Source organism: Labrus bergylta, chromosome 18 (assembly GCF_963930695.1).
Source record: "Labrus bergylta chromosome 18, fLabBer1.1, whole genome shotgun sequence".
Classification (NCBI taxonomy): Eukaryota; Metazoa; Chordata; class Actinopteri; order Labriformes; family Labridae; genus Labrus; species Labrus bergylta.
The window spans coordinates 16,713,769-16,785,857 of NC_089212.1; the positions used below are offsets into that span (position 1 = coordinate 16,713,769).

The 72,089-nt window shown below is 39.2% G+C and overlaps 2 protein-coding genes across 2 annotated transcripts in view; both read right to left on the bottom strand.

Moving 5' to 3' along the window:
* Positions 1-310: 310 nt before the first annotated feature.
* On the bottom strand, positions 311-30,957 carry LOC109997973 (uncharacterized protein C14orf132). Its single transcript, XM_020652665.2, has 2 exons — positions 30,611-30,957; positions 311-2,609 (listed from the first exon to the last, which is right to left on the bottom strand). The coding sequence occupies exons 1-2, from the start codon at positions 30,635-30,637 to the stop codon at positions 2,373-2,375; spliced, it is 264 nt and encodes an 87-aa protein (XP_020508321.2). The 5' UTR covers positions 30,638-30,957; the 3' UTR covers positions 311-2,372.
* A 31,610-nt stretch (positions 30,958-62,567) lies between these two features.
* Positions 62,568-72,089, bottom strand: part of LOC109977227 (protein TUNAR-like) — a 10,092-nt gene continuing 570 nt past the window's right edge. Inside the window, exons 1-2 of the mRNA XM_065966689.1 lie at positions 71,897-72,089; positions 62,568-65,955 (exon numbers count right to left, since the gene is read on the bottom strand). The exon at positions 71,897-72,089 is cut by the window's right edge and continues 570 nt beyond it. Coding sequence (XP_065822761.1) covers positions 65,770-65,955; positions 71,897-71,968 — 258 coding nt within the window. The 5' untranslated portion in view covers positions 71,969-72,089 and the 3' untranslated portion in view covers positions 62,568-65,769. The remainder of the gene's footprint in view (positions 65,956-71,896) is intronic.

Genomic DNA, 72,089 nt, shown 5'->3' on the forward strand with positions numbered 1-72,089 from the left:
CAGGATAACAAATGGGGCCATTTCAGCTTAGCATCAATCTCACCTGAGTTCTCAGCAGCGACTGTTGTTGCCTGTCAGTCGGTTCACCTCACCAGGAGCAACGCCAGGTGATTCAGGCGGAGAGAAAAGATGGAGCTAAAACACCTTCTCGCATGATCAAGCACTGCGTACAAAAGCCTAAAAAAGTTTGTGTTTAGCCAAGAATGTGTTCAGTGAATCATTCTTCATTTGACACTCGGGTCCAGAGGAACTGAGTATGAATCCTGATGTGGACAAGTTAGCTTCTTTTGGCGATAGACACAAAACAATGTTCATTCATACAGAAATTTTAATAGTATAGATCTTTACAAAAGGAGCATTGTGTATGTGGATTACAACATGTCTACATACAGTATTTCTACATCAACCATTTATTAAAAACAACAGGCTTGAAAAGTCCTTATTTAAACATTTGAAATTATAAGAATGGAGATAAGTGTATGTCTATTTCTCCTTACTGTAAATTGGCACAGCTGACAAGGTGAGCTACTATAGTAACTCCGTGTTTGAACATTTGTATTGTTAAAGTGTTTACAGGACAGCTCGATATATGTCCACCTAAAGCACACTGATGTTACCTTCTACATCCCATGAGAAGCAACAGAAAGTATTGAAATAAAACTTCCTCTATAATTCTGTCTTTCCATATAGATAATCAGGTAAAGAAAGATAAGCTGACAGAAATGTAAAAACAGTATTTGCTGACCTTCAATGCATATTCAAAAAGGCTTTAACATTGTTATCACCTCTGGTATGTTTGCTGCTTTCTTAATTGAAACAGTGTAAGCAAAAGCACAAATAACATTCAAAGGCTACCAGACGCAATATGTGTGTAATTTGCCGTGTTGTGTTTTCTGTGATTTCTAATGCTCGGTATAAAGAGCATAAAACGGATCCGTGGCTGCAGGTTAATGCCTGAGTCTCAGAGTAGAAAGTCATTGCTCCCAATTAGAAGAAAGATTAGTTGCCATGGAGACGGCTGCCTCCAGATTCTACGGTAACAGAAAACCAAATTACTGAAAATAGACATATTTAGAGGGGCAGCTCATTTAAAAGTAAGGCCTCCTTTCCCGCTCAGCATTCACAAGTATGTTCACTATTAGAGGTCCGACATATCTACCATCACATATTTGTAATATCAGGATCTTTTACACCTTCTGTTGCTGACAATATGATGTCTGAGTGACTAATATTTTACAATCTGTATTTAAAACAAACTACAAACAATAATCAGGTGCAGGAAGTAAAGTAGGCTACGTCATATGGCCTTTAAACTTGTGCTTTAATCGTATTAAGTAAGCATGTGTAGATAATATCCAAACAGAACTAAACATATCATGACATTACACTTAATTTCCAATAACCCCAATAACAAGAAACTCTTTCATTTCAGCTGGGTGACTTAGTTTTGCATTATATCTAACAGCAAGGTCACCACCCATAGTGTATAATTGAGTAAGGATTGGATTAGCCATCTTTATTAGATTTTAAACATGTATTTCAATGATAGTCAGTGCTTTCCTGTCCATAAAATTGTTTAGTAACACAATATAGAGCTTAAGGTTCAGCGCCCATACTGTGTTTCATTCACGAATTAGTCCTTAAATGAGCTCCAGCGTGGTGCGCCTCAGGTCTGCCTTGCATGAAAGTAATCCCAGTACTTTCTAAATGTTTTAACATTCAGCGTCTCTATTCAGCCGCATAATTAAACAGCTCTGCCCTAAATTGCTTTGAAACTATCTGGTGGAGGTTTAGGACGGCCTGGATCAACCCGAATCTTAAGCCCCATTTAATCTCTGTTCCCATCTCTGCATTACAAGTGAGGGTGTTGTCTGAGGAGAAACATGGAAACAAACTTAAGCTGAAAAAAAACCAAACAGAAAATCAAAAAAAAAGGTTGATTTGATTCTTGCTTGCAGGCGCAGGTTTAATGTTTCTGTTTTGAACTAAAGAGCTGTTGTACACAGAGGCCTCTCCTCTAACTCCCACATGTAGCATCCAATCCATCCGATCCAGCATTTGATGCCAACATATGCAGCCAAGTCACAGTCTCTCCCTGTGATGAAGAAGTAGAGGTCCATATGTCATTGTCGCGTTCCACAACTTCCACACCCTAAGGGGGCCAAAAGTGATCTAAAAAGCCAGGTGAAATGGAGAGAGAGAAAGAAAGAGAGAGAGAAAGAGAGAGAGAGAGAGAGAGAGAGAGAGAGAGAGAGAGAGACATAGAGCAAGTTTGCGTGGTTGTCTACAAAGCCTGGCCGGGCTCCTGGGTCCAGAAATCTGCAAAGAGCAGAACATGTAGGTGTGCATTTGTCTTTGTTTGCATCTGTTCATCAGAAAGTGCAAGCGTAGACAATCCCAACCACAACAATGTTTCCGATAGTGGCGATTATGGCAATCCACAGCCAGATGGCATCGCTGGACATGGACTGCGACTCATCCGGCTGTCCGTGTACTGACGCGGCCGAGACGGCGGCGTTGACGCTGGCCGAGGAGTTGAAGAGGGAGTGTTCGCCGCTGTAGTCGTCATTGGGTGACGAGTCCATGAAGGCTCCCGTCATAACAGGGATCTAAAAGAGACAAAGTTCAAAGTTAATATACGTCTCGGAGATGCTTCTACTGTGAGATAACAGAATCTGTGTGTAAATGGTGAATGGACTTGAGCTTGTATAGCGCTTTTCAAGTCTTTTGACTACTTAAGAGTGCTTTTACAAAGGTCCCACCAATCGATTCTCCCACTGATGGCAGAGGATGCTATGTTAACTGACTTTCAGCCAAAGCAGCGAGAGCAACTTTGTGTTTAGTGTCTTGCCGAAGGACGCATCGGACATGTGGCTGCATGGAGCTGACATGTGGATGAAATCCCGGATCTTCAGGTTGAGAAACGACCCACTCTACACGTTGGTAGGTGTGTATAAGCACCTTGGAGGGACTTACTTTTCAAAATGTAAAACGTAGTTTAATCACTTAAGTTTAAGGAAACAAATTGTCCAGTCACTCTGACCAATCTTACACATTTGCTTTCCATTTCCTCAGTTTGTCGAGACAGTTCTTCTCAGAAAGTTCCTGAACAAGTTGCTAAAAAAATCAACTTGCAGGGCTTCCTAAATTGACTCTTTAAATAAAAAAAAATACAAGTAGAAGAGGAAAGGGACTGAATTCTAACTTTCATCATTATGGAAATGAACAACATACACTGCTTTGCTTCAGTAGAGCCTCATAGAGCCGCTGGCGTCGTGATCGTGTTTTCAATGACTGCATTTTTTAAAAGGCTTCGCTTGCTCCAAAAGGACTGCCCATTTTAGCTAGATGACAAACATACACATCATTTAAATGTCCCTGATTAGTGTGTCAAACCTTCAAGAAAAGCTTGCCATTCATGACAATCACAGCACCCCAGCCTCGTTCCTATCGGCCATGCATTAGCAAATCTGAGCGCTGTAAGATATAACTGCGTCACGACATCATTAGGAAATAGTTACAAGGTTTCTCACACAGGCATGCAGGGTCCCACTTTGTCTCACACACCTCTGCATGTGTGCGTGTGCGTGTGTATTTAGGAAGCGGAGCTTGATTAACATGGAATGAATATTTCAGATGTGGAAAGTGAATATGATTTATTGCTTGGGACAATCAGTACAGGTTTGCCATGAGAGCAAACTGAATGCTCTTATGTGTGTGCGAGTATATTTTTCATGTGTGTGACTCCATATCCGGCTGTTTAAAAAGGAAATGCATGAGAAACCAGTATCAAGCTCGGTATGGGAGGAACGCTCTGCTGAAGATAATGAAAAAAACAATGCTAAAAATACCTTGCAGGGATTTTGAACACTCGCATACAATGAAATTCTCTCTTGCTTGCTCATTTGCCCCCCCCCCATATCTCTCTCATGGACACACAGGCTTATGCCATAGATGTTAACATGCGCACACACACTTCAGGTTATCCCTTGCACCATAAAAAGACAGTATATAGAAAACTGTGATGCTCTCCATTCATTGGCCCCTGGTGGTTAATAATGACATGACACATCCTGTGGACCGCCTGCTGTTCACATGAGCATGATGGAGGCAGACAGACGTGCATGAAGTCCAGAAACCTTGAGCTCCCTGCCCCCCACTCAGTCACAGTATCTGCTGATTCCTTCTGATGCATATACTGTATGTACTTCTAATCGAAGTTAACATTAACAAAAAGGCAGATTCATATCAAAAAGTGATTCGTACATCACATGAGGGTGCATGGCTTTATGAAAATGGATTTAAAGATAAAAGCAAAAATAATTCTTGTTAAAATAAAATGTACACACTATTTATACTGTACCAAAAACCCTTATGACTGCACAAACATTATCAAAAACAACCATTCTTATAGACATTTGAGTATTATAATGAAAGAATAACAATGAAAGGGTCAACAACCAGAGGTCATGCATAAAAACATTTTGGGGGTTCGACTCTTGCAATCTAGTGGGAACAGAAGCGCAATATGCTTATCAAAGTTAAATCATCATGGCTGCCATTTCTGACAAAACAGTCCATCACAAAACATATGTGAATAAGGCAAAAAAATATAAATTTTTCACCCAATATTTACTTGGCCAATAGGATACCCCATGCACAGCCGATCCGTTCTCAGGTGCGCAACATGCTTCGCCTGTAGCTACAGGCAAAGCGTGTTGTTCGCTTGGTACATTGTTGGAAGAATCAGACAGTCCGCAAAGTTTAGGCATTGAGTTCTATAATTAGTTTCACACTGATACCCTAATTTGCCAAATAGTAAAATAATACAATGGGATCTTTTTACCCCCCATAAACAGCCTTTTGTTCAAAGATAAAACTTCGATTTTTACATTTTCAGGCCGTACTTGTACAATCTCAGTTTTGTAAAGTGAATACCAAGCTCAGATTTTTTTTTGGGGTGTACTTGTAGCACTGAGAAACTCATTTGATCCCTCTCATCGCCGTACTAAAGATTTAACTTCTCTCTTTAAAAAAAACAACAATGCGATCTCTAGTCACCACGATGTTGACCTTATCTTGCATTCAAATCGGCATCTAGCTAATCTAAGGCTGAGTTGAACCATAACTAAACCTCTCAACCTTTTCTGCATTCTTTATATTTTATATTTTATTCATGAGAATCTCATTGTTCACAGGAGTGAGCTGTTTGCGTGAACGGGGAAGTGTACCGGATAAAATGAAGTGAATTCTGGGAATGTGCACAAAAATATGCTAAAAGTTTGAGTCTAAATATTTGATTACTGTGGTTCACTATTCTTCGGCAGAGATGGTGTACTTATGTGCACACATGTAGCTCTGTGTTTCAAAAACATTAAAGTAGAATATCATCCCATTATTCAAGGGGCTTGCTCCTCGATCCCTTCACCCTAGCTCCCACAACTCCCAGGTGGATCAAGCACGAGTAGAAAAACAGCATGTGGTTAAGGACTAATGGAAAGGAAGGAAATAGAGATCTTGAGGAGGAGCATCTCAATGCATGTGAGCACTTAAATGAGCGGTGAAGGTCATCCCCTAAGCATTACTGACAGTAAACACATGCTTGTTGACATATATGGATGAGCCTTTTCAGTAACGACATCATACATCAGACTAAAGTTCCCTGGAAACAAGACTCACCTCTCCAGCATTAACGTATACTACTGTCTAAATTTCTTCAACAAGCACATATACACAAAAACTTAGAACAAAATTAATTAAATATGCGTTTTAATTGACCTGAAACTCTCTAAGTACTGGCTCAGATTCTAATCATTAGTTGGTTTCTTGAGATTCACCCATTCGCATTAAGCTTTGTATCATTAGAAACCTGGTAGTATTTTGAATGGTCGTGCATCCCGCCCTCATTTTCCCCTGAGACGGGAAAGCTCTGTATTTCTTGTCTGAAAAGGAGCCTCCGATGACGCAAAAATCGTAATTTTGCATCATAAGAGTGAAAACAACTTTTCTTTACTAAATGGCTCATGATTGGTCAAAAACAATGGTTTCTTGTTTTTCCTCTGTTGTCATCAGCAGCACTGTTACAGCTAATCTCTGTTAACTCTTATTTAGCAGTGCTGCTAGCAGTCAAGCGGCTACCTCCGATTTTGAAAAATGCAGACAATGCAGGAGTCTAAACAAAATTGCAATTCCATGACTGTCCAATAGTGTTGTAGTACTCAAGTCAGGGTTTGGACTCGAGTTCAACGTGAGTGACCATATTCCAGACTTGAGAATTTACTGCAATCGGCTTGGAAGATAGAGAGGAGGACTCGAGTTTATTTTCTGACAAAGACTGCATTATTGTTTTTTGGAAGATTTTGGTTTAAAATCCTATAATGATTTTTTCTGATTAGAGCAAGGGCTGACATGCATGTTCTCCTCACTACACGCTCACATGGTTGCTCGTTTAGCAACAGTCGGTGATCAAGTTTAAAATTGTTAGTAATAGTATTTCTAGACACGCAGTGATCCCACAGTGGCAGAAATGAGCACTGCTTTATGTGTAGTTGAAATCTCCAGTTAAGCCAACAGGCCAGAACCTAATGTTAATAAATGAGATATGTCTCCAACACAAAAGATTCCACACAGTCATGCAAGGTTCACACAGTGAAACAGTTTGTAGTGAAACAGCAGTCTTTCTTTATGAATCCTGAGCTCTCACCAGGGCTGTGTTCAAAATCTTATTTTAGATGCTTCAAGTTCATTCAGTCCTCTCTGGAGAGTTTCCTCTGTCTGGTCGAATTATAACAGTTAAAAACGGATTTGAGTTCTGCAGCTTAAATATCCCAGGATATTTTTCAGCGGTGACATCAGTACACACAAGAAAACATTGCTGTAGACAGCCTTTCGGATTAAAAAAAAAGTAAATAGTTGAAAACATTCATACATCAATACGACAAAACACAATTTTGGTTGCAAGTTTGCATAGCTCAACATAATTTATAATAATTTAGTGACAACTTGACTGTGTTTTACAATATCACTGTGAACTCTCTGAGTTAATATCAACGTGAACTCAGAGAGGTTTTTGTATAGGTCTATCAACCCACTTTAATGGCTTAAAGGAAGTATGTGCAACTCCTTGATCCAGTAAATGTCGCCATTTAGCACAAACATGAAACCTAAACAAACTGCTGTTTGACTGCACCTCCGCTCTCCTCCAGTGACACACCCTCCCCTGCCCTCGCGTTCGCACTAAGGAGTCCATCGCAAGCAGCGGACAAAATAGTTCTTTGCTTGAGCTACAATTGCCTGTGGCCTGTATTGTTGTGTGAGCTCGTAGCTTCACATTGAGTGTAAATTTACACGGAATGACCATGATCTAAAAACACTTGCGTGATATTCAAATAATCAGTGAGTGTGTTATTCTTCTTTTCTCTAGTCCTTTACTAAAACAGCTTCTATAGGCAACAGGAGGAGCCGGCTGGCCATCCCACCCACGTAAACCTGATGTTAACATGGCTCCTAAAAAAAAAGGCCAATAAGACAGTCATGACTCAGAGAGAGACATTTACTAGGATATACTTGATTTCTCCTACAGTATGTATTAAATTGTAAATTGTCACACATTCTTCCTTTAAATGCAACAGGTAAATAAATAGAGGAATACGAGTAAATAGAGCAGGATTAATAAGGGTAAATAACTGTTTCCTTCCGTGATGTGATATCATCAGGAAAGCAACGTCCCTCTTTTAACCAGAACCTGATAAATCTCCTGCCTTCTGTATTGCACACCTTCTTGGCTTTGAGTGATGTCTACACCTGTTCAATACTCCACAACGTAAAACCCCAATCTATAGCAGACGATTCAGTGAAGTTCCTTTCACTGTATTCCACCTGCTCTGCTCTCACAGCTTTGATTTATTCGCCCCAGCTGTTCCAAGAGCTGTGCCATCTACACGGATGATCACAGTAATTGTGAAATAGAATGGGCTGTAATTGCCTCCTGTGGGATGTCTCCACCAGTAAGTGCTTTATGAAACAGCTTTAGGAACAAACAAGCAAAAACCCTGAATTGATGTCTTTGGATAGTTGGAAAACCGAAATAAAATCCTGACCACAAAGGCACACGGCCCGATGAAAGAAAATTAGAGGGAACAAGTTGGTTTTCTGCACTTTGGGGGTCAATACTTGTGTCCTTGTGGAGAAAAATCTTCAAGGTGTACTCGAACAAACTGCATTGCCGTAAACAGGCACAGGCGCGGAGCCCTGCTGGGTTAAGAATGGACTTTGAGTGTGTCATCACACGAACAATCGATGAAACCAAAACACTGTTGATTTGTTCAACTGCCTCGACCATCTGCTCTCCATTACCATTTCACTGCTCAGATGGGTGATATAGTGAGTGTCACACTTATCTCTTGTCCATGGTCACACTGCGGCCATTTTTCTCGTAACTGTTGGAGTCTGTTGACATTTTCTACCGTAGAGGAAAATAGCCGACCACTAATGACAACGCTTGGCCTATGAGAATCAGGTATTTAACAGAGTCGTGTGGTGAAACGATATAAAAGCACCTGTATTATTCACTGAGTATGAAGTCAGAGGAAAATAGCTGCAATGTGAGTGATGAACATCATGTCAACTTTGTTTTTTTCTAAATTCTAAAGGATTTCAACTTGAATCACACTGATTCCGGGACATTGACGGATTTCCTTAAAGGAAGCTACAGATTACACATGAAGTGACATGTTTTCATATTTGATGTCTGTATTGGGTTTTAATATGAACAAAATACAGAGCTCTTAAAAAAAAACAAAAGAAAGAAAGAGAGGAAAACTTTTCAATGACATAACTGGTCCTGTTGAGAGTTGAGTTCTCACGCCTGGCCTGGATAGAAACTTTTCACAGCACCACAGAGAAGTATTAATGTCTTATAGATTGGCTGTATCTGTTTTGTTTTTTTTCATCAGTGCCGTCCAGGCTCCCCTGTCGAGGGATATCAGCGCTGTAGCAGAGACTTTGGGGAAATTAACTGCAGCTCATTTATATTGGAATACATTTTTGATTCCTGAAGCAGTTTTCTGAAAAGCTCTACCCTTTTGAGTTTTTTCCACTCTCTGGACATCAACATGATTCAAAAAATTGAAATTGTTTAAATTATTCAATTGAATATATATTCATAACACACATCTTTATTTGCATCCATATTTTCAGTGCAAAACTTTCATAGCAATATGCTCCCTGTTTCATATACTTCATTGGAAAAGCTTATTTTTTTCCGAAGATGTTTTTGTGTCATTTTTGTCTTTATTAGATAGAACTGAAGAGAAACATGAAACGGAAAGGAGAGAGCGATGGATGACATGCAGCAAAGGTCAGAGGCCGGATTCAAACCGAATGCCAATGCAAGGAGGACCACAGCCTTTGTACATGGGTTGCGCAACATAACCACTAGGCCATCCATCGCCCTTTGGAAAGGACTCCTAACATTTTGTTGCCATATCAACACAGTGAGTTGTTTTCATGACATCAAATGTCATTTAAAAACAGTATTTCACTCTTTTACTCAAATACACTGCATGGTTTGAAAATTTAAGGGCAATGAATTTACTTAGGAGCTATGAAAGTATCTTCTTAAACACATCACACTAAAAAATTAATAGCCCTGATTCAAAGCAGCCACTTTGACTCATCTCAGCTCCTTATGAGAATACTGAGTTGCCCAGCTCCAGTAAGCCATAAAAGTGAAATTAAGCCAAGATACCCTGATACCAGGGACCTGTAACTGAAGCAGCATTCAGCCATCATAATGTAATCATTCACACCTGTGCTTTTCAAACTATGTCAAAACCCCACTCTGAAACATGGCTGATAATGTAAGTCTTTTGTCAGCCAGCAGTGACAGCGCACAGAGCCTCATTCACAACAGCATCAGCCAGTGAAACACACACAGATTTAATTACACACAGATGTTTCTTGACGTTCGGACGAGCTCACCGCCTCCTGCTCAATCACTTCCCTGCTGCCACAGGTGTGTCGCAGCATGTTGATTAAAACATCTCTGGTTAAACGTGTAGTGTGAGGGTTTCATAACGGCTAACTGCATGACAGCACAGTTGGTAAAAAGACAGCATCTCATTTGTATAATCTGTAGTAAAAATCCAGAATAATATTTAACTGAGAAATCAAGGCGTCGCAGTGATAACATAAGTCAGTTTGGTTAATTGTGGATTGACATGATATTCAGTCTTCTGTTTGTCACCACAGTGCTTTGCCGGTGTACATGATTATTCTTTTGCATTGAAGATTGAATTTCATAAATTAATTTTAAACTTTTGAATACTGATTTTTTTTTTGCACCATCACTGACAGGTGTAGTATCAAATGACAGTAACTAGATGTGTTCTATTATGTTATTGTAAGCAGACAGTACATGTAATTGAAAATGTGTATTTCAGATGGCACAATACAGAATACATCTCAAAGAATAAAATGTCAGAACACTTAAATTAATAAAAAAAACAGAAATTATTAGGCTGGGCATTATCAAAAGGAGTAGGCTAATTTCAGACACAGCCTTACATTGTGCAATTTACCTTCAGCAGAGCTGTTTGAGCTCTGTGCTCAGCTGTACGCTGGAAGTGACCGCTAAAATTAAGCTCTAAAATTAACCAAAAATTACATCGTTCACAAAATCTATCAAAGACATTTTGTTACACCAGCTTAGATTTGTCACTTGTGACTTTCTCTGTCTTTCAGGATTCATCACTTGCAAGCTAAAGTTAGCAACAGTTAGCTTGCATCTTAGCTGACCACTCCACAACATTTGTTGGAGAAACACAGATTTTTAACTTTAAACTGCTTTTACCAGTAACCTACTTTGTTTACCAGTCTTTCTAATGTGGTCAGTTTGTTAAGGATAGGTAGGAATCCCCTTGCAGGAATTTGTCTCCACGAAAGAATCAAAACCTGAAAACAAGCTAACACTGTCTGAAAGGCAAACAAGAATGCATGCAGACCCTCCTGATTCCCTGACCATTGGAGAAAGACTGATAATAAATTAGAAATATTTAGGCTGCGTTCACAATGCAAGTCGTAATGCTCATTTCTGATTTCTTGCTCGGATCAGATTTTTTTTGTTCCACCGTTTATAATACTTTTTCAATGTGGCCTGTCTCAGACTCCTGTGTTAACTAGACAAAGTCCTGAACTAACCCACATGCTGAAAAGAACAACTACAAACACGTCACACGCAGCACAATCAAAGACGCATTCATTCTGACCTGGCTTTCAGACTGCATTGCTAAAGATCCGGCCTGTATCTGATTTGAATCCACATATGAAAGTGGCCAAAATCGGATTTGAAAAGATAAGATTCCATGTGACTTGTGCTGTTCAGACTTGTAAAAGACATTAGATCTGAGTCACATAGGAGCCAAAAAATCTGATTCAGATCACTTTAGCCTGCAGTGTGAACGCTCCGTCAGACCTCTGTTTCAGAGTACGTCTCACCAGCGCTCATTGTTGCTAGGTTACGAAAGTTAACTTCTGTTTCCCTCAGTAATGTCCGTGAGGTGTGTTTTAGATAGCTCTGTGTGCTTAATATTTGCTTTAATTCAAGGAAATGTCACCAAAAAACATTAAAACAATGTAAAGGAGTCATGTCGTCAGCTGCAGCTCTACACCTGGAAAAAGCACTCTCAAAAAGGCGAGTCATGCTAGCGTCTCATTCACCATAGTTGTTGACAAAGCTGATGCTGTTAGTACCGCCCTATCTTGATTCTGATTGGTCGGTGAGGGAGAAGTGACATTAATGAGCGTGACCTGGTTCCAAAAGTTGAGCTGTTTTCATCTGTGAGTGCTGTGAGTGCAGCAATAAAAGAACAGCTGACACCGAGGGTGTTTTTGCACTCAGGGTGCTGAGCGCTGAAAACACAGAACTTTTATATCGAAAACGAGCACTACCTGCGCAAAAAGCGCTGTCTCTGGACACAGATACTTATTCAGTGTTTTAACCACTTGAGATCACCTGGACTGTTTGTTTTTGAGAGGAGGAGACCTCTGTAAATGACTTAGCTACCAGTAAAAACCTTGGGACCTCTAAAGAGTCAGCTTGAGACTAATATTGTAAAGTTTATAGTCTGCCATGCTGTTGCTCCTGCACCACTCTATACACAATGACACTGCTGAAAACAAAGTTCAGAAATGTGGCTCACAAAAATGGAGTTGACTCAGGGTCCTTTGGTTACACGCACCTCAAATTTCCCCAAGGGCCTTTAACAAATGAAGTGGGCTCCTGAGAAGGTGTCCTGTATAACCTACTGCTTGCTCATATTTGGACACCCCCAGTTCAAGGAAATAAATTAAATGGGATACAAGTGTCGAGGATTAGCTGCTATCATGTAAGTCTGTGGTCTGCAAAAAATAAAGCCAACCCCTTCTATCAGCCACTTAGTACAAAACAATACATTAGGTCTGAACCTTGCCATGCTCGAACATATTGACCTTGTCCTGCCATTAATCTTCAGTGAGATTTCCAGAGGTTTTCAGTAGGCTTGTTCACCCGCACAGAAGTGGTGACACCTCTAGTTTCAAAGCCTGGCTCCCGCTGCTCTGATTTACAGCTGTGCTCTTATCGATTTTACCCGCCTCTGGCGCCCAGCAGCATTTTTTAATAAATCTCAGATCTCAGCAGAACAAGTGAAGCACAAAGTGATCCTCGCTTGACACCCTGGTCAGTCTGTCAGTGCAGTGGAAAATGTGCAGCACAGGAGAGATTTTCTTTTATTATATCATGAATGAATGAATGGATCACCTTCATGGTTCCTTTCTTGCTAGTGTATTTGACCTAAATATAATTTTCTATGTATGCTATCTGCATTTAGAGCCAGAACTCAAGATGAAAGTAAACATCTATGAAACATTAAAATCCGCAAACAAAGATTGATTTCTCAGTCCTGCCAGATAAAAAGTGAGATGGAGACAAGATATTAAAGTGATGCAAAATAAAAAAAAATAGACGAAAGAGAAGACACAGTTGCTAGTGTCTGCGAGTGAAATCCTAAAAAAAAAAACTACCTTGCAACTGTCAGCACATTTAGAATAAAGATGGAGAGACATCAAAGACAGAGGAGGAGGAATAAGTGGAGCAGGAAAATTAAAAGACTGAAGATTTTATCTGTAATCTTCCAGATGATGCTCTGACTCCAAAGCATTTTCTCCCCCAAAACGGGTTCAAAAAAAGATCAAATCTATTTAATTGTCTCGGTGATAATTGGGATGTACAAGTCCTAAGATTAGACAGCAGAAATTCTATTTATACTCTATTCATTCATCATCAGCACAGCAAAACTTCAACCTCAAAATTCTATTATTTCCATTATCTGTGTCCAAACTTCTCAGTGTTGAGCTCTAACCTTTTTTTTTCTTTAATTTAGTTGAGTTTAAAATGTCAAGTAAATGTGTTATATTCAAGTGTTCAGGCTGAAGCAGATGGCTAAATGTCGTCGTTTTTCCTGTGTCCTTGCTTCTTGAGGGAGATATTTTTTTATGATCAATATTACTTAGCACCCATGGTTTCAGTAGCCAAAAAGGCTTTTGGCACCCAGGGTTGAAAACAGGGCTATAGTAGAAAGTGTGAAAATAGACTGTGGTCAGCACTAAACCTTCATGTAGGAGGATTCTCCCCTCAGGGGCTTCTACTTGAACTTACCAACCGGAAGACTGTTTGTGTCAAGGTTGCCATTTCATTTTAGCCTTCTTTAAAAAAAACAAAAAACAAGTTACCAAGTTGTATTGCTTCCAAAATCAATGCAAACTGTATCTGATACTTAAGCTCAATGTTGATAGTTGAAGAGCTGCAGTGTGATGGTTCCACCAGGGTCCAAATAGACTGTTTTTTCTTTCCTTAATGTTCAGATATTCAACAAGTTTAAATAAGTCTCAGAGGTCCTCAAAACATGTTGCTTGCCAAAATCCACTCCAATCGTATATTTGAGCATGCTTAAAAACCCCTCTATTTCAGCCCTGCTCAGTTTCTGTCTGTAGCTTTAAATGCAAATGAGCTGTGTTCGACCACGCCCCTCTGGAAGGGCTTGGGTAGCTAAGGCTTCTTGCACCATGCCCTGTTGTTTACTGTGAGAAGGCAGATTTAAAGGACAAAACAAACACCTAGCTGTGGGAGTGTCACCCACCTGGGGGAGGGGTTACTGCCCTTTGTGATGTCACAAAGGGAAAATCTCCACACGGCCTGCTTGAGCACTCATTTTCTGAAAAGTGGAGCAGGCAAAAGACAGAGAGGGTGGCCATTTCTCAAAATTGGGGGTTTGTAGACAGGGAAGGGACACAATTAAGTGTTGGACAATCATGTTAAAGTGCATTTTTCATAATATGTGAACTTTAAGGTCAGCTAGTAAAAAATACAGGCACGTACAATGACATCAATTTAGTAGCACTTTTCCAGAGTGCTTGTTGGGGACAATCATTTTGGCTCTTCACCAGAAGGTTAGTAATTAAATGTACATAAGTGAGTTTGCTTTTATGGCTTTATTTGAGGGAGAAACTGCAGTTTAGAAAACTGGCACTTTGTTTTATTTTCAAAATGCTTCATTTACAATCCTTAATTCCTAAACTAAAATATGTATTATTTTAATTTTGCTGTTTTTAATTAAATCAATGAACCTTTCACACTTTTATTTTGGTAAAAATCCCGGCTGACTGGTCCCGTGAATAATGCACAGGACAGATATTTTAAATATGCATACACTGGATGATTATGTGCAGCATGAGTTTTCATGGTGCAGTTTACACCGAGGAACACATCATGCTATTGCATCAGATATTTCTTGCTGCATGTGCAATGTCGCACACACCCCTTCAGAATCTCAATGCACAGCTTGGCTCATGTATTTTACATTGTGAGCATTTTCACTTAAAACACACCCGGCAGAGTCACGTGTTAGGCTTTTCATGATGAGCGACACTGGCAGCTGCTAGCTATGACGGGCCCCCGTGGAAGACTGAAGACTTTGCTCCCACTTGTGCCAAGAACAACATAGTCATGTAAGCCTGTGATGAAATGCTGTATCACACAACGTTCTGAGTTACAACTGAACCCTGACCGTCTTCATTCATTACAAAGACTTTACTTTGCATGTCAATTCGTATTCAATTTATTGTTAGCTTGCAGCTCGTGGAGTGGTTATATATAAAATATTCACATGATTTTCTCCTTGACTAAACATTCCTAATGCAGAATACAGGTTTTCAATAAGTGTGCAGGTGTTTGTAAAACTTTTCATTTATTTTCTTGCTGAAAATGGATATATAGTACATTGTTCTATCTTACCATAAAGATGCATTCTGATGCATTTAAATGAATGAGGTTCGACTTGTTAAATCCAAATCTTCTTTTGTCGCAGAAAATGTTTAAATCTTACATAACAGTTTAATCAGGCATATTTTTTTCAATAGCAGACGATTGGTTATGTAAAGGTGTAGTATATAAGAGGAGCTGTTCACTAGTTTTAGAAACCAAATAAGCTGCCTTGGTGAAAGTCAAACATTACCAATGTAATGTAACTGGTGCTAACGTCAGCTGCCCCCTTCGGCTCCATCCATGCCTGCTACGTCTCTGTGCAATACTGAGAAATCTCCGGCGAAGACGTGGAAGCACTTAATTGAATCTCCACTCATGTAAGACTCAGTTCAGAGCGAGGAGCAGCAGGGGTGGCCCTGCTTTGCTCCCACTCTAATTACAGAAAAGGCAGAAGCACCTCGTTCCACTTTGATATCTGAAGCGTAAAGCAGACAGCATTGAAAAACAAGGAATAAAACGTCTTTTACAACTATCTTATACGTAAGGAGTGTCTTTTTCTCAGAGTCGCAGTAGCTCAGTCATTCATTGTGGCTCTCTGGGTTCATGTGTACACATCCTTTAGATTACTGCCATTTGTGAATAACCATTAGTCAAGATAATCATCTTGACAAATTGGGATGTTGTGCTAATCGCCCTCATGGTGAGCCGCTCTGGAGATAAGAACCCTCTCATTTTTGTTCCACAATTGACAAAATCTCTTGTTTTTGCTACTAACTAACAGGACAAGAGAACATTTTAAAGAGTTAAAAAACATCAATTCATCGCCTATAATACAGGAAAAATAAATACATTTCAAGGACCAATATGAAAGATATCTACTGAATTAAATCATAAAATGACCTTACTATATCATCACTTTTCTGACAACAATGCAGCAGCCAGTATGTCCTCCTTCTAAGTTTCGATTCCGGTCAGGAATGGACTGCATTTTTTCTGACCAGAGAAGGTAGACGGTTTTAAGGCACCACCACACGGCCATTGTGGAAGTCGCTAGGTTTGCCAGGAAAACCAATAGGCGTTGCAGCGATGGAAGCGGGCAAGCAAACTGGTTCAGATAGAACTGATTCTACCCGACCTATAAAACCATTTTTCTAATAAGCTCCACCACCGCAAACGTGGTAAAACTAGGATAAATATTGGAGATGCTTCTGAAAAATGGAGAGATGTTAAAACACAGAAAGGTTTCAAGATGGATGCAGAGCTGGCTAAACACTGAAGCTGCACGACAACCTGCGTGCACAATGACTCCAGGGAGTAGACAGGGGGGAGAGAGCTCTCGCCAATGTTTTAAAATTTGGACCTTCAGTACCCATTTTCAATGCTACATGTCCGAGTTACATATTGCTCCTTCTGGCATCAAAAGCAAGTTTCAGCACAGATAATGTCTCTTCTAATGGACTGATTTGCTGCTTCATCTAAAGATGTAAAAGACAAATGCATATTAAACAGAACTTTCTGTGTTTCTGTGATAAGATCATTGCACCACCTCCTCAAATTCATCTCAAAACATTGTCACTCACTTAGCACCCTACAAGTCAAAAACTAGATCTGTGCTCCCTTTCCAACCACAACCAAGCCTGTGGGTGTACTATATCTTTCATTCCTGGATCACTCCCGCTTCTCTTCTCCCTCCCTCCACTCTGACCTTGTTATTGCTGGTCTCAAATCTTTCTCCCTCCTTTGCTCCCCAAGGCTACAATGACCTCAGAAAGGCAGTCACCCCTCATCTTATGTAGGCTGAGAACATCTTCTCCACTCGAGATATACCACCACATGTCACACTCCTTTCTAAATGATATCTATCATATCTACTCACATCCCTTTTTAGGTCTTACTAGCTGTAAATGTTTAGACAATGGTAACACTGTCTAAAGAGTTTTACTACAGTGGTTAAACTACTATAAATCCATCTCTGTCACAATATCTTTATCATCCTCTCCTTCTTAAAATTGGAACTTGATATCCCTGCATGATGCCTTCAGTATTCTGTAAGATTAATTTCTGTATTGCACAGTTACAGTGATGTCTAAGATCCCTGTATCATGTTATATTTATAGCTGTTGGCAGATTCTCTTATTCATGACAACTTACACTGTAGTGCAGTGTCTGACTGTTCTGGGAAATGCGACGGATTGGCAGAGGGAGTTGTTCAGATACGACAGCCATATGTAGGGATTTTCTCTCACTTGCACATACAGTAAAAGCAAATTTATTTATAAAGCACATTTCATTACAACTTACAGTATACAACAACAACAAAAATCCACAGTCATGAATAAGATACAGAAGTCAAATCAATAAAATCATACACACCTCAGAGCAGAAATCAATAACCACACAAGTGATCCCATTCTGTATATACGCACACACGCACACACACACACACACACACACACACACACACACACACACACAGTCAGGTCAGCAGGAGTTTTGATCCAGAGAGAAGGACCACAAAGGCCCCCTCTCCAGACTTAAGTCTAATTCTGAGTTCAGCTAAAAGACCTCTATCAGATGACCTGAGGGGCCGGGTCGAGTTGAAGTTTGTGAGCAGGCCAGAAATGTCCTGCAGGAGCTGAACCATTGAGAGCTTTATGGACTTGAAAGTGATTCTGTATTCTGCAGGGAGCCAATGGGAGTGTTTTGAGGACCGGAGTGAAATGTTGAAATAGGTGTTAAGACTCTGGCTGCTGGATTTTGAACAAGTTGAAGTCTTCCTACAGATTGTTTGGATAGCCCGGCATACAGAGCATTTCAGTAATCTAACCTGGTTGAGATGAATGCATGGATTAATATTCTGTGTCAATTTTGGATATAAATAATCAGAGTTTTGATATGTTCTTTAAAGGTCACATATTATAATCCTTTAAATAAATTTAAATAAGTCTCAGAGCTCACCAATCAAGCTAAAAATCCACTTTGATCATGTATTTTATCATGCCTATAAATGCCTCTATTTTAGTCCTGCTCAGAACCAGCTTTTTCTGTGCGTATAGCTTTAAATGCAAGTGAGCTGTGTTTGACCATGCCCATCTCTTGAATGGGATGTGGTGTGGGCTTTCTCACTCCATGAGAAGGCAAACTCAGGGGGCATCACAAACACCTATAGATTTAGGGAGTCACCCAGCTGGGGGAGGGGTTACTGCCCTTTGTGATGTCATGAAGGGAAAATCTCTAAACGGCCTGTTTGAACACTAATTTTCTGAAAAGTGGAGCAGGCAAAAGACAGAGAGGATGGACTTTTCTCATCATTCCGGGGTTTGTAGACAGGCTAGGGACACATAATAGTGGTACAAAAACATTGAAAAGTGTATTTTGCATAATATGTGACCTTAAATGGTAAAATGCTATTCTGGTAATATTGGTGATATGACTGTTAAAGCTGAGGTCAGAATCCAAAATAATGACAAGACTTCTGGCCTGATAAAATGAGCATTAACAATCCTTACAGATACAGCGTGACACTTTTTAATGAAGAGAAAAAACTACTTTGATTCAAACATTGAGAAAACCTTCAGTATCATACTTTTGTTCTCTTAGAGGAGAAACTTTAAGAATCAGCAAAATATTTTAGCGCACTTGTCTGTATTCAGTTTCAGTCCCATCTGTGTGGTACATGTCCCCAGAATAGCACACTGTTGCTATGTTATTAATAAAAAATCAGTGGTCTCTTTTGTTGTGCGCAGCTTCTGTAGCAACCCTCAGCTACTCTGCAGGAACAATCTGAACCAACACTCTTCCTGTCAAATATAAATTAAGTATAATACGTTTCTATTCCTGAGAGCCTTTGCTCCCTACATTGTTTTTTCTTTCTCTATTTTTTACATACAAAAGCACCCGAACAATTATCCGCCCCTTGTTCTGTGCCTCTCATGTGTAATTGCCTTCTTGCGGCCGTCTCTAACTGTCTATAAGAAACATGATTAATTGTCCCCTGTGTTACTGTAGAATTTAAAAAAATTAAATATTAAAGCTGTGTCCCATTTTCATACTAATACCAAGCAGGTTTTTTGAAATATATTTCTGTTCACACTGGGGAAGAGACACATTTAGCATGCTCTAAAGTCTGTGGTCTATATGCATACTAAACCCAGCTTTATTTCCGCACGCTGAAAACAAATCTACAAATGTTGGATTGACTGAAAGAGACCCATCAAGCCACAACCTTTTAACACACATCAATGGGCATCCTGCAAGACGTCCTAAGAACAGATGTGGTTCGAATGTATAAATCATTTTGTCGTGATAAGAATTTAATTGCATGTCTGAAAGAAAACACACAGGTGCTTAAGACCTGTTGAATTGGTCACAAATAGGAGGGGAAAAAAAATCATTATCTGAATGAACAGACATGAAAGATTAATATCCAGTTGTATAGAAGTGTAATAAATTTGACTTGGCTTTGTTAAACGTTGTTATTGATCTGCTATACGTCTGTGAATAAAGGCTTAAACAGAGTCCCATTTATGTGTTCAAATGCCCGGCCAATAAAGGTGAGTATACTAGAACCTACAGTTGTAAACCACGATCATAGACGAGGCTTCAAATGTGGACATTTTAGTGACGAAGCTAAAAGTTATACAAAAAGGAGGCTTTGCACACGCTTACATGCCCCAAGCAGCACGAAAAACCTCTTTACAATGAACACAGTATCCCAGTTGTTACACTCTATTAAGCCCTGAGTATACTTGCATTTAAATATGCGTATGCAAGCGCATGACATCAGCCTTGCATATCCTGCGGTGGTTTGAAACGCTGGTTGTCCGCTTCCTCAGAAATTAACACTACGCGAGAGCTGATGCAATAATGGTGGAAAGTTTAGAAGAAAAACTAACAGATCAAGTCCGCAACTACCCGCACTATGATGTGTCATTGTCGTAGCATAGCATCCAAGATGCGTGCTAAAATAGCTGGCGACAGATCATCTCTACTTTGGTGTTTTAAGCTGTGTGATTTATATGGTGCTCCCTCTAGAGGAATCCTCCAGTAGCACACATTGTATGAAGGCAAGTATGTGAACATTGATGTTCACGACGCAGCAGGTTGTCAACGCATATGCGAGGTTCAAAAGCAAGTATATTTGAACCCTTCATCCTAGTGTGCAATAAGGTCACAAACTGTCTTTGACCTTTCTGGGATAAAATGTCATCTTTTCATGATTAATGTTGTTAGACATTAGCGTGAAACTTTGTCTAAATTGATAAAATAATTGTTGCACATGAGAGGTTCAGCTTGACCTTTTACTACACTATTCTGCACAGTACAATTCAAAGTGTTTGTGCCTGATGTATAAAACAACAAAGTCAGACCAGGAAACCCTGAGATTGTATTAATCCATCCACCTATTATCCATCCCACTCTTTCAGGTACAGGGTCGTTGGGGGCCTGGAGACCATCCCAGCTGTTACTGGGCGAAAGGCGGGTTACACCCTGAATATTTTGCCAGTCACTCACAGTGCTGAAAGATTGTGTTACTGTATTATATAAAGAAATTATGTAAAAGATTTTTTGTGATAGTAAATTCATGAGACTGCAAACAAATGACAAACAAATAAGGAACATGAAACATATTGCCCCCCTAAGGCTGCCGACTGTGTGGAGGCCTAATAACTAAAATATGCTGAGGCTAACAACATGTTAATACAAAGAGGTCTAATGTCTTTGTCAAAGTCATAACAAATGCTTATGTTTCAATAGAGGCTTAATTGCCATCAGCATGACAACATGACTGCTGTAAAATGAATTTAGCATGTTCCTGCCTCCCCTGGTCTTACTGCTGCTGGTTGGCATCAGCATTTATGAATGGATACTGTACGTATATTTTCCCTATGGGATGAGGGGGTCGGTGGGACTGTTATGAATTTGTCACGCAACTTCCATGTTGGCCTAGTTACAATGTTGTCAGATACAGTAATAGTTGAGCTGTTCTCCCTGACTACTCATGCCCCAAGCCTTGAATTAATATGACTTTAACTGTATGTGTGTGTCAATGTGTTCACGTCTGTGTGATGTCATCAGGGAGACAAGTTTGTTTAAGGGTTAGGGTTATGCCTGTTAAAATATGTGTTAGTTTATAGCATGGTGGGGAAAAAAAACAGTATGAGGAGCAAAGTTATTCTACCTCAGCTGATTCACACTGTTTATTAGTAATTGGAGCAATAAACAATGAAATTGCTTCTAAATGATAGAAAAAGCATTTCAATGTTTTTGTTCTTGTCACACACAGCAGCAACAACCTGGTGAGCATTGTGTATTGCTTTACAGAGGAGCTGTAATCCCAACTGCATGTAATGTTTGTGATGTAATTTTAAAAAATGTAATAAAAATGTACATAAATCCAAAACTTTCTTATTTTTCCATATATCTTGTAATTTTCGGTGACATGTCAATGTTAATGCAGTAGACCGATGCTTTCTTGCTAAAAGCATTTCTATATTTTTTAAGATAATGTGAAGTGAAGCTACTTTTCAATTTCAAATTGTAAGTAGATATCGCCCTTGAGCACCAGCATAAAACCGAAACAAACTGCTGTTTGGCGACACCTCCGATATTCTGGAACGCACCATAATTAAGCACCATTGAGCTCAAGTGGCAGACAAAATGTTCCTTTGCTCAAGCTGCAATTGCAGTGGCCTGCATTGTTGTGTTAGCACGCTAATGTTAGCACACTTTGGTTAACTCATAGCTTCATATTGCACATAAATTGACGCAGAATGACCGTGATCAAAAGATACTTTTGACATCCAAATAAGCAGATAGTAGGCTACGCTATTCTTCTTTTCTCTAGTCCTTGACTAAAACAGCTTTATGAGCAAGGACGCCCCATCCATGACCATGATATACACACGGCCTGACAACAATAGACAGGAATGACTCAGAGAGATATTTACATCGGATATACTTGATTTCTGCTATATTTATGTGAAGAATGTCACACATTCTTCCTTTAAATTGATTTACATTTTTCAATTTTAATTTTAATTTGCACAACCATAGACAGTCCACACGAGTAGGTTTGGATAAAAATTAAAACTATATTATTGTTTTTTTTTTTTTTTAATTTTTAATCAAAAAACACACACAAACACTATGCAGGAAATTACACTGCTGTTGTAGAATTCTGTTTTCATCTCAAGGTACCTTGAACATTTTTTAGTCCCCTCTAGAGGTCAATAGATTCAGCTTCTCCTTTGGCCCTCGCGGTGTAACAGCAAAACAAAACCTTAATGAATGAGTGACCATGGTTCTATATGGGCCTCTGAGATTGCTGAATAAGAGCTACAAAATCAAAGTGTTCAGCTCGAACACATCACAGCAACTGTTAAGAACAGCTTGAAGCTCAAGCTGTGAATTGATTCGCAACTCCTTGTAAGCATGTTTAAAAATTCAACATTTAAAGAAAAATCTAAGCTTGTGTACTTCTCCACCACTCATGCATACCAGTGGGCATTCCAAATGATTTCCATAAGTAATACAACTGACTGTAAGTGCCTGATTCATCATACAGGCATTAAAGTTGCATGCATCTGGACTGAGAAGGTACCAGTCAGATTTGCTTTATATGAGACATCATGGGAGCTGTGGAGCATTAACCTGAGCTTTGCAAAGCCTGTATGACAAAAATAGTTTTAATAAATCTGAGGATGTCAAATATCAGCATCTGGTTGCAGATAACAGCTGCAACTTGCATTGTAGCACAGAGGTAGGGTGTCATTTCGCTTGTGAGGAGTTCATCAACAGGGAAATTGAAACCAGTCCATTTGTGGCCTATATTATGTGATGCACAAGACACAAATGGGCTATGGGAATAAAATACAGTTATTGAGTTCTTATGGAAAGCATGTTGCATTATCTAGGATAATGACATAGTGTAAATGATTCTTTAGCTGAGGTCACAGACTGAGGCTGGCACTTCAACCTTAAGTCCTGCCTTGGACTCCCAAGTAAAGATTTTTCTCCTGAGGCAATAGAGTTTTTTAGAGGAAGTGAAGGTACATGATGTGCAATCGGCTTCTTTGCAGATTGAACAAGACATGGCTGTGTCCGGTAAGAGAATGGAAAAAGGCACGTCGGTTCATTTTGCTTTTAGTTTCAGAGCAGGTTCCTTTGAAATACCCCACGGTCAGAGTCAAAGAGTGAGACCCAGTTTCAGTACAGGTGTCTTTGAACAAACTCAAGGTAAGACTCAAAAGACTAAATGGACCAGGGGAGATTAAAAGCATGTTTTCCTTAAGAAATTAAGAAATTAAACTCAATTGGGCTTTTGAAGCCAAAAAATAGGTGAGAACCAACATTTAGTAGAGGTTACTTCCTAAATTCTATTGCCCCCTTTTAACCTCTTTTAAAGGTGTAATTTATTGATATGGCACCCAGCGATGAAAGCATTTTTATTGACATCTTTTGGCAAAATAGAAGCTCTGCTGCAAAATAAAACGCATTCAACGTTTTATTGCATTATGTTAAACATGCTAATGTTTCCGTAATGTGTAATGGTCCTAATACATGAAAGCAGCTTTGGTGATGTTTAAATACAATAATGATGAATCTCTGCTTCCTTCTTTATAGTGTGTAATCAGCTGCTGCCATTTATTATTTTGGCAGCTTTCGCTAAAGCAAGGCAGCCACCCACTGTTAAATTCTCATAATTTATTCTAATGCTTCGTTTCTATCAAAGGAACTCGTCATGAGCTGAATTTGAATTGTATTGGTGCTTAATAACAAAAAATGTCAGCAAGGAGGTTTTATTATTTTAACATAAGCAGGCTGAGGCCAGATGGCATCAACGGTCCACCCCACATCATAGCTCATTTTTATTTTGGAAAAATGTCAAAACAAGGAATAAAGCTCCTTTGAAATGATCTCAGGATGGGTGAGGAATCGATTATTTATGTTGGACTACATAATTCATACCTGCTGAATATCAGAGACTGTTATATAGGAAGCATCATGCAGTTAGGGGAGTAAGTTCTATCAGGGAACAATGTTATTACTCCATACTTGGTTGTCACAGTCCATTAAGTCTCCCTTTATTCTCCCCAGGACTTCTTTCAATATGCAATCACTCATCTCAGGTACAGAACAGCTGGGACATGTTTGTGCCTGTAGTGCAAACATGATTTAGGATAACATAGCATGGAGACACTGGGGATATATGCACAGGAAACATTAATTTCATCAATCTCTGTATTCTGACAACTGCTGTGCTCTTCAACCTGTCGATGATTGTTTGGTTAGCATTCTTGAACAGCCCGTGTTACAATGACGATAATCCCAGATGAAGCTATAAATATTAACGTTACCTTTCCGGGTATTGGTCTTTGATTTCAGACAGATACAGACATTTGAGGACCCTTTTACCAGGCATCAACTTTTAAATATTTAAGCTGAAATAATGCCTTGCAGATATAGTCAGCTATAGACAATTAAGTATTCAACATTAGTTAGTTGAAAACATCCTCTACTTTTGAATCTTTAATGTTTTCAGCTGACTCGTTTGGAAACAACAATCATGTTTAAAAAATGTCTCAATAATGCACTTGTATTGTATTGTGCTAACTGCACTGAGCTAAATCTAACAGGTCCAAACCAAAACGTTAACATCCACCTTTCCATTTTCATACATGACGTTTACACTTTAAACATTACAAGATAAAAATGTTTTATGAGGATGACTTTGTTATATTAAGCTAAATCAGATAATATGTTCGGCTGGTATCACTGCTCCAAAATCCAATGTTAGCTTACACTCTGATAGCATTTAAAGAATAGATGACCTTGTCAAATATTTAGCTTAAAATGTCAAATACAGCAATAAACTGGAGCATTAGGTATCAGCGAGTAGAGTACCAGTCGCTGCATCGATTCAATACTGTTATTTATTGGCACTCAGGACCTGCTTCTAATACTACGTAGCTTACATTTCAATAGATTTACTTTTTTTGTCTTACCGCTAAAAGCTGTTTTACACTACATGTCACAACCTATTCACAGCACATTTGCACACATATAGCGGTGGCTTCTACATAAAATGCCCAACTGTCCATCAGTACTGTTCCATTCACACGCATTATGCTGCTGGCATAGCAGGGCGAGTAATTTGGGGTTCAGTGTCTTGATCCCACAACCTTCAGGTCAAGAGTTGACCCACAACCCCCCAAAGTCTTTAACTCCTCAAACACTTCAAGGAAATGTGCTGAAATATACCTGACAAAGGCAGAGTCACCTGCTTTTCATCTATTTAAAGTTGATCATTCATGTCTATACAGCTCCCTGCAATTGGTTTAAGGTTAATGTTATTTTCACACCATGTTTACGACACTGCAGGGTCTTTAAAAGTGGAAAAAGACTGAAAATTGTGGGCTTCTGCAAGTTTGCACTATCTCGAGACTACAGCTTTAATATGAAACCAATTGCTGAAAAAGCAGACAAAAGACCAGAGGGGAAATGAATTCCTAGAGATGAAAAGCCTGGTGTGCCATTATTACACTTTTTAAATAAGCCTCCTTTATAAAGACCAGGAGATTTATTTTTTTAAAGGAACAATCTGGGAGTGAAGATCCCACAGTGGATGAATGATTATGTAATTTAATTAAAGGGATTAGAAAGAACAAAGTCCCACAGTTTGAGAATAAAGTAACTATTTTAAACTGGGATTCAGTTGTACAATCATGTGATTTAAATAAAATGTTGTAATATTTTGATGGACTCATTAAGAAAAGAAAATTAAACATCTAAGGGCACTTAAATCTGACAAAAAAAGCACCATCTCTCCCATGTATTGACAATGATATCCGTCAACTAGGGAAAAGAGGGTCCTTACTTTAAAAAAAAATCACTCTCCACAAAGTTATGCATAGATATTTGTTTATTTGAAGGGGTCTGGCTGAATAAACTCCGGGTAAAGTATGTGCAATAAATGCGGCTGTTTGCGTTCACACATAGCCTAGAGAACCTCAGGGTAGCCAAATCTCTGGAGTTTTTCAAAAAACTGCATATAACGGCAGCCCATCTACACAAGATTAAACAAATTTGCCATTGACAATTCCATAAATTTCTCACTAAATAAACTACTTTTAAGTGTGTGAATGGTCTTGCCCCAGAACTAGTCAGTCAAATGATTAAAAAATACCCCAGTAAAGGAGCCACTACAAGAGGTGCAGTTAGTGGAGACTGTAGACCAGCAGGGCAAGACTGCATTTGGCCAGTCCTTTTTCTCAGCTAAAGGCCCACAGATTTGGAATAGCATACCATCAGAATAAACATAATAAAAACATTAACAGACTCCAAAGCTTTCAATAACAAGGCTAAACAATGGCTTAAACAAAGCCAAATCTGTGAACGATAAGTTACATGTTTTAAATAGCACTAGCACAGCCTATTGTACTCCTCTTTCCTTTATGTTTGTTCTTAGTTGTTATTTCAGTTATAGTTCTTAATTAATATTATTAGTCATTTTCATCAATCTGCTTGTCTGTATCTTCTTTACCGTTAGCTTTTACATATGTATTTAGCTGCCTGTCTACATCTGCTTTACTGTTAGTTTTTATGCATCTATTTTGCTGCCTATGTCTGCCGCAATTGTGAGTTTTTATGCCTATTTTACAGTGTTGTATTATGTGTGCAAGCCTAGACATGGACAAGAACTGCAAATTAGCCATGGCTAGAAGTCCTATATATTACATCGGCTGCGCTTAAACAAGACAAAAAATTATGTATTTTTCCTGACAAAAAATAAATAAATACATTTAAAAGCAATTGATAGCAAAGGTGGTCATAGGGGCTCTGTGGCTGCTACAGTTTTCTTAAAGTATATTCAATTGGAAAATGATTTTGTGTCTATATTATTTAACCTTAATAAGCATATCTGGCTTCACATCAGGAGTAGTGGTAGCACAAAAACTGGTTTGTTTAGTCTCAATTCAATCGTACTCCAATTATAGGTCACCTTTTTGGTTATACTCAAAGTCAGAATCATCACTTCAGATTGTATTGACTCTCTGGCACTTGTATTATATTTTTACATCATTTGGCACCAACTTGTATTTGCCTGTCTTGAGTTCCTGGCGCTGTGGGTAAATACAGATGGCTTTGTTTGTGTTGGGGGTGTCTAACACTCCCATCATCCTCACCCATTCACTCTCATATGTCGCCCAACGAGAGCAGAGATGGACATCCCTGTCAGGTAGAATGACAGAGCGAAGAATGAGTAATGCAAAAATAAAAATAAGCTGATGAACTGTCATGAACAGAAAAAAAACATCAAAGGTAGCAATTGCGAGACTGACCGAATTGTCTGTGTGAACATTCCTTCTGTGTATGGTTTCCTACTTGCTGAGATCAAATGTTGCCTTTTATAAAATTTTTAAATGTCCATGTACGTGTATGTGAAAAAATGTGTAAAAGGCCAAGGCCAGTGGGTCTCTCTGTACCGGATAGACAGAGCCTTAAGGGTTCTGCTGCCATGTGTGGCAGATCTGTCTAGCAAGTCTAGAACTGGCATCATGCCCAGGATGGCTCTGGACCCTGTCTACAACATGTCAGACTTGACCTAAACATCAGTGAGTAACAGATTGGCATACCTTTATGCCTAAACATCCATTTTAATTACTTTGACAGTGACAGCTGGCACATGTGTTTAACATTCTAAGAAGACTGGAAAAAGGGATGTATAGACATGAGTGCAGGTTGAAAATAAATCCTTATCCTTATCCTTATTTTAATGTTTAAGCTGTAAGAAGTGATCTGAAAAAATCCTTGATCGTGTCTATTTAAAAAGATAACAAACAACTCGCTTCATTGACCTCAGATTAGTATTCAAATGCTTCATTGCGTTACCACCTAATCCATGTTTTGCGTGCTTGAGGATGCCACCGCTTCCAGCCTAATGAAGTTTGTGCTTTTTCGTTTCAAACCAGTGAGGCATTGCTGCCAAATGCAAATCACACACCAATCACAAAAGAGCACAATATGTTATGCAGAGAGCTATTGAGTGTGTTTCTTTGATATGTACAAATCCTTTTTAACAAGCAGGAAAGCGTCAAATGCAGCAAAACAATAGTCCATTATGTTACCAGTCTGAACTGATTTGATGTATAATTATAAGACACACTTCATGTTATTGTCTGGGAGGCTTATTTTTAGCTGAATGCCAAGCTTACTCAAGGAATTAAATTCTTATATATATATATATATATATATATATATATATATATATATATATATATATACAGGTAATGAGTTCTATGTGTTCTCTTTAAATACAAGGAACACTAATGATCATACAGCCTCCAAACAGCCAATTGGTCATCCTCTGTAACAGGAAGAAAACAGTAATCACCTTCTTTGAGTTGGTGTTTTTCAAAACTTTCCCTGTCTGAAGGAGAGAACACTTATGTAAACATCCGTCATGTTTTACAGACAGACTGATGAAAACGGTCCAATGATTCACAGGCAGCACAGCAACGATGAGATGGATGGGCAAAAAATCATCCATTGAGAAGTCAATCTTAGAAACTCCAGGGACATTTGCCCGACTTCATTCTCAGTCACCATTACAGAGCAACTCAGGGCATTGGAATGAATTTCACATCAGTAAAATTAGCCATTAACTGTCTGAAAGGGCTGCTTTGTTGAGAAGTATATGGGGTGCTGGGGGAAAAGGTGAACTGCATGAGCAGCAGGTACTATGTATGAGGTAATGGGGTCATTGGGAAATGTTACAAATCAGACCCTCACTTATGCCAAGATATGAGACACAAAATGCATATTCTTGACCCAGTTTTAACTGTTGCCTACTCTTAAAGCTGTAGTTGGTTGGACAAAACAATGCAAGTATTGACAATAATCTTTTATCTACTCTTTAGATGTCCTTGTTGGAGCTTTTCTTTTTTTTTGCGTACCCTTTGTCTTTTGTGCCATATTGCAATGTTTTTTTATATTATTTGTTGCAAACATTTGAGTGATAGAGAGCCATTAAGCTAGCTGATCACACACTAAAAAGCTATATATTTCCTGTTTAAAGCTACTGTAGTATTTCATTTCTTCTATCGTCATTGAGTACATTACGGTAGAACTGGGACAAAAAGTGTATTGTTTTTTAATTCCTTATCTTATTCACCTAAAGATTGACTTTCTTTTTGTTTAAGCTATGGCTTTATTTTCTTGGGCCCATCTTATAACAAGTCCATTTTCTGGTCAAAGAGTAGACATAAAGCAGCCCTGAGTTAACACAACCTTATCCACAGGTGTGACAGTAAAATATCATCCAAGACGTTTGAGATACTTCGCTCAGCATGATGCTGACCCCAGCAAGGATAAGTAAATGTCCAGTGAGTGTAATCTAGTTAAAGGCTCATCAGACAGTCAAACAGTGGCCATCACAGGATTGAACAATGATCGTAAAAACAGTACAATTAAGTCATGGTCATGGCCTGTCTAATGTGAATGATTATGATCCTCATGATTATTCCACCCACAAACATTTTGCACACCTATGGATTGAATAATGCTGACACCTTTGTTAAAACTGAAACCTCTATTTCGATATTGACAGAAAAAAAATGTATTCAGAGGCGGCTCCATGCTTGAAAGCTTTCCTATTTAGAGACCCTTGATTTTAAAAGATTTTGGCTAAGTCTGGCCTGCAGAATAGCCATTGGCTGCACAGATAAAGCTCTGGACCATTTAATAGCTGTTGCACAGAAAATGGCAAAGTGGAAACCTTATGAGCGGCTCGACACTGAGAGAGGAGAAACAGCAAACCAGATCAGCTCCTAATGAAAACAAATTATGTCTCTGAAACAGATGCACAATAACACTTGGTCTCTATGAAACCAAATCAATTTACATATTATGATATAATTTAAATGCTTCTTTTAAATGATGTTGTAATTTTCTAAATAAATGTTGCACTAGATTCAGACACAATATTGAATAAAAGTACAGTATATCCAAGTCAGACAGACTTACTAAAAGCCTTTAGTTTTAAAAGGTGCAGGAAAGGGTTAAGGTAAACAACAAGCAATTATAGTATGACAACACACATTGTAAGACCCATTCACGGTATAAATAATTATTAATTCTACAGGTAATGGTAAAACAATGCCTTTATGCATTGCTTCTTGATTAACAGTATTAAAGTGTGTAAAAAGTCTAAAATTGTTCAAACACGTCACGGATTCCTGACCATCCACGCCCATGAAATAAACAGGAAACTTCAAAGTAAAGTTCAACACATTTAAAGTGTCTCACCTGCGCAGCCATGAAGGACAGATCCATACTGTTGCGCCGTTCCAGCCAAGGCACTCAATGAAATATGCAAACGTGCGTAGTTTTCCCTCTTATTCCACGATGGAGCATTTGCCTGCTTGTTTCTGTTTTTGTTTGTCGTTTTTTTTTTGTTTTTTTTTTATCCACTGGCTATTTAAGTTGGCGGACTTCACGTGGGCAGCATGTCGAAGATGAAGGATGAAAAGAAATTGAGGGAGGGGGGGGGAATGAAGAAAGATGTTACAGAGAGCAGTGAGAGAAGGCAGAGAAGCTGAGCAGACGGTGAGATGAAGATTTGCACCGAGAGTGAGAGAGGAGGAGGCTGTGGAGGAGGACTGTCACATATAACGAAGGAGGTGCAACTGCTCTCTCTCTCTCTCTCTTTCTCTCTCTCTCTCTCTGTGTGTGTGTGTGTGTGTGTGTGTGTGTGTGTGTGTGTGTTCCCTGCCCCCTTCCATCTTTGTTGCTTTTTCCTGCTTCTTTCTTTGTTTCTCTCTCCTTGTTTTTTCATATCCATTTATAACTCTTGAGATGTTGTCTACATTATTTTTAGGCACATACATGTTACATGTCTGTTTGTTTGTGCATCCATGTGTTTTTGAAACATTTTTATTTTGAGAGAGGTAAGCCCCTCTCTTGTTTTGTCATGAAATTGAAGACATGTTTAAATACATTTATTTTAATTTGGGAAAATATGCCCACATCCTGTTTGCTATAAATATTAGACGCTTTAGTTTGAAAATATGAATTGAGTAGCATAAGGAATAGAATATTTAGTGCGAGTGCCAATATAGTACAGTGTCAATAGAAAATATTACGAGTATTCTTTAAATTATTATAAAAAATGAATTTCAAATAACTCTCTGTATCCTGCATGAAACCAAAGGTTTACATAGATGTAAAAGCCAAAGTTCATGTTTTAATCTAAACCTCATCAAGTCATTTTCTTTTCTTCGAAGCCAAGCAAACTGCAACCATTTCATGAAGTCAACTGAATAACGCTAAATGACCTAACACTTTCAAAAATGGATATAGACTGTATATATAAACATATTTTTTTTTTTTTTTTGTTGGATCACTGATAACAGCACTTTAGGCAAAACCAGTTTGTACGAGTAGGTCAGTGTCGAATGTGCAAGGGTCAAAGAGGCAATCATTGTTCATCGTGGTTGCCACCTATTAATCCATCATTTGATTGTGTCTGTTGAAAAAACAAAGTTCTGTATATTCATATTTGACAAACAGTTACTAGGTAAGTGTCAGATAATCCTCATACAGCACAGCATCAAAGATAACTATATGTTTGTTTTTTTTGTGGTTGGAAGTTTTACGTTCCAACATTATGTTGGCCTCATGCACACATCCAGGTTCATTAACACATGGGTTTCCTAGTTGTCTTTTGGATAACTTGACTGACCTGCACAGACCCCTGATACTACGCAGGTTGAACAATCTTGCAATGAATTGACACTGACTGTGAGAGAGTCGTTTGGGAACAAATCCTGAAGCCATGATGTAAAATCATCTGCCCAGTCTACCCAGAAAGAACTGAGGATGTCATAGCAGAATATTAAAGGACTTGTTTTGATATTCATGGGTGTCATGTTTGGATGTCCATATATTAAGACCATGTAGTCTGACAACTTGTTGCTCAAGAGTCAGTCATGAAATTATTTTTAATCTATAGATGTGAGCACAGACACTTGACTCTTCATAGAGCCCTTACAAGCCCTCTTTGAAAACGTGGTGACCCAAATTAATGACATGTTTTTGAATTAACTAGGCCTGCAGAATGAAAGATTGCACTCTAATTCACTGGAGAGTCTCTTCAAAAAGCCAATTAACAAGCTTTACTTACAGTGTGCGGAGTGATTCATTTAAAAGTGACCAGGCCTCCTCTGTGAATACAGAAACACTACGGTTGAGAAACACTGAAGTCTACAAACAAAGCAGTTTCAAAGCACTCAATCATAGTAGTTAGAAAGCTTGCACTCAGATTTTCACATTTAAGGGATTATATTTCAGACTAAATTACTTTTTTATTTTTCTTTAAAGATATTTTTGGGCCATTTCTGCCTTTATTGGATAGGACAGCTGAAGAGGGACAGGAAACGTTGGGAGGAGAGTGGAGAATGAGGACAGACCCATGGCCGCTGTAAAGAAGACTATAGCCTCTGTACATGGGGCGCGCGACATAACCACTTGGCTATCAGCGCCCCAGACTTAGTTACTTTTTAATACTTAACCTGAAGCATTTGGAAACAGCTATCATGTTTGTCCTTAAAGCTGCAGGAAACACTGATGTGTCATCGCTCATGTTGACATCCTCAGATTCATCCCATCTTGTTTTTTTTGAAACTTTACCATAGCCTCTAACATGGAGGGGATAAAGCAGATCTCCTGGATCAGCAGCTTAGACATCATCCTCCAGTCTGCTTTCCTGCTGAGCAAGACAGTCACATCTTCCACTGAAACACTCAACATGGGAAATGTTACGTTCACAGCCTTACTTCCAGAATCTGAGACTACGTCTTTCAGTTGTTTTTATAAAATTACTTATGGCATTATATCTCTCTCAAACCACCTTCATACGACTACAGTCATCACCCTGGTTTGCCTTGCACACTAATACTGATATTAAAGAGACGGCAAAAACGACTACTTGTTGCATTATGTAGTCAAATGTTTCGGATTTCCTGTGGCTCATTGGTGGAGTTGGTCATCTTTTAAAAATCAAAACATCTGCTAAGGCTTATACGAAGCCCTGACAGTTAAGTGATCCCAGGTCTAACTTTAAAATTTCAAAATCACTTATAATTTAGTTCTTTGCACACTCAGGTTTATGATGATGATTTGTGTGTTTTCACCTATTAAGTGGCAGTGAAAGAGTTTGAATAGGACCCAACCTCGACCTTCAAAAATATAGACCCAAAGATCTACACTTCCTTTGTTGTGTGATACCATTACCTTAACTGTGGAGTTACAATAATTCTTAGTTTTTAAGGACTTAATAGGCATCAAATTGCCAATTCAGATCTTTTAAGATCAAAATGTTTTGTTCAATAATCTATTACAACTTTAAGCCTCTGTTGAAGCTTCTCACAGAGATACGCAGATAAATAAGAAATCCTCTAAAACCCCTTTTACTGGTCAGAACTGTCAGACTGCCTACATGTCCACCAGTTTGTGTCGCGGTGTATATCATGTTTTATTGACTGTATCTCCACCTGCAACCGAAGAAGCCAGTAGTGCAAAACTAATTTCAGGTCTATTGGAACTCATGGACAGCAGAGTTTGTGATCCCTTTTATCGCGAAAAAAAAGAAGAAGAAAAGATAGGCCTCTGTGACTGAATTTTGTGCACTTTCTATGTTTGAAAACAAGATTTATAATGTGCTGAGCGGCATCCGAGAAGTTCATTTCTCAAAACTAAATTCATTATGGTGCTGTACACAGCGCAACGAGGGGAAGATAGTTTCATAAGGCTTCCTTTGCTGAAACCTAAGTATAAAATCATAGTTGATTGTTTTTGTGACAAACGATTTCACTCGTAACTCTTCAGTGGTATTCTGTCACAATGACGATTGTCACATCTTTTTAAAGAAGGTGCTGGGACACTTTGCCTCGAGTGATTCAGTAATCCAGTAAGCAGAGCGGCATGTATTTATTTCCTTATATACGCTGTGATTTAATAGTCAAGGAATTTCTCAGGATTGAGTTTATTGACAAATTACAGAAATGATGCAATTCTCGTGTAATGCATGACAGAGACACCGCAATGTGATTTAAAAATTATTACCTGTACACCGATCATTTGAGCCTGTCTTTAAGAGTGCTTTCAGATTTTAATGGCGACATTTATCCCAGTGAAAAATTGTTTGTTCCCTGTCAACTATTAACAGACAGCACTAAATAATTTATTTTCATGCTGCATGGCGCTTTGATTGTGTTTTTATATTTTATAGGACACTGTTAGGGGGAAAAAAAGATTGATGTAAAAAAATATATTTAGCGAAAGATAAATGGTATGCAAAGAGTGTATAAAACTCATATTTTAAAGGTTATACAGTGCAAATGAGAGATGTGAATGTCCTGAAGTCATGGGTTTCAGCTATAGGCAACTTATTAGAAAAGATTTAGGGGAAGTGGATAGAGAGTTACTTTCTGTTAAAAATCTCAAAACTCTTAACGGTTTTGATACACAGACTATTGCTAATCTTTTCTCCCAAATGAATTTGCATAGAAAAGTTTTTGTAACCATTTGGCCTTGGCTTTCAAAATATATCTTTGCTTCATAATTTGATAAATACTGTAGGTTGATACCCTCTCCTTGAGGTAACATTTGCAAAACTGATGAATACAATAACAGATTGACCAGCTCCCTGAAGTACAACAATGAAAACAACGTGTTAGCACTGTAGAAAGCAATCCCGTATTCTTTAACTGTACAGCCTGAAATGACTAGTTAGCTCATGACACTTATATATACAGTGGAATAGATCCAGACTGCACTCTCTATAATATCATATTTAGAGACCAAACATTGAGTCCCTTTATCAGGCAGAAAGCTTGAGCAGGACCAGACTCATTGGTGAACAGCCATCTGTAACTACTGGAATAAATATTGCAACAATAAGACTTAAGACTTCAAGCTATGTTGAGTTGGTTACCATCACCTGTGAACACTGATGTTGTCTTATTTAGTTGCAGCAGCAAGTATAACCGTAAAATATGGAATGTAAATCACACTGGTATGTGTTTGAGGGTCTGCCTGAGCTAAAAAAACATCTTCCTGATTGCCATTGTATTCCGTTAAGTCCACAGCAGTGTTGTTATTTCTAGCGTCTTCTGTTTGCGCCATGTGGAGTCCGGAATCCTGATAGTTGCTGGTATGGTAGTTAACCTGCTAGTTGTTGAGGTGGTTGAGCTCTCAGTCCATGGTAACGTCTATAGTTGTGAAGTGCAAAACCACAGCCTACGACCATTCTGCCTGGAGCTACCCCTGCTGGTCTGCTGGTGAATTAAGAGTCTTTTAAATCAAACCAGCACTGCACTCAGTATATTTACTTAACAGTTTACCACACTTTTCTTTAAATGCAGTATTATGACCTAATAAGGGAGAAAAGCTGTTAAGAAGTGTCTCTACAAGCTTGGTCCGTATCGCTATGTATCCCAGCACCTATCCACAGCGGCTGACCCAATTCAAAATGCAAATTGTCAATCGCGTCAGGTCACATCCAGTGAATGATGGTGGCAGCTTCACTTGCATTCATTCAAGGTCTCTTTTTTCATACTGGTTTTCTGGTCCACTGGTACAGTATATAATCAGAATTGGTATTAAAAGTGCAGAATAATTACATTTTGTGGTACATTTGTGTTCCTGTTGACGATGAGTCAACATTTTTGCTACATAGCCCACAGCAACACGATTTAAACAACAGCCCCATTAGAAGCTCTTATACCTTAGTGCTCTTTTGATACAAGAAATATGACCCTCTAGCCTGTTGTGTACCTCTATGGACCTTCCAATCTGTAACTACCTTGTTTGTTCTGCAGCCTCTTTCATTTTGTTATGGACACGCCACTGGGCATCCACCGACCCAGTTTCACAGCAGGATGGCCTCGGTAAAAATAGATTATTAACAAGCATCAAGATGTGTCTTGTCATGTTACAATACTCCAGCTTGATGATAATGAGTTGGAATAATGTCATGCCACCTACTAGGTTGGCCTGCTCAACATTTCTGAATGCCCGTGGTGTGACTGATGTGCTCTGTCACTCAGGTCTACACTGCCCAGAATGTGCATGTGGGGATTTATGTATTTATGCATACTTATGTGTGTATGAGTGGGTTCTTGGGGGATCGGTCATGCTTTTTGATGATTCCTAAATCTCTTTTATCATAGCAGGGACTTTTATTGTAATTTTGGCTGTGACAGGTGCGTGTCAGAACCTGTGTAATCAATCAAAAAGCATTGAATCAGGCATGAAATAGGGGGATTTTCTACTCGAACCACTGGGGAAACCATACATAATGAGAACGACCCCTACATTCCTCCACCATACAAACGCACACCCGAAAAATAAACAGGGGTTTATTATTTTTCACAGAGGATGGAGTGCCATTCATGCGCCTCCTTCCACCATGCCGACCTCACACTTTTCATGTGCTGTATAAGCGCTTTTCTCGGCTTCATACGCCCACCATGTACTACGTCTTAGTTTGCCTCTACTCAACTGATGCATAGCCAACAAGGCATGTGATTCATAATTAATGTTCAGCGGGATACATTGAAATTCATCATGTGTGTTTGACCATGCCTAACCCACAGAGATGCAGTCTTTACATTGCTCTACACACATGTTTCTCTGCACATTTCTCACATGAGCCACCAGCGAGTTCATACTCCAGACATTCAGTCAAGTTTCTGTCTCCCTTTTGAAACTGAGAGCTTATACATTTGCCACTTCTTACTTGAAACTCATGTGAGCGGAGTCACATATCATCAAGCTCGGCAAAGTGGAAACTAAAAATCTTTTCTTTTTTAGTTTCCACTTGGCCGAGTCACTTTGCCTTTCATCAACCGCCAATCCGGACAAAGAAGCCATTGTGATAAACGCCTCTGTGCATCTGCGCACCACATCTGCTGTGGCTAAATTAATGCATTTCAAGCATATCACCGTCCAAAATTGCAATGGCCTCTCTGGCTCTGTGTCTCTGACTGTGGCTGTTATTGAGCAGTCAGATGTGATAAAGCACTTTGGCACCAGATCTACAGTATATATGCAATGACTCTGGATAAAAAAAAAAAATAAAAACAAACAGTGGTACAGTCCATAGCAGTATTTTCCGATGCCCAAAGGTAAAATAGAGTATGTGTGTGTTTTCATAATGCACATACGCTGCATTTGACGATAACATGTAGAAGTCCCTACAGTATTTATGAGTAATGTGCTTGTGAATGTTACCTTGAGCTAGAGCGTGAAGAATTTGTGAAAGGATTTCAGCTTCTTTTCTGATATCTGTCTGTTTTGTGTGTTGAAAACTCCTCGGTATTTGTTGCTTAAGGCTGTCTTTTTGACACTTTAACCGAGGACCCAAAAGTCCAATATCTACCTAAATATGCACTATAAATGTGTGTTTTTCTGGTTACAGCTCTATAACTCAAAGTAAGCTGAGTATACTCTGCGGCATTTGCGGTATACACACTTATACATATATTTATGTTTATGGATTTTATAAAAATGACGATTCACTTTTTTGTTAAAGGCACAATTTTCAAAGTGACACCATGGTATTTTAACATCTTCAGCTGTAAAACTGTTTGAGTGCTGCATGTCTCTTTTTAAATCGGTTATTCTAAATATAGTTAAGTCTATATTTTCAAATTAATGGAGGTCTAATTGTTCTTTAAACAGGAGTGAGAGCGGAATTTGCTGAATTAACTTCAGTAATGAATAATGTATGTCACAGTAACGAGGGAACATTTGTCCCCGAAGGACGATTGGTTTTGCGGCAAGGCAGAACAAATCAGTCAAGTCAACACGGCTGTTAGGTCTACTGCCCAGATGTAAACGAGCACAGTGGACTGATATGATCCTGTAGGAGCATCATGGTTTGGTCGTATTTTAATCTAGAAAATGTAGATCAAGTTGTATGATGTTTTAGGTTAAATTGGCATATGACCACTTGAATGGATCGATGCGTAACCTGCGCAGGCACGTGGACATTATTAGTTCAGCAGTGATAGCCTTGTGTCTGGCAAGCGGATTTCTTTTAAACCCCCACAAACTCTACATTAGAATCAAGCTGAGAACTTTTATCTTTTAACTGCATTCATTTGGACTAAAATTGGACTGCTGTAATGAAAGCCTCAAGTCATCTTATGTCTCACTGAATTTTGACTTAGCTTCCAGACAGTTCACGACACATTTGTTAAAAATAAAGAGCAAGAGAGAAACAGATTAAGTAACAGTAGGAGGAGTTAAAAATATGTTTCATTATTATTTATAGGCTAATAGTAAATCAGTTTGATTCTTTGAAGGCGCAACAACTGCACTGCCAGAATAAAGATTACTTATTTTAATCTAATGTTCATTTGTATTACATTTTTATTCTCGTCCTTTGCGAGACAGCTAACAGTAAAAAAAAAAGAAAAACATGCCTGGGGTAAGCCACACCAACTTCAGTTTTCTATTCGAATACAGATACAGATATTTTGTAGGCTATCGGTTACAGATACAGATAATGACGTCTCTGCACAGCCCTATTGAATAAGCTACTACCAATAAAAGTTGAGATACTGTCGTGTTCAGCCATGTCAAATAACATTTGGGCTGTTTCCTGCATGCTCTCCTACCCTTAGAGTCAGTTAGTCTAAATTAAAATTCCTTTAATCAGTAGGGATATTAGTTGCTTAGAACAGTCCTTAATAGTAGGCCTATATCCCACAAACATACATCTTGCTATTTGCCTGAACTGTCCGACTACATACATGTAGTATGAATGTCTGAATGTAGGGTGTGAAGAAAGCAAACACTTTGTGTCCCTTTTGTACTTTGAGTAAATGAATGTGTGTATCACTATGAGCCCGGTGCCTTGTGTGCCACGGCATACTTTCTATACGTATGCCGGATCAGAATACATTTAATTCTTTATTTACCGTTACAAAATACAATTATGCTTAGGCTATTAGTGGCTCAAAGTGATGCATATGTGGTCCAAAAACCAACCGAACTACACCCGACATAAATGACTTCACAATGTGGTACTTTTTAAGAGTTATGTTGCCCTCAAAGGAAATCGAATGTTTATGCCCTTGGTCACCACACGCCCATGCAACATCCTGCTGTCTGTATATCCCATGGTGCACTTTAGATGGAGGAGGAATCAGCACTGTGGTTTGACCCCCCCGACCGTATACATCCGTCAGCTCTCATTGCATCAGTCCTGCCAGGAAGACTCCTTTTGCTGCAGTAACAGCATCAAGGTCCAACATGTATAACCATGGCCTTTGACAGCTGGGGATAGAGTCAAACCCACACACGCAAACACATAGTAAAAGAAATACCCATAAACTCACCTGACCAGGGTGAAATCATGGTTTTAATCATCGTGAAATATGGGTTATTTATCCTATTAACTAGAATTCAACTGGACAAAGAAAAAAAGCAAGAAATAGGCAATAAGAACTTGCAGGAAAAAATGGTTTTGCTGATCTAAGTGTCAGGTTAAACCACTCGGGAGTCAATTTAAAGCTTTCATTGTTACAGTCAGGCTCTAAATATGCCAAGTTGTTCTTATTTACTCTCATTCTTAGCGGTCAAACATGAGTGATAACATCTATTCCACATTCAGCCTTTACTGTATTTGTCATACAGTAGATGAGTCCAGTCCAGTGATGAAATAAGGCAGAGAATGATGTGACAGCCCTGTACTGTATAAGACTGATGAGTTGTAAAGCCTCAGGGTGACAGGCAGCCGACCAATCGGAGCATGTAAAAAAGCTTCCACGTGCTGAACTGTCAGTGTTACATCATCAAGAAGAGCCTGCAGATGTCAAGAACGAGTGGCTGAGGATTTAAAAGTGATTCCCCGTGGTTTTTGCTGTGACTAAAAGGATAGTGAAAATCAAAACAAATAGTGTAGAGAAGGAAAAAAAAAAAAACACCTATCATTTTTCATTTGAGCTCTTTTTACGCATACATGTTGCCATTGGATAATGTCCTCCTATTCCTTACCTCGAGGTGCCATTCCTTAGGGTGTTGTAGGGCCAAGATATGAGGAGAAAAGACCACTCAACATCTAATCAAACCTCCCACAGATGAGTCCAAACCCTCTTTTCCTCCTCTGTCAACAGAGGAGCCACAGGTAGTTGCCACATAACGACTTAAACCTCCCAACCGATCTCCATTTAACTTTTTATTTAACCTTGCATGCATGACACTAAATCTGTTAACCCTCAACTTTAATCACCCACCCAGATCTGCCAGATGGAATTGTGTGCCCAGTGTTAGCTACAGATAAAGCATGCTAAACCAAATAATAACTACGAGTCAGCTGTCATATGCACCTGTGACTCAGAGGTAGGTAACCCTCCAATTGTAATGTTTGACTCCCAGCGTCTCCTGTCTACAAATTGAAAGATGCTGAACCCCAAATTGCCCACAAAGGCGTAGCCAACATTGTCTGAATATGTGGGAATGCTTAGCTGATTTGTGGTCTTGCATGGCACTGCATCAGTGTGTGAATGTGACATGCTGTGAAAATCCCCTCAAATGGCCAGTCAGATTGGAAAGATGCAATGAGAGTGCGGTTCATTTACCTTTACTGTCGGAGGTCTGTCCCCAAATTGTTGCTCCGTGGCTGTTTACTCCTCTGAAATTCTTAAAAAGTGTTTCATTTGTTCAAATGCAGAGCAACATTTCCCTTAAGGGATCACTTGAGTGTAAGTTACTCATAAATGCTCACTTTTAATCAATATTTATCATCAAGGCTGAGGACGATGTCTATATTTGCTTTTAGTGTCATTAAGGTACTATCTACTTTTCCCTGCCTGATAAATTGCCAAAAAGATATCTTCTTTCATTAGATGTAAGGCTCATGACATCTCCACCCTTGGGAAACGACGTGACACAGCAAAACTTGTTCATTTTATTTCTTTGTCTGGCTGTCTACTCACGTCCGCTGTGTGCTGTCAGCCATCCTAAATGAATAGAAATAAACTGCTCCTCCAAAATCTATTTTCATGATCACCTGATAAAACATTTTTTTTTGTATGTCTGTCTGGAATATTTATCTTAGCCTACTCACCCTGTCCTCCACTGGAAATAAAATTACAATTGACTTTCAAATGTCCTGCCATTTTTCTGCTTTTCCTGGCACGGACTGTTTATTCAAAGCAACGCGGTCCAAAACAAATGACACAAACAAGCTTTTGCAACAGGTTCAGTTGCCGGCACAGACATACACACACAAAAAAGAAAACTCAGATGATCTTTCATGCCTGAATGCCACAGCACACTGCCACTATGCCAGCTTGTGGAAATGTGCACACATCTGACTTTTAGCGGCCAACTGACCTTTGTGACATCGCCTCCCTCTGTGGGTTTAGTACATGTGTGTACAGAGTGTTTTCAGTGTGAAGTGAGTTAAATGTTGAACATTGGACGACTTGGAGGCTCAGTTGGCTCAGGTGTTTGTCATGTAGTTGAGGTGTCTTTGCGTGTGAATCCCACCTTGGATCAGTGTTGCATGTCAACCTCTCTCTCTCTCTCTCTCTTTCTCTCTCGCTCTCTCAAACTGTTTTACCCTTTGTTATTTTAAAGATTACAGCAAGCCTCATGCTTGCTTTTTGGAAGGTAAAATTAACTCAGGACCATAGACAGTATAAATCTTTCCAGTGAAACCATTGATATTTCCTCAAGCCTCCATTATCGCTAATAGCCAATAGAGTGACTGACACCACGTCTCAGTTGATTTGTATACTTGTTTATCAATTGCCTGGTGAGTTTATGGTGATAATTGATGGTTTAAAGTCTTCTTCAATATAGCCTTATGTTCATTTTGTAAACAAAGATTGTATTAATTTAAAGATTGTATTGTATCACTGCTCCAAAAAGCCATCATAAACAAGATGGCCAAGGCAAAAATGCTTCTACACTTTCCTCCCCCTCTCCATCCACATCCAGATGTGCCAGACAGCTGTTCACCAATGAGCCTGTTCAAAAGAAGTTTTCCTTCCACTGTGCAAAGGGCTTGCTCATGGTGGATTACCAGGTCTCTATAATTAATATAGACCCACTTTATACATGAAGTATCACGGGATAACTTTTGATTTGATCTGATAAGTTCAAATGGATTTATTGATGGTCAACATACCAATGGGTTATGATGGCTGATATGATTCTTCAGTCTACTCAGAGGACAAAATGTCCTTTGTAAATAAGAACAGAAATGTTACATATTTATAAAGAAAGAGCTTTTATTTTGGCATCTGTCAGGGTGAAAGTCTCCTGTCAAGTTTTACAGTCAATGCTCTTGACTGACGTTACTAATTATTATACTATTTAAAAAATAAATGTTGTTAAAGGCCGAGAAAGTGTGAAATCACGACCTGTCTGCACGGGATAATTATAGCCTTCACAAACGGAGATCCAATTACAATTGAATAAAACATAAACAACAACTGGTTTGAGGTTGATGTGATTATTAGAGCGAACATCAGGTGTCAGATTTGATCAGAAATCTGTCCAACAAAGCCATGAAATTTTTACTCTGGCTTCTTAGTTTCAGAATATGCAGTGCTGTGTCTCCGCCTGTGAATCAAAGCTCACGCTCTAGCTCTAAATGTAAAACTGACTGACAGGCAGCAGCTCCTGCGCTGCCTTCTGCCAATGTATTATGATGATTTTAAACTCTGCTGGGTTTGTTGTCGTGAGTCTCGCTCTCCTATGTGTTTGCTGGCCAACAAACATGTTTATGGGCATCCCTTGTGACCTATAGAAAATGTGCTCGCACAGTACTCCCAGGTCAGAGGTCGCTCTGAACCACAAATTGCATTCAAGGACAGCGGATGATTCATCTCTGTGCTCATGCCTCTAACAGTAAATGGCATCTGATGTTTTAAGATTAGAAGTCCATTTTGGTATCAATTTATTGTATTGCTCTGTGTGCAGTGAGGAATAAACCTGATGCAACCAGCTCAAGGTCGTTTTTACTGGAGCCAGATTTTATTTAGAAGCTGCAGATGAATGCCAAAACAATGTGCTCAGTGTTTAATGAAGTCATTTGATATAAACTCCCCCATGAAAAATCCCACTCATTTTAAAAAGTCATATATAGTAAAAGAAAAGAAAACAAAAAAAAAGACAGACACTAATTTCGAGTAATTAGCTTGATTTAAATGTTTGCAGATCTTATGTCAGGATTAAATGAGAGGTCTAAAATTAGCCCTTTGTGGCACCTATAATTAAGTTGTTTCCAAAATAAGTGAACAGCTTTAAAACAATTCTATAAAGAGAAAGAGAACAACGATAAACCAGAGCCATGCTGCACAGTGAATCGTACGATGCCACATTTGATGCTATTTCCCTTTTCCTTGCTCTGAGGAGTCTGGAACTATGAAACAGTTTAAAATAAATACGTTTAACTATATATGGCCTACAAAAATGAGACCATCAGCAACAAGCTTGACTTCTTCTTGAAATCGCTGCCACATTTTGGGCATCAGACGAGTTGATCAACCGAAGCACAATTTTTTTTTTACATTTTCCACGGCTAAGAGTCTTGATGAGTGTTACATTTTCCTGTTAAAAGAAAGCAGGCTGCTGTTTTCAGTGAAAGAATAATTACACATGTACAGGGCACGATTATCAAACAGATAAGAGGTACCGCCTTGTCCTCATGGGTCGCCAAAATTGACACAAACCAAAAGTTAAAAATGTTAGTGTCATTCTATTGTAAGCGATTCCTGAGAAGTAAACAAACAAACTATAAAGGACATTGGTTCCTGTAAATGGGGCGGCTGTGGCTTAGTGGCAGAGTTGGTCGTCTCTCTACGGTTGGGGTTCGATCCCCAGCTCCTGCAGCTATGTCTGATGTGTCCTTGGGCAAGACACTTAACTCCAAGTTGCTACTGTACCGCTGCTTCGCCAGAACTGTATGAATGTGTGTGAATGGTATTAGTTAATACTGATGAACTCTTTAAATAGTAAATTCTGCCACCAGTGTGTGCATGGCAAGGTGTGACCTGCGGTGTAAAAGCGCTTTGACTAATCCATTTACCATTTCCCATATATATGTATATATATACTGTATATATATATATATATATATATATACCATAACAGTTAACTGAATGACTGTTAGCTCTTTATATTTATTATGTAGAAGGTGCAGGATACACTTTAAATGAGAATAAATTAATATCTTTTAATAAATTGTAATCCCCTTGAGGGTATTGACGGAACAGCTTTGTATGGGCAGACCAATATTTGCTCAAGGGTCATGTGCCTGTTGAAAGAGAAACATGTTGTTTACTCTTAAAGGGGTCATAATATGCTTTTTCTGGTGCATGTTTAGGCACATGTATGTGTCCACGGAAACGCAGCTTCTCCTACATCTTCCTGTTAGCTGCAGCATTAGCTGCATGTAACGCTCGGTTCTAGCCCACCTCGTAAAATTTCTGCCAGTGTGACGTCTTGTCAGTGTGAGATCACTGATCTAAGCCCATTAGCTCGTTGTGGCAAGCCCACGATATACCGTAGCCTGCGGTAGCACAGTAGTGCTAAGGTGGTAATGTTTTTGCTCCCTTCAGAGCCAAAGTGGCTTCATTCCCAATATGGTAAAAGGGGCGTGACATTTCCGAGAACCGTGCTGAGCGACTGACCAATTACGGCAGAGCCGACAGGCCGACCAATCAGATCAGACTTGGCACACGTGGGGACTCTGAACGTGGGCAGATCAGAGCCTTAGAGAGAGAGTCAGAAGTGAGCCAGTGCATGGAACTTTAGCTATTGTGAACATACTTTAATAGGTACATAGATTAAATATACGAACCACAAAAAGGGCATAATATGGGCTCTTTAAAGTCGCATGTTAGCTTCAACATGAGTTTTTTTGGTTGTCTCTCCAAACACAGACTGTGCCGATGACACTTTTTGCCATTTCCTCACTACAAGGCATCAGCTTTCACAATCTAGACAGCCAGTTTATCCCACTGAGTCACAATTTCCCTCTGGGATGTGATCCAAATAACAGAGCCTGTCCATCAGCCGGCACCCCATGAGATCTTGGACAGCACAGCTTTGTCCTTATTGCCTCCTGTAAACCATAAACAGCAGGCATTTCTCAGAGCTCAACCATGTATCTTCTAACATGCGTACACATGATCCCGTTTCTGTGCTGTCACCCACAGCCAAAGACTTAACCTTTCCCTCTCCATTCTCCACTGACGCTCCAGTTCCTCTTTCCATGCATCTCATATTCAGATTGTTGAATTTATAATGGTGAATAGGGAAGCAGAGGGTTATGGCTGCCTCTGAGCGAGGGATGGGCTGTGTAGAGTGTCACAAGGCATCTATTGAACATCTGGAGGCAGAAAGTGACAGGTGCCGATGTGCACACTCTCCAGGCAGCACACTTTAAATCTTGTACAAGGGTCATCGCTATTCCCTTCTATTTTTAGATGTTTATTTTGTTGTTGTTGGTACCATGAAAATTTTTGTCTTTAAACCTTTGAACACATTTGACACAACACAAGGCATACCGTTTGTTTGCTTTTTAAATTCAGATGAAATGCATTCATGCTCAAATGTGTGTGCACTAACATGTGCATGACTGTGTGAGCACTCGGGTCACTGATGACAGGGGTCTTATCCTCCCCTTGAGCTCCTCCTTCAGCAGATTTCCCTGTGGAGCCACCTTCACCTTTACACACTCCGTGTTTTTTTCCCCTCCATTTATGTCCAGGCCTTTCACTTTCACTTTGAGCTGCGGGATTTTTCAGCTCCATTGCTTTGATCTGTTTGGCCTGCAGGACGTTGGCAGAGGTTAAATAGAAAAATCCTCAGGAATTGAGCATAGTCCTTTTATTTAATCATTTTGATGAACTATTTCAATGCTGTTTTACAAAAAGGAGTTACAAAGAAACACTGACATTTATTTCTGATTGTGTTTCAGACTACACTATGAACGTAGGTCATATAGTCGCTCTTTTAGCTTGTTTTTTTATTTCTTCCTTTGACTATCGATCAACAGAAATTGCCTGCTCTACATATGCAAAAATGCAAAACCAGCTAGTCCCTGGCAGTGCAGGAAGTGAACAGCTGATCTAGCTTTTTGGATGAAAACAGCTGGCATTTTCCACAATGACACTCTAGCCGCTTTGAGACGTGCACTGAAAATGTCATGACATTATTTGGAGGGTCTGCATGTGAGAATGCAAATTAATGTCCGAGTATACTGACCCCGACATTAAGTGGATATTAACCAAACTGCCCCCCTGAATACGCCGATATGTGAGCACATCAGGTAATTGTAACACTGAGTTGTATATAGATCAATTGGCAACCACAGGTGTAGAAAAAAAAACAATGCAGAAGTGGAAAAACAAACGCACTTCCTCGAGTGTCCACTGGAGGCTGGTTGCAAAAGCCCCGGAAGTCCATTAAGAGCCATGGTAAAATCCACAATTTGACAGCAGAACTAACGGCACACATGGTACAGGGGGTGCATTTCTTTAAACTCTTCCATTTTGATTAAATGGAGGCTGAGAGTTGTTCATAAATAGGGGCGTGGCTGATCTGACTGAAAGGTGGTCATGTTTACGTTGTTTGTCAGGAGGCTTAACGCCCACCTCAGCTTCAGCCCTTTGCTAGTTATTAGGTTGACCGAAAGTTATTTTAAGACAGCGTTTAAAATACGGCGAAATCCACTGATGGGCTGCGGTTTCCTCTTCAGAAACCAATGGATGGCATCAATGAGACTACATCCTTCTTTCGTACAGTCTATAATCACAATATGGATGGCGTGTCTCCATCTCCTCCCTTTGTACAAAAATGAAGCCAAAATACGCCATGACAGGCACTGACATATTGCTTTGCTGACCTACTGTGGAGCAAGGATATGTGTAGAAGGTGGAGCAACGGTATTACAGGTTACAGATAAAACAGAACCCTCAGGTCAGTAGAGTCCCACAGCAGGACAGATTCTTGTGTTTACTTGAAGCAGCCACTCGCAGCTTTGGGAAGAATAATGACTCTTGTGTTAGAACTCTTCGTTTCCTTTCGCTGTACGTCCTTCACTCTGCTGACTTGACAAAACAGTGCCACAGGAGTTGCATTTTGTCAACAGGGCTGTCAATCATGACATCACCATTTGCTTGTTTGTTTTGTTCTGTTTCTTTGTTCTGGTACATTTTGTACCATCTGAGGTCCAAACTGCACAATATTTCATTAAATACATTCTGATTGGTTGAAAAACATTTGGAAATTGGGATGTGATCTTTCATTAAGGAGTTGGTGTTGGGTTGACGCTAGACCAATTGAGAACCACTATGTTAAAGCACTTGGCAAAGACAGACCTCTATTGAAGTTAAAGTTTTGGATGACAAAAATCTGTCAGTGAACTTTAGTGGAGTAGAAGTGGTATAAAAGTATAATCTAGTACATGTTACAAACCTCTTAACAGAAATGCTCAATATTTTGAGTTAAAGCTGACCTAGAAAGTTTTACACTTGACTAGTTCTGCTAATATTACATACAGAAATGTGTCTGTACTAGTACGCCGGTTGTTACACAGCTCTTTATGTTGCTGCTCAACCACATAAAGTAATAGCATTTAAACATTGTGTTTAATTTGTAGACATAAAATGCTCTCCTAGGATCATTACCACATACTATAAGAGAGAGGAAGAGTTTAGAAGTTAGTGTGTAAATTGTAGGAGGCTTTTCTTCTGGTGATTTCTGTGGGTAGAGCTGTCCTATTTAACCTTTAATTAAGAATCCTTCAACCTCAAATGCTGAGACATTTATCTGCACCTTGGGGTCTCTGGTGCAGCAACTAAAGCTCAGCCTTCATAATGTGCGGCTGGTGGTTCCTTCATGTTCCCTCCCTGTAATTTATCACATCAATCAGGTAGTTACTGTAAGTATTGTTCTCCCAGTCACAGCAGCGACCCTGCAGAATGAGTTAGGATGCAATCGGGTGATGACGTCTGGAGGAAGCAGCAGAGGCCAATAATGAGCTTGTATGTCAGGCATGTAATCTCATCTAGATGTAAATGTATTCCCATACACGTTGGCCCACTAATTTATTCATCCAAGTGTAACTTCATCAATTCATCCCTCATAGTTGCTATCAACACAATGCAAAAGACAGGAGGAGGAGAGGACGTCTGATTTCACCAAGAGAGGCTGGTAAAGTTTTTTTCCTCCCAGCACACTGTAAAAAAATACCTAATTGTTATAACTTAAAGAAGTTAATGTCCGGGCTACCTTAAAATTTTTAAGTTAACTGAACTTAAAAAGATAAATTGAGGGTGCCAGGATGTCTCAGCTGCCGAGACATGAGGCCTGCCTGTCGGCGGCGGTGAGGACGAGGAGCCGGGGCGGACTGGTGATGTCGGTGCTCTCACTGTTTGCCTGTGGACACAGACATAGAGTCCGTTTTCTGGCAGGAATTTCCAAGTTACCAATTCATTCTGGAAGAAATATCGGAATCAGTTGAGGAAACGGCCTCATGTGTTGAAGTAAATATGTCTGTGAACCTGACCTTAGTGGGAGTGGCCTGCGGTGCTGTGCATTCTGGGATTTGGTGTCTTTCATCCACATGAGCCAAAAAGACACTTTCTGCCTTTTCTCGGCCAAGAAGGCACCAACTTCAAAATTTATTTCACATTTCTACTACATACATGACCCAATGTCAATACAGATTCATGTTTCAACGGGTGAAGTATCTCTTTAAATCTTCATTGGGGTTGCTGATAATCTGCCTTTTGATGGTGTTCTAGAAAGAGACATACCAGTTGTTTTTGATTTGTTGGAGCCAGAACAAAGCAGAAAGTGTAATGCTGTGGTAACCAGAATGCAATCCAGTGAGCCCTCCGCAATTCTCGGTGCCCTGTCCTTTTTCAATGAGGTGTTGGAGACCACACCTGGGAAGTCTTGGAAAAACCCGCAGACAAAGAAGGCAGGAGAAATTCCAAATGACAGTAGTGACAACAGAAGGCAAAGGAGAAGGAGCCAGAGTGAGAGTAAATCCATCAAAATAGCATCCTCTATCATCAACAAGAGTCAGCGTTGCAGCTTGTGGTTCCCCAAGCAGCTAGAAAACACCATACTTGCCTTGAGGCACTCAGTTCCCTGGGCAAACACAAAACCACGGCTCGCATTAAAAACCATTTCCACTGGCCTGGCCTATCCCGCTAATCTGAAGTTTGTAAACAACACTGGTACAGACTGGGATCAATGGCTGCCCTTCCTCCTCTTTGCATACAGAGAAGAACCCCAGTTCTCCACTGGTTTCTCTCCATTTGAACTTTTCTATGCACATGAAGTTCGGGGACACAATTTTTAGAGAACAGAATAAGGGGTAGTGTGTGTGCTTTTGTGTTTAATAGGCTCTCTGGTGAAGGCTTTGGAGACATAATTAAAATAATTCTACATTATTATATCACATTATTATAATAATAATAATAATAATGAATGAATGAATAAGTAATGTTCCACAACATCATCATTCGCATCATTGTTATTATCGCCACCATCATCATCACTACCAGCAACAACACATTTGCGGTTTTATTATAATGCCAATGGAGACAGGGGATGTTCCACAAACCCTCCCATAGAAAAACCTTAATTCAGAGCCTCTCAGAGAGCTGGGGCTCTAATTGACTATGCAGGCATATGAAGTAGTAGAGGTCCCAACGCTTCACATATTTTAAAAAAGTGCTCAAGCATTGTGACAATGTCTCCTCTCGTGCAGATAAGCACAAATAACAGCTGCGCCCTCTGTTGCACTAACAACAGATGTCTCTGCGAGCAAGGAGGGTTCGACAGAGCTCGCCATTTTTAAGTTAATATGAATCACTTTTCAAAGTTGGGAAACTTTCAATTAGTTGAGGTGACATAAACGTATAATATTGAGTTAACGCAACATTTTCATAGGCTTGATGTAAAACTAACTTAAAATGTTACGTTATTATGACTTTTTGTTTTTACAGTGCAGGGCGGACACGAAGAAGAGAAAGATTCTTCATTCATTTTGAACGCGAGATTGAGAAGCAGTGCGGCTGGTGTAAGGCGGTGTAATTGCTTCATATTTAATATGACAAACATGCAGACGTTAGGGTGAGTGTTTGCGTGCCCCGTGCTGGTGCTCTTGCTCTTATCCTTGTCGGCCTGTTTCCGGTATGCACTTCTCGTGTTTGCTGCAGCGGTGCATGAAACGTGTCACCGGAACACTGTGGCCGAGCACTCACAGTGAACCTGTCTCACTGCCATGTTTGCGTGGACGTGTGCGAGTGCGTTGAGTGGTCGTGGGTTAATCATGTAAAATCTGTCTTCTGTTGTCGTGCTTTGAAAACTACTTTGGCTATTTTTAGAAGACGTAATGAAAACATGAACATGAACTTATTTTCTTTCTGAATCTCAGTTTCTTGTTCTTTTTTTTCCAAACCCTGGATGTCTGCTTGAAGCCTTTTGTCATTCATTTGTTAGAAGCACTTGTGCTTCAAGCAAGAGGCCCTTCATTCTCTAAACTTTGAGTCTCTCTTTGTGAGAGTTCGATAAGAATTGCTGAGGAAAGTGGGGGGAACAATTTACAGTTTATCCGTCAGCCCAGTGACGGTGCAGCACCCTGTCTGGCTTCTCTGCGACGTTTATTAAAATCAGCCCCAGGAAAGCACGGCACCCAGAAGTTGTAAAGCAACAAATAGCTACAATATGGAACTCCAGACGACGTCACAACGTGTTAATATTTGCACCAAATAAGAAAAATTCAGGATATTAATGAGATTTAGAGGTGCTGGTACGCTAAATTTTAGACACCCCACACCGCCAGGATTACTTTCATCCTCTTCTTTGTAGTGTTAATGTTAAACTAAGCTAATAACACTTTGCTCCAAACTTGACACTGAGCCAGCAAAGGCATATTCCATTAAGGTGCCCAGGTCACGACATTCTACTTTACATTAACGTTAGCTCACTTTCACTTACTCATCTTCATCACAAACTCCTCCATCTGCTGCTCTAGCATTCGCCTCTCTCTAAGTAGAATAAAACTACTTCATCTTTTTGGATATTTGCAAAAGGGGGGTAAGGGTGATAGCTTAGCCTCTTTGGTGACCTTTTGTGGTTGAAATCCTTCGTTATAGAAGATTAAAAAAAATTGTTTTGATTTGATTCTTAATCATGACTGTCGGGTTGATGGAGTTGTGACACTAGCTTACATAGTTGTTAGATGTTTCCTGAATATGTTTAAAAAAATCCAAACTTGTAGAGTGACATTTTTTTTTTTTTTTTAAATCAGACCAACAGAGGCCCTGAAATGATTTGTCTAAGGGTCAAGCTCCCTGCAACCCTGCAACCCTGCTGAAACATCTGGGTGTTTTGGAGCTAACCTCTGAGCCCAAGCCATGACGTCATAACAGTTCTATTTTCTGACTCAGGTTTTGTTTTTTGAAATATAGGAGACAGCTAATTTCCGTTTGCCCTGTTACAGTCTGGTGTCCTGTTCAGAATGTAGCCCACCTTCTTCCAAAATGCATTATAGAGTCCGACCCCTTCCTGATCCGCATACTTAACCAGGTACAGAAAAACAAAATGATGGATGGAGGACTGTTGCATGTCGCCTTCAGAATTCCCAAAATATGAATCCTCACCACTGAAATATTGATTTTTGTGTTAGCTTGCTGTCATTTTGCTGGCGGGGGACAATGATTCGATCTCTGTGTAGTTTCACTGCGGGGTCTAATCTTGTAGACCAGATGAATGGTAAGTGGTCTCTAAAAGGCTGTCAGTGTTTATTAAATGATAGCTCTCTGAAAAGGTCATCAACCCTGTCCGTCCACACGCACACACACACACACACACACACACACACACACACACACACACACACACACACACACACAGATAAAGTCCACTGTACGGTTCCCTCAGGCAAAGAAAGATGTGCAGTGTGAGACAACATGAAGGGATAAATATGGACACAGTAATGAGCTTAGAAATCTTGTTGTTATTGAGAATAGTTGAGCTTGAATTAGCTGCTTTGATGGACAGCAATCATTTACTTGAGCTGTTCAATAAAAACGTTTTTAGTTTTATACATGTTGACTTAAGTAAAGCCAAAAGTAACTAAAATCTTATCAGAACAATAATTTTATCTTGCACCTGCAGAATGTTTATATTTTAGGAAGTGATGGTCTTGGATATTCTGTTTTCGTTCATGAATCAAATTTAATTATGTGTTTAATTAATTTGAGGGCTCATTGTTTCTGTTGTTATCGTTAAAATCCTCGAAAGAAATGTTTTAAGTTTGATTAGGAAAACACCAAGAAAAGGGAAAGGGTTATAAAAAAGTGAATATGCTGCCAATTTTATTTGCTTATTTTGTACTAAGGATGCTCTCTCATATCTCAGACACATTCTTAGCCATCATCAAGACGAGCAAAATCTCTTACACTTTGATGTAATGAAAAAGAAACTCGTAAAATTCTGCCCTCCAGAGCAGCAGAGATTTGTTTGGTGTTAAGGTTGTTTGACTTTAAGTGACCTAGAAGTACCTGCACAAAGCTGATAGAAAAACTAGATGGATAAACGTCACATAAATGTGGCACCACAGAGATTAACAGACGAGAAAGCTATAGGAGAAGTAAGTGCAAGAACATCAATTAGTAGCGCTGTGTTATAAAGAGGTCATAAAATATCTCGTCTTTATCGGATTTTCCCAAAAGAAAAATTGGGAACCCAGACAGCTTTGGTACTCCTGTTATGTTTTACAGTTTAGATTGCTTTTATGAAGAGAACAAGGCCGTGCAATGACTGCAATTAACGATTATGAATAATTCATGTATACAAGGAGATGCAATACATTAGCCGTTCACCCCTAGAAGGTGACACATCCTCAGCCAAAGCTAATGGAATAATTGTCTCCTCTTATCTCATCTTGAGTCAAATGAACACTTGAAAATTAACGACTCCAAAGGTCATAATTCAAACCGGATTTATATTTTACAAAGAAACGTGGGACGGCTACAAGGTCACGAGCGCTTGTGTCGACTCATTAAGAATTTGATCAGGTGCTACACAGTCTGAAGTGATGACATATTTACTGTCTGCATTAATGTGCCAATCCCAACGACTGTCGCTGCTCATGGGCATTTGATGTCTTTATTTTCATTTGTACTCTGCAAAGCATTAAGTGGTATTAACTTGGCAACTGATGTTAAACAATGTTTGGACCTGTGTGGTAATCCTCAGCGACTAGATTAGCATAAAGAACGCATGGCTTCTGACCATTCATTGTCGTATGAGGACGTAACTTTTAAGATTGAACCTGTAGGCTACTTCTCATTATAGCTTGTGATATTGTGTCTCCCGAGTTCTTAATACCCCTCATTGTTTTACCTTTAGTGTCAGCTAAATGTCAGCAGCAGACAGTGGCGGCCTGGTGGGGTCACATACTTGAGTGGGGATCCTACAGATATACAGCATAGCAACAGCTGATGCCAAAGATTTCTCTGTTTTGTTCTTTTGGACCAAAGTTCAGTACACTTAGTGCTCGTTTTTTCTGTTATAATTGACCATAGGTTGGAAAATCAACGTGTTAAATCAGTGGTTCTCAACAAGTTGGTGGGGACCCAAAGGTGGGTCGTGGAGTTGTTTAAAGTGGGTCTCAAATTGTTTCAAAAAGTCTGTGAAGCGCTTTTTTAAATAATCCTATGTTTTTTGGGGAGGCGTTCACAAATCCAACCATCTCATGAAGAAAAATCCCGCACACTACTCTTGCTAAGCAAAAAAATCACAAAGTTTCCGTCCCACTGAACCTATGTCAGATGTGTTCATGAAATAAATTGGTGAAGCTTAGCAAAAGTAGTGTGGGGGATTTTTCCTTTTCAAACTACATAATGCTATGTAAAAAAAAAAAAAAAAAAAAAAAAGAACCTTTAGGCTACCTTTTCATTATGTCTTGTGATGTTGTGTCTCCCGAGGTCCGAACACTCTTTGTTGTCGTACCTCAGTGTAGAAGTCTGGAGGGGAACATACTGGAGCAGGGTTCTTCAGAAATGTCAGAAGACCTTCTACTGCATGACATGCCGGGGTAGAATGAAATATCAGAAACACTTTAAATCTAACGCTGAATAATCTTTAAAAAAAATCATGAACAAAACATTTTCTTTCTTTACTTGTGACTATGTTCAATAGCCTTTTTCTTTTGTGGTGTTAAACTCAACATTGATCATAGGTGAATTACACTGTATGTTGCTTTTATTCTTCAATGATTTAACTATATTGATTAAATTGAATGCACTGAATAAATTAACCATTCTCACTTCGAACTGTTTTAAAAAAATCTTCCTTGCACTATAGATATACAGAATATCCCAAAATACTGACAGGCTTCTCCCTCTCAGTATCCACCAGCAGAGGGCAGTGTGTGTCTTCTCTCCGTCTCTTTTCTCCTCTCTGTCTTCAAAAGCAGAGTGGTGATTTAACTCCAGCGGCTCATATACAGACATCCCCTCTGTGTTTTGGCAGTCATGTGCATGCTTGTTTTGTCTGCCTTTGTATCCTCCGTCTGGCCTTACAGCAGTGTGGCGCCAAAGCGGCTGTGTCTCAGTCTGACAGAGGAAGGTGCTCACGTCTAACAGGCAGACTCGGGTGTGATGATAGTGACCTCATTAAGATGTGAGGGTGTGCCAAAGCTGGACGGGACAGCTATACAGCCATGCAGGCCGGCTGTTTGTTCCACATAAATGAGCTGATGTCAAGAAAAAACAAATTAAAACATCTTTTGCGCACTACTTCGGTACAAGACTCTAACAACAGGCACGTTTTGATCAGGTAAACATAGAAATCAGAAAACTTCCATTCAGCTTTTCCGGTTTCCAATTGAATTTGTGAAAACTGAAGCAAATCCAAAAACATCAGCTTTCGGTGAGGCAGGTAACTCTGGTGAGCGCTGCAGACTGCAGGCGTATGTGCGCCCGCCGGTATCCTCTGATTCAGAGGGTCCTGATGTACTGTTTTTACCAAGTCTCACTGGTAGTCGACATGCGCTCACAATTTACACACCTGCACCACCAGGTAACTTGGGATCTCTCCTGAGCTCCACTTTACATAGAAGTCCCCCCCCCACCCATCTCTCTTTCAGACTTGTTGAGTCTCCATCTCCTCTGTGTACTCTTGAGTTGAACATTTTTCAGTTTGGTTGTATTTGTTTTTTACTTTCGTAATGAAAATTCAAAAGAGACTTGCACATCCCTCAGTGGGTGCTGGATCCACAAAAAAAAAAACACAAATAAGAAAAGAAAAGCAAAACAAGATTCGCACACGCTCTTCCTCAGACTCGTCTGTTGGCTCGAAACGTTACTTGTTAACAAATCCTTCAAACGGGGGGGGGGGTTCTTGGTGTGCAGATCTTGTTTTGCTTTTCCTTACCTCGTCGCTTTCGAAACCTTTTCTTGAAATCAAATAACTTACAGAACAAATGACCTTCTCTGCATAGCCGTAGCTTCCTCTAGCTGGACTCTCCTTAAAGGGGCCGAGCTGAATGGCATCTTTTGTGGACAATATATTTACTATTGACAAGAACCATACAACCCTACTTCAAAATACACTTTAAGCTGCCTCCACCACATAAATGACATGTCCAAAGAACTTGCATTGCAGATTAGCCGTTATTTGAGATGTTTTATGTACTACACCAATAATAAATAAAAGAGAAAGGATCACGGTGAAGCGATCACACAAACCCCCAAATCCATCCTCCTCTCTGTTTTCCTCTATGTTTATGTGGAGACATTGCAGCAGTGCAATAATCATACAAATATAAGATGCTCCCTTGATATACCAGAGATGTGCTTCAAACAGCAGGAATGAGCAAATGTACATTCAGCAGCTGCGCAGCATGTGTGCCACCTCAACAACTGGACTGATTGAAGTGCACTGGGGTGTTTCAGCCCCTGAATACGACTCTGTCTCCGCTCTCTGGATTTTTTATTTTTTTTGCTTCTGTTTAAACCTTGCGTCTGCTCACCCTTTATCATTTGGCCAAGGGAGTCATCCATTCCTCTCCTCTGGGCACAAATCAGACTCAAAGTGAGAAGTACAGTAAGAGCAGACCCCGTTCTGCTGAGCTTATCCACTACAGTCTAAGTAGTTAACAAGCATTGATTTCACACCAGATCACATCTTTCTCGTACTCTCTGACCAGCAGTCTCTGCAGTTTAATGCGTGTGAAGTTACCACTGCAGGAGGAGGATTTAATTTAGATCAGAAGTTTTTCATACATACTGTCCCCATAAAGAGACATTTTTATCGTTCTGGTCAGTATTTCAGAAGCTCCGTCGTCTGCTCCTGTATCGATCAGCTCAGCAGTCTTTCTTCAGACAACAGTGACAGATCGTGGGAGCTGAGTCGTCCACTCTCAGCTTGAGACAACACAGCTGTCCCCCGTCCTGCTCTGACTCTTCTCGTCTGCCCATTAGAGAAAATGCTTGCTGTGATCGGTCCTTTCCTATACTGGCATCCTTTATTGTATATTTCCTCCAAAGTTTACATCTTGTGCATTTTTCTTCAGTAAAACCACCCTCGAGAGGATAATCATGCAGTCAGATTTTAAACAATGTATTAGTTGTGATTGATTCTTATATTTAAAAAAAAAATGACGTATTGCACATTATGTAAGTGAAAAAAAAAAACCTTAAAAAAAAAAAAAAAAGACTTGCAGCAGAGGAAGCTGAGGCAGAGAGTAATCTCCATACCACAAGTGAAACTCTCCCAACTTCCTCTAAGACTTTCCAGTCGGCTAACTCAATACTTAGGGAGATGAGCCTGGATTTAAAAAGGGAAAAGATGGCTGACAGTTGACAAGTCAGCTACTTAATCATGCTCCTCTGTAACACCGGAGGAAATATTAACATAATTAATCATAGTCAGCACGTCACTTGTGGTCAAAGAGCTGCACTGAAATTAATGTAAACTGTACTCTTAGGGAGATTTGAACAACCTGCCTGTGTTAAAGGCAAGGTCAGTTTAACCTGAGTAAATATACTTAACCTCTACGTTAGGAGAAAATGTTTTAATGCCTAGTGGTGTCAATACTCTGTTTTGTTCATTTGATCATGTCTTAAATTATAGCAAAATTCCTTCTATGACTGATGCTTCTTGTCTTAAGTTTCCAAACAGAGGCTTGTATAGCTTCATGTTCCTTTCTCTGTGTTTATAATGCTGACCCACTTTCGAAGGTAAGAATGACTACAAAGCATGTTTGCTCTGTCAGCTGAGCATCCTTGGCTTGTGTCCTAAATGCAAGACAAACTGCTTTGAAGCATCTTTTCCTTCTAATGACTTTCTTTTCCTTGTCTTGTCTGCTGCTAATAAAGCTGTGTTTGTGCGTTTGTGAGAGTGTGTGTGTGTGTGTGTGTGTGTGTGTGTGTGTGTTCAAACGTGTATTTGACAGTGTCTGAAAGGGAAAGAGGAGACTGGTGTGTGGGTAGTTTGTGTGTGTTTCTATTATGCTCTTTGTCCAATATGAAACACAAATAACTAACTATTAACTCTATACTTTCTATTCTGGTTTTAGCAACTATACTGTTCAAAGATGGCAGACACATCAATAATTAAACTGTTTATAACGCCTCAGATTTGTGTGTAGGGTAGTACAAGCTAATACAGTAAAACACTTTTTTGTCATAACTCTGGAACGGTGTCAAAGCTGGTTGCTTGTGTACTTCCTGTTTCCGTTTACAGCAGCTGTTGGACGTTCAATTGGACCTTTTTCACCATTTAATAGATTATTCTTTGACAGGGAGTTTTCAAACTGAACTCCCTTGCTTTACTAGCTAAACACTGCTAGTCAGCTACAGTATAGTGCCCTATTGCATCAGTCATTATCTCTGCTCTGATATAGTGCATTACTTTCTTATTGAAAGAGTGTGAAGAATAGGCATTCTCTAGTCATGTTGTCACAGGAGAAAAGGACTGAAAAAAAACCAAAAACAATCTGTGCTGTGGCCTGATATGACCGATGGGTCAAACACCTCAGCACTTACACGCAGCAGACCACCGTCCAAGAACCATGCGTGTTCCACGTGTAGATATGAGGCTGTTTGTATGCTATCTGTAAAGACACTTAGTCAAGGGAATCTTCTGAAGGTCTTATGAGATAATAGGTAAATGACCAAATGACTGCATTGATGTTCCACTGAACAAATCCCAGTAGAGTCATTGTCATTGTTTTCATTTTGAAAATATACGCCTTGTCGAGAGTTGGCATTATCACTGCAGTTACAGAATCTTATAAATTAGAGATAGAGGCTTACATTTACTTTGAATTCAGAAGCCATTATTAGCATAATGCTTGTATTGCGGCGGGGCCTCATTTCCTTCATTACACAGTTTGATCAGTGAAGTATGCCTCGTTCAGCATCTTGTTTTGTTCAACTTGTGATTAACCAAATAAACTGAAAACTTCTCTCTTTCTATATTTGTTTAGTACCAATTAGACCAGAGTCCTTCCTTTGGCTGAGTCGGTAGAGTCGGTCGTCTCACCTGAAAGGTTGGAGGTTCAATCCCCAGCTCCTGCAGCTACATATGCACTTAACCCTGAATTGCTCCCGTTGCTCCGACAGCGGCGTATGCATGTTTACATAGTATAATCTCTGCCATCAGTGTGTGAGTAGGTAGGTGTGACGTGCGTTGTAAACGTGCTTTGAGTAGTCAGACGACTAGAAAAGCGCTATACAAGCTCAAGTCCATTTTCCATTCACCATTCCTTTTTTTACCATAAATTTTAACTACCTGAAGTGAGTTGCGAAACTCCTTCATGACACATGAACTGTAGCTCCTGCCATTTTCTGTTATCTGCAAGCATATCAAAAATACAAATAGTCATAATATGAGATATATTGATGACTGATTAAAATGAATGTATTTTCTGCTGAGTTAGAACCTACATAATATACTATTTATTCACTTTTTTAATGCCAAAGGTACTGATTTCATTCCTTGACTAAAGGGGAAACAATCCACTATCATAGCCTTTAAAAAGTATCTTTGCTGCACCTTGTTATTCTTCTTCACCTCACCAGTAGAATAAATTCTCCTCTGAGAACCCAAAACATCTGTGATCCTCAGCAGCCATCTTGGTTGATCTCCAGCATAATACGGATGAAAACGTTTCCCATGCTGACAAAAAAAAAAAAAGGTTTGTAATCTCTAACAGTCGAGCCAAAACCTGACAGTTTCACACTTTCTCCTCTCAAGTTTTACATTTATATCAGGATTTGTCACGGCTTTCAAGCCTGCTCCCCGATTTTGATCACAGGATTTAGTTCTCTGCATGAATAAAAGTGGAGAAAGGCAGCTGGATATGTGCACCCTTTGTGACAAGAAATCTATATAGGACACATCTGTTTGGGAAATCCTCTCAGATCTCTAATTGGGAGAGGACTTTGGATTCAGGGAAGTCACGACACCAAAACTCTGGAGTGAACTCTGGCTGGCTAGGTAGAAAAAAACGTCACTTTTGTTTCTTCATTTTCCTCAAGCTTGTGAACTTTAACTTAGACAGTCAGTACGAAAGGTTATTTGAAATCAATATGACCTATACTTCTATTATGTTGTTTTTGAGTTGGAGTGTTTCAGAGGAAATAATGGACAAAAACAACACTTTTTCTTGGAAATATAAATCAATCCTGCCTTAGGTTAACCAATTAATGCCCAAAGGAAGTGCTGTATTTCATCTTCATGCTGTTTCCTCCTTTCCTACATTTCCCAGAATGCCATTTGACAACCTCAGATAATGTGCTTTTGAGTACATCCAGCTGTTGACCCTATTCATCTTCTAGGAAGAGAAAACAACAATGACATTATTGAGAAAAAGAAGGAAAAAAAGCATCTTGCAGGGGAGGAAAAAATAATCTGAGCGACTGACTTACAACTTCAGAATGTACATTTATCTATCCGGAGCCCAATTGTATGTGCTGTTATTATTTGTGCAAAAGGAAAAGTCTGACAAGAAGTAGTGTCACACAGAAAACAGGGAAAGAAATCTTGAGAATGCATAGAAAAATAAGATTTTTGGAACAAAACAGGAACCCCTGCAGCCATTTAACTGCATTGATACATTCTTTTTTCTTTTTTTCACGATTTGAGGTTGAACTCGTGCTTATTTTCATTCAGCTCTTTGAGCCACCAGATGTTTGCAGGACAAACTATCTCTCACCAATCACATGAAGAGAAAGCATGGAAACATGCATTAATTCACATCATCAGGAAAACAGCTAGCCTTGTCTTGAAAATACTTTTCCTGAATTTGTGATGTTTAAAACATTTTGCAAGAAAAAGTGCCAACTTAAAACATAAAAGTGCATGTTGACAGTGTAACTGACTGATATTTGTAGGGCAAAAATGAGCTGCTACCAAAATTGGTAAATTGTGTCAACCTTTAAAGTTTAAAGTCTGTGTTACAGTTTATTACTTGAATGAATGATGGAGGAAAAAAGAAAGAGAGAGCAAATCTGATAATATCTCAGAGTCTTCAGAAAAAAAGCCAAAGTAAACACTAGGTAGATCTGTTCACTTTGATTTTTAGCGCTAATATCTGTTTGTTTGGGTTTTCTTTTCTTTTATTCATGACATAACACAACTTGAGAAACAGTGACATAAAGGACAAAAAGAGAAAAAGACGAACATATTACAAGCATACAAATAGTGAATTTTATATTGTATTGGGATCATATTTTAGGGTACATATTAGTAGATAATGAGACAAAAATGTTTTAGGCCACAGAATGTAGCCATGAAAATATGATCCTTTTTTTAATATCTGTTTTTCGATCTTTTTCATATGAAGGTATACTGTTTGAAAAGTAGCATGTATGCTTTCACATTCTTGCTGAATCTCTTACTCTAACTGATTTAATTACAGTAAAGCTTGTTAATGCCAAAAACAGATTACACATTTGACCCTTTCTGCTGGCTGAGTTGGATTGTTTTTGCATGGTGTGTGATCATGCGTGAAGGTTGTTGTTTTGTTGTGAATAATTATATCTTCTCTTGGTATGATTATTGTTAAAAAAGAAAAAAAGAAAAAAAAACACTTAGTGGAAACTGTGCTTTGCAACGTGTCATTCAATTTGAATGTGTGCTGCTGCTGCCGAGGCTTGAGTTACCTTTGAATAACAGAAGAAGCAGCCTGAAGTTGCCAGCCGCGCGTATGTCTTGTCGATTCGGTCGGGGGCTTGTGTGGTAGGACGGATTAATCGCCCGCACAGCTTTTCTGTGAAACCATCAAAACGATGTCAGCTCAACTAGATAGAGATGGAGCGTCTGCACGGACAATCTGCTCGGTTGAATCATCCATCTTGAATGCACCACAATCTCCCGCACAATGCTCAGCAGGCATCATTCAGCTTCAAAAGAGAGAGTGATTTCGAAGGTTGTGCTGGCTGCCTCCTGGATCCAGGTGAAACAATAGCTTAAAGCAAGCTTCTGGTGAATTTGCACAGCTGGGGTCTCTCCAAACATAACTGTTTTCTTGGTTCATTGCCCTATTCATTATATTCAGCTCAAACGTGCAGTAAAGCTGTATTATGTCTCGTTTTTTTTCTCCCCCAACAGGATTATTCCAGTATGCTTCCAGTCATAGAGCACTATTAATGGAGTGGGAAATTATTCTGACACATGTATGACCAAAAAGACACACACCCACAGAAGATGTGGGCGAAATAAATATTTTTCAGGGTGATTTGGTTGCTGTGGCTTTGTCCATTTTTTTTGCCATCTTTCAGATTGATTTGAAGCCACTGAGACAGATCAGTCCTGCAGAATTTGACGCTGTAGACCATTTAAGGGTTGGTTCTTCCTCCATTTTCCTACTTGGAGCTCTTTTTTTTTGTTATCTGACGCAGCTGTAGGCTGCAGGAAAATAAACAATTTTTTAAAGATTTCCACTCCACAGAGAGAACAGTTTCTACCTTTGCTGAACATATAATTGATGTTTTGTGTTAAAAACTGAAGCTTACATCTAGTTGTCGGAGTTGTTTTGCGAAAGAAAAAAAAAAAAAAACATCAATCTCAACACTTCTCCTTAATACAAGCTCACACATTGCAAAGAAATCTGTTTCAAGAATTCTTTCTTGAAAGTCATTTAATCAAACTGTGGGCTGAAAAAAATTAAACCCTTCCATTTGTGTCACCAGCAAGAGAATATTAAATTAGTTTATTTGAAATAGCATACACATAAATAAATAAAACATGATAATAAATACATATTACATATTAAGAGAACATAAATAAACCATAAGTTTAATCCATTTTTACATTGAATATGAATACATTCGTAAGACTTGTCCATGTGCTTTCTAGGCCTTCGTTTTCCTGATACTGTTGAAAAAGCACCTCACCAAGACAAAAAAAAAAAGCAATAATTGATTAACTTGATTGTGAAGTAGAAATCAAGTCCTTTTATGAATGAATGAATGAATGAATGAATGGCAAGTGGATCAGGGGGCAGGTTTTTCTGCTAAAGTCTTCCTCTCACTGGTTAGTTTTTCCTTCACCTTAAGACAGCTGAGGTTGAGACGCTTTGATCTTAGGCACTTTCTGAAACAATGAGGTTGTTGACCGATAAAAACAAATATTATTGTGAATAGCCTGTTGTCATGTAGCCCTACAAGCTGTAAATATGGTACATTAATAATTAAAGACTTCCGATTGATTGACATTTTGGAAAGTATGCTTATTGCATTCATACAGAGTCAGATTATAAGTTTGAAGCCAAAGCCAGTTGTTCATACAAATCCTAACACAAATAATACATTGTTGTGAGTCACCAAGATACACAGAAGTTCAATTGAAACCATTGACTATTTTCTGAGCATGATGATATCTGCTTCTGTCGACTTTTTGGGGCGACTGGTGTAGCTAGCGGTTAGTGATAGTCAGGGGTATTATAAGCAGTATTTGTATTAGGTAGACCTTTTCTAAAGGCTAATTGTGGTTCGATGATTTAATTCCGGGTGATTGTTTTGCCCCCAATTTGCTCTCCATATGCGTGTTTTCCTGCAAATAACCAATGTCTACTAAAACACCAGTGGACGATACTTCTCAGACTACAAACATAAACCAGATCACTCTGATACAAAAATCTATTCCTACGCCTACAAATCTGCATTTTTATGAAGAAGCTGTAAAGAGAGATTGACTTTACTGTAAAAACTGTGGAGGGGAGGCATGTCCAAGTTTAAGTTGCACAATGAAAACTCTATTAAAAGACTTAATTGAGATGTTTTTTTAATTAAGTTTGGTAGGATGAAGCAACATGAAGAGCAGGGTCTGGTGACCTTTTTTTTGGATTATCTTTCCAAATGGTCCACCATCGTAACAATAGTGAGTTGACCACCGTCATGGTAACAGTAAGCAGCATGTAGTTGATGTGAATAGACGTCACTTAACTGTGAACTGCAGGGGGCTTTGGAAGCCCGTTGATGACAATCGGCATTTTGGAAATGCTGTCTCACCCTAACTACAGTCCAAGAGCAGAAGCTGAGGTGGATCATAAGCCTCTTGACAAACAGCTACACCTTGCCTGCCCATCAATCAGGTCAACTACACGCATTCTTGTGAATAATGATTATCCTTCATAAGGTCTAAACGGATGAGTTATCACAATCTAATATTGGACTTTAGTGTTTGCAATGCATGCAGTTCCGAAGTCCCATTACTTTTACATCATTTGCTGCAAGTGGGCTGCCAAAGACGATCAGCTTAGCAAAAAGAATGTAAATGGTAGAAATGCCTAGCATAGGTCTGTCCAAAGGTGAAACATACGGCTATCAGTGCCTAATGTACAACGGTTGTAAATTCATGAAAAGTTCACAGAATTCAACCAGCAGAGACTCATAGTGCATTTCCCAAACTGTTGAACTACTACCGTATCTAATTAAAAATGGAACCTCAGAGCCTTTCAGATGGAAATATTTTTTGACTTGAGACCAAAAGTCACTCATAATTCTTCTGTGATTACATCAATTTAACAACATTCACAGTATTGCCCAGAAATAGTCAAAATGATTGAAAGAAATTGACCTAGTTCTAGAAATTTCACATGGTCATGATTTAAGAAGTCAAAGGGTTTGCAAGTTGTTTCAGGCAAAGAAGAATCATTTAAGAATTACCCAATAAATTAAAACATACTTTCAGAATTAAAAACATGTCATAGGCATCAAAGAACACATAAATACAGCAAGTGTTTCCTTTCACGAAGTAGCAATTACCTGATAACACATCATGGAAATAGTTATTCCCTTACATTTTAAGGCATACAGTATATTCATTGTACACAAGTCAACATTTTGAATATTGTAAACTGATAATAATAGATACAAATGGAGACTATCCTTTGCTGTCGTGTTGTGTAAATTCTATATAGACCTTCAGGTGAACAGATTAAAGTGTTACCCATGATCTGAACTCAAAGTCAACCTAGTCAGTCCTCCGCCTTCCGAGCTGAGACTTTACCAAATGTTAAGATAAGTTTCTCACCAATGAATGACGCTGAAGTAATAAAAAGTGAAGTGAAACATTAAAATGTGGCATGACATTGCAACTTAATTAAAACCACTCTTTCTGATCTTCCATTTGAACCACATTTCCAAGTGCACATGTTCATGGATAGCACTTTAAAACTGACTGAATGCCTGTTCAAAACACCATATTATGTATCACTGCAGTATGTGCAGGTTAAACTACTTAAAACCATTTGAATGTAACCCATTTTCAGTTGATTAGTCACCTCTTCAATAATCTACTCTCCAAAGTCAATTATTACAGAAAAAATATAAATACAGTATAAAAACATGAAGTCAGTTTTGATCTTATACAAACAGATTGACATTGTGTTTCACTGAGATATTCATTAAGAAAAACCAACAAACACCAAAGCAGATACCTGTGTGTACCTTCGCTGTACATATTCTCCTTAACCCATGTCAGCAAATCAGTAATATTTCCATTTTTCAGTTAATCATTTGAGGAAAAAAAACAATTTCCAAAAGTATCCATGCTTTCTTTGCAGCCTCTGAAGTCCCTTTGTTGGTAAAAAGCTGCATCCTTTAAGCGTCTCTTGCCATCTTCATGCGTTAATGTACAAGTGTACTAAAGGTATTCTGGATATTTCCAGCTGTAAATCGAAGAGGTACAAGCTGATTTCCCATAGTCTCGGCTGTTTGAAGAGATGCAGGATTGATGCCATTTGGCGATCACAAAGTCTTAGATCCAGTTCACCTCCAGGGAAGGTAGGCGTTTTTATCGCACCTCCTGTCAACCTCATAACTAGATCAGTCAATATAGCTATGCAGCAGTGGCACGGACAGCTCTATTCTGCTGCGTTTAAAGTACTGTAAAATCTACAGGGTGGTGTAAATGTAGACAAAGATAATGACTACCAAGTTGAGGACAGTCCCAATGATGCCCAACATGGCCAAGATGCTCTCCTCCTTACTTTCCTTGTCTTGGATTCCCTTTTCCTCATCACTGTGTAGATTGTTTACCATTTTCCCAGGAAAAGTCTGCAGTTTCCGTCTCTGACCAGTCTGGAGCGAGCAGATAAGACAAGACAAGAAAAGAAAAACACAAACCATGTGTTAGTAACAAAAATGCATCAATTTCTTTGAAATGATTCTACAGAATCATTTACAATCTCTTCTGGTCCTGGCAACAGTGCTTAAGAAGGAAAAACAGGAGTCAGAGTAATCTTTAAAACTCTTTTTTAAAAGACACAAATATACACTTGTCAATGTCTGCAATTTTCCCATTTATACAATTGTGTTTGATATCTTTATGTATAAGTGCATTTCTCCTTTGTGTAGCATAATGACAGTAAATATCAATCTGAAATGTTTTCTTGATAAACAACAAACAAACAATAGCATGATAGACGTTGTTTGGACAGAGGATTGGGTAGAGGGGTTTGTTTAGCAGGCCATCACAGCGTGCCAAACAACACACACATAAGTCCTTTACAGATTGCCATTATGCAATAATTTAACAGAATGACTTAAGAGCCACACAAACCTGGGCATACAATCACACACACACACACACACACACACACACACACACACACACACACACACACACACACACACACACACACAGTTGCACAGTTGCTCAGTTGTTCTGCCCTGCTGGCTTCAATGTTGGAACAACCCAATAGTTCCGCCTCCATGTGTTACACACTGCAGAAGAGGCGTCAAAGGGGAGTACGGATCCTGCTGTAAACTGGCTATGTACTGTAAGGGCTTTAGATGCACGCAAACATTAGGAGATCTCAGAGTGTAAATGTGTGATGTACTACTCCTCTCTACATGTTTCACCTGTAAGCCTCTGTTAAGCTACAGTATGTTTAATTCAAGGATATGGGAAAGATTTTCCATCTAAAAGCAAATGATTTCATTCTGTGCCCTTCAATGAATCCCTTCTGAGCTTAAATGTAAAAAAGAAAAAACAGAAGTTAGTGAACACACAAGATTTAGTTTCTGGTGTCGAACAGCTTAAATGTTGCAATTAATATACCTTAAGGAATAAAACACTGAAGATTTAAATCAATTTGCATCCACTGGGTTATATAGAAAGCAACACAGTAGACATAATTGGTTTGAAATGGATTTGCAGCTATTATGAAAAATCATGTTTTTGAACATGTATTTGGCTAACCTGAGTGTCTACCGACCCACAAAATGTGAAATAAATCCATCCAGTCCTTTATTTGTGATCTGCATAAGTCTTCCAACACCGTGGAAAATGCTCTGTTTCACATTTGCTCAACTTGTGATGTCACAAGCTGGATTCTGGTAAAAAAAAAATACCCTCCCCTCCCCTGATATCTCCACCCATGGACTCCATCCCCAGCCTAGAGCAAAACATATGCGCAGGTCCGTAATTTTTATTCTCGCTAGCGAAGGAGTGGCTGAGGAAAACTTAGGAGGGGCTCATTGCATTTAAAGAGACACACACACCAAAATGGAGTGCTCTGCGAGAGCTGGTTTATACAGGGTCATAAACCTCTTCTGGTTCTTGTTTCATGTTATATTTTGACCAAAGCACAGCAAAGATGTTTCATTTAGACCACAGAGGACTGTTTGAAAAGGTGGAAAAGGGGTATAATATGTCTTCTTTAATTGAAGGACCAAGAATACTGTATTAACCATCCCGTTTTTATTGAAGTGCACAAAGAACAGTGATGTACTGTGGGTCAAAACCAAACTCACAATTTGCATTAATCTCAACTGGTTGATCTATCTTTACAACAACAAGTCTGGATTCTAGAGACTTGTGGATGGATGGATGGATAGATAGATAGATGTTGTTAACAGGATACCTGGATTTTTAATTAATCTTTTTAAAATTCCAAAGTGGAATTTAACTTACCATTTTATTATTTAAACTTTTATTTCAGTCTATAGTGAAAGTCTGGTTATAACATGACTGAATGGTGTAACTGTGTTAACAGTGAACTTCTAAAACCATATCTCAGCTCTTGATCGACAAGCTGGACATCAGACGAACAGTCTTGGCAGCCTTCTGAGGCTGATAAGTGGAAAAAAAAGAAATCCTGCACTAGCCTCTATCAGCTGAGGTATTTCTTCAACTCTGAGACTTTTCAGAAGTTTGTGTGCGTATTGATTTGTGTAGCCCAGGGTGGAGTATTAGAAACTATTGGTGTGGTTTTCAGCCTGTGGACACAGCAGCTTGTGTAAATTGGCATCCAAACACCTCTCAGGAGAAAATAGTTTGTTTTTGTTGTGGGTCAGTGGGTTCTGTACACCAAATGCTAACAGTAAAGGTTGTAAACTCATACAGACTAAAAATAAACCGTCTAACAGGGAGCTGCTCCTCTTCGTAAAGGCTTAGATACAAGATAAACTGCACATTTTTGCCTTCCAGCAAAAGTTTACAAAAAGAGGTTTCCTGAAGTGAAACCTGTATACAAAAAGTTCCTTTCAGGCTGATGTACTTTCTGAAAGAGAAGCTGAGTTGATACAACAGATACAATCTTTCACTTGGACCGTTGTTAAAAAGACAAACCAAAATAATTCCACTATTTATTTGCTCTTTAAGCCTGGCTCTTGCTTCAAAATAATCTGGCTCATTTGAGGTCCAGTTCCCCCTTCCCAAAGACTACAGGGTTTTCCCGACTTGAAGCTGTTCAGAATCTGCCCAGACTATTTTGTAGTCTGAGTGGTATACAGATCCAATGTTGATCCCCTAAATCTGATAAGGGTGCACCAGGGCTGTCCCGATTTATATCAAACATGTTTGATATTTTGGATTTATAATCTTGTCGTTTACACCATAAAAGCTTCTGGTGCAATGCATGGAACAACTAAAACAACAGGAGACGAGGGAGGAGGGTTGAAGGAGTTCTGCCAAAATGTTGATTTTTAAAAACCTGTGCAGAAATTCGCCCCTTTCACTTACATATAGATAGTTTTCTGGGGACAGTTTGAATAAGGATATAGATCTTTGCAAAAAAAAATAACATGCAATGAAATGCTTACAGTTCATCAAAGTCCAGGTTTTAATTAATCACAGAGAGGGAAAATAGAGGAGATACATAGACTTAGTTTATGACAATTCAAATGTTATACCGAGAGTCAAACGAGGGAGAGTCTCAACACAGTTATAGAGCAACCACTGTCTATCTCTGGCTTTTGTGCTTTTCAATGAACTTTAAGTGAACATGAGAGGCTTTCATACCAAAGAAGTCAAAGACCTATTGTTCATGTGTGTTTATGAGCTTAAGTGCAGTGGTTGCCCTTTTTAAAAGACTAACATACCGCACACTAACTCTGAAAGATAGTCGAGTCCTTTGAGATGCATTGTTCTCTCGACGTACATAAAAACCTCATCAGGCTCTGTTTCTGCGTTCAAGTGCGCCCTCCTCCTCCGCTCCGTAACATGGGGCCTGATTGTCCTTCCTGTGGAGAATTACACACAGGGCTTCCCCCTACCTGAATGAAAACCTTTTGTGTGGTGCACTGGATGTGCCCTCATGCATGAAGACGCCTGCTCGCTGCTGATTTAAACAAGCAAGCAGTAAGCAAAAAATAATGTGGGGGGAAAAAGTGCCTGAGGAAGTAGAGGTGGATGGAGGAGGCAGAGGGGGAGCAGAGTACATTTACTTAGGTACTGTACTTAAAAACAAACTTGAATCACTTCTACTCGAATGCAATTCAGAGATATATATTATATGCTTTTAAATGTAACTATCTAACAGCCATCATTTACTGAACGTTTTAAGAAGTGATGAACTTCTTTTTACCTCCATCAATTGTTTCACATCCCCTAAATTTAATAGCGACTGTGTCGGTCCGGTAGGTAGTTGGACTACCAACTTTATACAGTATCAAAAAGTTAAGCCAAGGTTCAACTCAGCCAGCAACATCATAGAATGGTATTTAAATCAGGAGGTAAATTATACAAATAATTATGCAGATACTGTTACTGTATTTTTAATGCAGGACCTTTCCTAAAGATGGAATACATTTACAGTATATTATTGCACTTTCCTTATTTAAAGGATCTTGATATGTCTTTCACCCCTGAGCAGGGATTTTGGTAAAAAAAAAGTGCTGTTGTGGGAACATCGAGGTTCTGCCAAAATCAGAGCGCTGAGGAAACAGCTTAACCACTGAGTACAGCTGTGTGCTCGCAGAAAAAAAACCTCCTGGATGCCTTCCAGAGCATCCTCATCGGATGTCTCCCGTGTTCAACGGAGAGTGTTCTGTTTCAAGTGGCAGAACATGTAATCTTTCATAATTATTTACCAGCTATAATGACTCTCTCTGTCTGTTTAACACTCAGTGTGGGCAGTGTTTAATAGAGATCAGAGCTGTCATATTCCAGGACAATCTAGACAGGGAAGTCGATTAAATTTACCGTCACTGAAAGTGAAATTATTATAAATCCAGTGAAGATGCAGTCCTCAGTAACCACTTCTCCACCTCTTATTGATTAGTTGTTTGATTTTTCCATTCTAAGGTACAGAAGATTAACTTATCTCTGTATTGATTGCTGTTGTCACTCAAGAGCTAATTTTCAAAAGATTCCAACACGTTTAAGCCTTACATTTCCCCTCAGTGATTAATCATCTGCGTGTCTGTAGATGTTAGGGCCACTCAACATTTTAATATGATACATGTAGCATCGGCAGATCAACAACCTTTCATTCAAAATGAAACACCTGTCCTCAAGCTTTTTTCTTCTCTTACAAGCGAGCAACAGCCAGGAGTGTTTTTTTTGTATGAAAGAGTAGACAACGATAGAGAGAAAGAGAGAGAGAGTGAGAGAGAGAGAGAGAGAGAGAGAGAGTGAGAGAGTGAGAGAGAGAGAGAGAGAGAGTGAGAGAGAAAATTGGGATCGCCCTGTGCCATACCTGGGACAACAAATCACGACTCTTCCTCTACACCTAACAGAAGCTAACAACCTCGGATCAGATGGAGAGTGAAACCTCTTGCCACTTGAATAATCCTGAGCATGTCAAGTGATGACCCAGATGCTAACAGAGTTTGACAGGCACAGTCGCTTTTGGCATTGTTATTAAATGTTATTAAAGCAAACAGCTCTGTGTGTTTGTATGCAATCGCACATAAATGTTGACACCCATCACACACTGACATTGACACACACACACACACACACACACATTCACAGAATCATTCACAGTATGGTATGTAGAGAGATGAAAAGAGAATACAGGGAAAAGGGCTTTAACATCGTGATTTCTAGGTTTCAGTTTTTAGGGATCTGCGCCAATCGAAAGTGTGACCTATTTTTCATAACCTGTACTCATTGTTCTGTCAGCGAGAGGAAAGTAGCAGATCAGTTTTGGTTTGAACAAAAAATTGCAATTGTTGAGTTTTTGGTTTATTGATCAAAAAAATGCATGCCACATGAATGCAAAGTTCAAACATGCAGGAAGTTACCGATTATTGTCAGACTTTGAGTTTGAATTGGACAAACAGACAAGTTGCGTATACTTGAAAAGCATTACTGTGGAAATATTGATTAATGTAACAAGTATTTTAAAAAGAAGGCTTGATTCAGTTTCTGTAACAGATATTTAAGCTTTAAGGCTCAGGAAAAGGAAAAGCACTGTATTAAAAAATACAAAGAAATGCAAAAAAGTTCAGTTTATTCAAACTGTACTCCAAGAATGATTAAAACTTGGCAACGACATGCGCGAGGGGAAAAAAAAAAACCCTGCCAGCATCATAATCTTAAAGTGAAGACAAAGGGGAGCATGGATAAATTGTAAGGCAACTTTCAGGGTGCCTTTACTGTCTTAAACAATGATGAACCTGAAATACCCGAACATTTATCATGAACGATTTGTGATGCATAAAAAATATCAAAGGTGTCATTGCATCTAAAATAGGTAAAAGATTCAAGAAGTTTTTGTTGCTTAGATGATGATGAGATTAATGTTAAAAACTGGATGTGTCGTGACTAAAGCACTTTAAAAAAACCTACCTTGCAAAGCATCAGGAATAACATAGCATTGGGCATGCTGGAGGGGGATGCCTTTCCGTAGTGCACAGACATCCCTGGCAACTAAGGTGAAAGTAAACCCCTCTCATCCTTTGGCTGTGGAGGGGCACAGGATCCAGAGAGGGCTGGCTTGTCTTCCAGGCAGTCCAATTTCAGGGCTCTCAGTGGATATCGT

Bases quoted from the DNA above. Each gene is read 5' to 3' on its own strand.
- LOC109997973 (XM_020652665.2), bottom strand. From the start codon at position 30,637: ATGGATCTGTCCTTCATGGCTGCGCAG. The intron at 2,610-30,610 runs GTGAGACACTTT...TGTCTCTTTTAG, and splicing joins TGTCCTTCATGGCTGCGCAG to ATCCCTGTTATGACGGGAGC.